This window comes from Mchenga conophoros, linkage group LG3, assembly GCF_057382185.1.
Source record: "Mchenga conophoros isolate Kocher_MC1m ecotype Shallow Benthic linkage group LG3, M_conophoros_male_GT1.1, whole genome shotgun sequence".
Classification (NCBI taxonomy): Eukaryota; Metazoa; Chordata; class Actinopteri; order Cichliformes; family Cichlidae; genus Mchenga; species Mchenga conophoros.
Genome location: NC_140528.1, coordinates 60,506,430 through 60,567,825, shown reverse-complemented (window position 1 = coordinate 60,567,825; position 61,396 = coordinate 60,506,430). Strand labels below are relative to the sequence as shown.

Here is a 61,396-nt window from a genome sequence, read left to right as displayed (position 1 = left end):
TAGTGGGTCCAGTGTGTCTGGTAGTGAAGAAATGATGAAGTCTCTGACCAGTCATTCAAAGCACTTCATCACTACTGAGGTGAGGGCTACAGGGCGATAGTCACTGAGAGAAGCAGGGTGGGGTTTCTTCGGGACAGGAACAATGATGGACTCTTTGAAGCATGTGGGGATCACCAACTGAGATAAAGAGATGTTGAATATCTCAGTGAACACAGGAGCTAGCTGGTATGCGCAGTCTCTGAGGATACGACCTGGGATGCCGTCTGGTCCTGCTGCTTTCCTGGTGTTCACTCTCTTGAAGGCTCTCCTTACTTCATGCTCGCAGATGACGAGCACATTTCCGGTGCTGGCAGTATCTTCCTGTCTGCAGCCGTTAGCGCCGCTAACACTAGCATCGTTGGAGTCCTTAGCTGCAGCCTCGAAGCGAGCATAGAAAGTGTTCAGCTCGTCTGCCAGAGTCACGGCCGCGTTCGTCATACCGGTTGTTGGTGCTTTATAGTCCGTTATTGTCCTTAGTCCCCGCCACAGGCTCCTAGAGTCACTCTGTTGGAGTTGTGACTCTAGTTTCCTCCCGTAGCGCTGCTTCGCCTCTTTCACCGCCCTCCGCACGTTATATGAAGCGGCTTTGTACGGGTCCATGTCCCCTGTCGTGAGTCCCGTGTTGTAGGCAGCGGTGCGGGATTTCTCCTCTGTTTTGAAGGTACGACTTCCTGTACACGCACTCGTTCAGCCAGACCTTACAGCCTATTTTTTTTACTGCAACTGCTGCACCTCAATGTGTCTTTACTTCAGGAGAGGTCTTACCTGTTTTCTTTGCTTCAGGCACGTGCGGGGGGGGGGTTAGAGGGGCTTGAGCACCCGCCCCCTTCCCTGATGAGCGGAGTAACAGAGTTACTGTAATCTGATTACTTTTTTCAAGTAACGAGTAAAGTAAGGGATTACTATTGCAAAAACGGTAATTAGATTACTGTTACTTTTCCGTATGAACGCTGCGTTACTGCGTTACTAAAACTGTGATTTTTTTGCGAGAATGTCTCATGACAGTGACGTAAGCGAGCGCCGTTAGTGACAACAGCTGTGTGCAGATCAACAATGGATCGCATATCGATTGTGGGAGAGAGTATGAGCGTGCAGCGTTTAAAGCGTGGAAGCACTGACCTTACTTTGAGTTTGATTCCATAAAAAGTGACAGAAACATTAGCGTCCATCGTGCGTGGGAAGAAAACTTATTTTTACAGCGAAAAAAAACCCTAAACTTCCAAGCAAGCACCGAGTAGCTACCACGTAATGGGAAACTCACAGAGAAACTCGCGGATTCTTCAACTGACCACAGCACACCTGCACCAGGGTAAACCTCTGCCTACCGCAGTTTTTTTTTTTTTTTTTTGCCTACCGCAGTCCTGCTTTACAGGTGAAAATAGAGCAACAGGACCGCTGAGTCTTTGACTTTATTTATTTTCTGCTGTGTTTTACTTGCATCTATTTGAAAGACTGAGTGTAAACACAAAAAATATTTTATTCTATGTGCTGGAATGTGCAGAAAATAGGTTTAAATGTTAAACTAATTTATTCAATTCAGAGAATGTTGCATATAATTAAATTTTTGCTTGATGCATAAAGTTAAAAGATTAAAACTGATAAAACAAGTTAAAAAAAGAGACTTTTCCATTTGATTACATTTTGTATGATGGATTATGTAGAAAAAGTAGAATTGGGCTGAAAGATCTATCACTTTATCACCTATTCAGGTTGTAAATCGTGTTTTTAAAAAGTAATTAAGTAATTAATTACTTTTTTCAAGTAACTTGACCAACACTGCTGATGAGTGCCCAAAGTGCCCTTTTGTTGAGGCAACTTTAAAAAAAAAAAAAAAGAAAAATTATATATATATATATATATATATATATATATATATATATATATATATATATATATATATATATATTATGTGTGTGGGCGTGCAGAGTCCTCAACAATAATATTTAACTATTAATCACGGTTTTCCTAAATAAAAGGATCTGGCTTGCATCAGTCACATAATCACATTTAACCAATGATCGCTCTTGACGGCAGAACGCGCTGGTTACGAGCCGGGAACGAGCTCACAAAGAGCACGTATATATCCATATGTATATGGATTTTTTTTAATTAGTACTCTTGATATAACATTGTCCAGACATGCCTGGTAAGGACATGAGGAGGAAACAGTAGGAGCTGTGTGAGGCTACTAAAGGCAGGGCTATAACATTTTTCTGTCATCATTTTATTATAGATTAAGTGCAAGAGTTGTTAGGTGTGGATAATTAAATTATAGTTTAGTGCAATAGCAAGTTGTGCCTTGTTCTCAGATAGACAGCAAGTGGAGAGATATATATGAAATGATGGGATGGAAGGAAGAAGAGAAGCAAAGAGTGATTCACAGGCAGAGCCTAAATTATTTCTCACAGTTTTTGTTGCCTTATGGTTCCAAGTGCTGTCACCAATCTTTGCATTTTGTTATTATCTCATGATACTTGTTTAATCAGCCACCATCTCTCCTATGGACTTTTTAATGTCTACAATCTCAGCTCAACACAGCCCTGCCCTCCAGCACTATCAGCAGCAGGAGCAGCAGAAACCCCTCAACAGCAACATTGTACCTATAAGGCAGGGGCGATTTCACAATGAACTCACCCGAAACTCTGGCTGATTGGGACCCACACCCAGTTTCACACCTTGGCTCAGGCGATTAGAGGATCATTAGGGGGTCCTTTTGTCCCTCTGTGGGGGGTTACTCCCACTAGGTTTATATCTGGGACTCTCCACCATTTGACCTTAGAACTGAAGAAGCTTCTCGGATGTGAGGTGAAACGTCTTCAAGCAACTTAAAGAAGTCCAGACGCTTTTCTTTGCAAGCTCCTTTGACTACAACAGCATTCGTTTTCATTTAAAGGCTTTATGGCTTTAATACCTGGTGGGTCGGTCTCTAGTCAAAATACTGGGCCGATTTTTTTTTTTGTCCCAGCCCAGTATTTGTTACATGCGCTCAAAGTTTATTTTGTTTTGGTTTGGTTTATTTGGGTTTTTTTTTTTTTTTTTTTTTTTTTTACGTGTGCTCAGAGCTCACATGGCACAAAAATAACGCCATACCCTGCCTACCTAGTCCACGTAGACCGCTGGATTGGGACACAGCTCCGGTCTGCTGTCATAAGTCTCCATGTTGCTTTTGTTTCATGCTGGAAATGGGAAATAAATAAACTCATCTGTCTCTCTCTGTCTCTGTCTTCTTTATCGTCCAATTAGTCGAGCGCAGGAGGATATGATAATTACAGAGTATAGCCAGTACACTTTTTGTGTTGTTCAGCATGAAACATGAAAGAAAGACTTGCGCGAGTGTCTTTTTCACGCAAAGCCCCACACGTGTGGTAAACACCTTCTCCTTTACACTACAGTATAAAAAAAGATGTTAGTATCCGATTTACTGACAGACCAGCCATGTACAGTCACAGGAGGATCTCAGCTGTGTTTGTGTTTGTTTTCTCTTGTTTTTCTTAAAGAATTAATAAACGCAGTTCCATTTTTTTCGCGTTTGTTTGTTTCTTTTCCATGACGTTTCCAGTATTTCGCAATGATGTGTCGCAACTCTTTACAGTTGAATTTAACCCTTTAGAGCCGATCGGAGTGGGCACGCTCTGTTATGCGTAACTATTTTTAAATCCCAGTAGCACTGCAACCACGGAAGCTAGCGCAAAAAAATTTTTTGCATATGAAACCGGAGGAGTTGTACTTACATCTGATGCCATCAGCTTGTCCTAGGTCACGGTTTCCTTCCACATAAAGCTTTGCAAAAACTGCATAAAAAAGCGCTTGCAGGAACAAAAACATAATATTCCAGAAACACGATCTGATCAGCTGTTCAAAACACTTCCTACGTTGGAATAGACGTCAGCGCGAACTTTTGGATTTCCGCCATTACCTGCCCGAAACCGGAAGTGACGTCATTTTCGCGGAAATGTAGTCTTTTTTGCGATCAGGGCCTCAGGGCCTATACTGCTCTTTTTAAAAGTTATCTTTGACTTTATGACTTTCTGTGTCGTTTCTGGGATGCTTAGGACTCATATTGCACTGCTGGAAATAGTTTATTTTGATGCATATGCTGCTTTTTTGCAAATTTGCAGTATAATATTTATTTTTGTTTTTCCTGCAGTGTATAAAAATTGGTGTATTTCAAAAATAAAACTATGAAGACACTCAAAATAAATTTCCTGTGGTGGGAAACTATTTTGTGCAACTGTTTTGTAATTACAGTTTTGAGGGATAAGACTCTTAAATTTCTCTAACTACAAATATATGTTAAAAAAGCAAAAACGATTTTCAATTTTTTTGTAGTTTATTGCACTTTTTTGCAATTTATGTAATTACTATGCACTTAATGAATACATATTATTAAAATCTGGGCTATAATGGTTGTATTGATGTATAGCAACTTGAAATGCTCCCAAAAATGGCTCCACAGCAGGTAAAAATATAATATAAGCTCTGGCGGACTTGGTTCTATGGTAGGTCTTAAAGGGTTAAACGGATGGTTTCGGGAAAAAACGAAACTGGAACCGCTGAATCTTTACCAGAGAGGAGCAGAGTGTCGAGAAAGCAACAGATCGCACAGCATCGAGATACGGAGGAGAGCAGGTAGGCTGCTGGTGTTACTTTGAACTTTTTGAAACGTTTCATGATAAAAATAGCCTGACAGTCTAACTAATCCACTCACTGTCATGCCTGTATGAGCGAAAGAAAACCAGATCATATTAAAATATCACGCCTTTGTATAATATTGTGTTTTTATATGTTTTTCATTTTGTGTAGATGCTGTGAAGTCATCTTGTGTATGAATTAAAATCTAAAAAGTTCATAGTTAACAGGTAGATTGTAGTGTAGCTAAACAAAATTATAGAGACCAACTTGTGCAACACAACTCCAATTATTTATATGCGGATCGTTTTAAGATAAGGAAGCTGTCATTGTTATCAAAGTGAAGTGCAGGTTGCAGGGTGTGTGCTCAGCTACACACGAAACTTTTTTCTTTTCATTACACTGCTTTTCTTTCCATGACAGGAATAACCAAATCCAACCTGTTAATGACCCGCAAATCCAACCCTTTTGTCAGACGGGCATGAATATTTTCACACTTTTCTCTCTTGTTTAAACACCCTAGAACCTAAGTAGAAAAGATTTATGTAAATGTGACGAGCATTACGCATTCTGTACTGTAAAGGAAACGCTGCACGGAGGAGATTGATTGACAGTGGTATACAGCCAATCAGGACACAGAACACAATTGAAAGGCGTTATAGCGAGGCACAAGGATAAGGGATGAGGAAGCTGTCATGGTTATACCGCAGGTTGCAGGGTGTGTGCTCAGCTACACATGAAACAATATTTTCCCACTAGACTGCTTTTCTTTCCATTGCAGGAATAAACAAATCCAACCTGAAATGCAAACACTACTCCTATAAACTCATTTTAACTCCTTCTAGTCCAAAGTAGATTTCAGGGTGTGAGTGTTTGTGCTGTGCAAAGGATCATGTCACTTTCCAATAATCACGCGTGGTCAAACACTAAAAGGTAGTTTTATATTTATAGTTTAAGTTAAGTTAAGTTTATAAATATGTGGTTATAAATGGTTTATATATAACCATAACACAAATGTTTTATTCTTGTAGCATCAATAAAACTAATGAAATTTATGTAGATCCCTGTGTTATGGACACGACCCAATTTATTTCTACCTTTATCTTTTATTAAACATTATGTACAGTATAACCACACATAAATACATTTTTCTCCTACACCAAGTTGATTAGGATTAGAAACCACAGTGACTGTTACACACACAAATCGATCTATAGTACTGTTGTTGTACTTTATAATGCTCCTAGATTTGAATTCATGCTGGGGATAGTGTGGAGCTTGCATTTTCCCCCCGTGCCTGCTTGGGTATTTCCTCCCACAGTACACAGACATGCTAGATCAATCGTGTTGCACGTTGTTCAGTCTTAACACCTCTAAGCCCAGGTCATTCTTGAAAAAATAACTTTCATTTCACTGAGATGCTGACCTGTCAAAATGTAATCTTACTGAGACAATACTCTCCATTTAACTTCCTGACGTCAATTGGCTTGAAAAATAAATAAATAAATATCTTGTTTGTCTCATGTGGATATGTATATTTGATATAAAGACATCAGTGTTAATAACTATGACAGCATTGCACCAAAAAAGCTATTTTTAACCTGAAACCCTTATTAAACCCATGAAACTACTGTACCAGTATGTTGATGCATGTTCAATCATCCAGGTAGTTACGTCCAGATGAAGAGAATCAACCTTTTGGGGGTACTGTACCAGTAGTATCCCTTTTTGAGTTTGGTTCCTCATGTTAGGAAAAGCTCAATACTTCAAATAATTTGGAACAACACTTACTTTTCTGAAAGTTCTAAACACTGCCACTATGCAGTCTGTGCCACGACTACTATGGTCACAAAAAACAAAATAAAAAATCCAAACGATAAAGCTCTCAATTTAAGTTTTGTTTTGTCACTATTAAAATGAAAAGAAACATAAGCAAACAGATGAAAGAAACCGCTTAACAGAGGAGTGCAGAGGTGTGGTGAAATTTAGGGAGAGGTAGACATAGAGTTAAGGATGTTGTGAAAGTAAATTTAATCATCCACTGCTTTTTTTGATTCACTCACAAATATGTTGGCAATATTGTGTTACAGACATCCAACTTATTCAACATGAATGCACAGTGTTCCCGCTGTGGTGTCACCAAATGTAGATGCTTCAGAGGTCACCAGGGATTCAGGTTCTTTCCACCGAGCCACAATGAACCTGAAATCAATATAGAGAGTTCTGGTGAGTGCAATCGATTGTAATGTGTTTGTGCTGATGTAGGGCCAAGAGAAATATCCTCACTAACACTTCTCTTATCATCCCAGTTTACAATGAGAGGTAATGTATTTCAGCAATTTATGGAATTTAGCAGTATAGCAACCCCCACATCACATTTAAAACAATTACAACTGATAACAGACACAAAACAGTGAGCAGGGCCTGTCTTCTTTCTTTACAGTCTATGAGACTCCTCAATCCTCTCATCAAACTACTTTGGCCCACTTTGATGTTTCCAGAGCTCAGGTACTGCATATTTATTAAGAACCACCATTCTGATGCATGTAAAATGGACTCATACTGAAGTGTACCTTATCAAGCCAAAATAAAGCTCCTCTACAAGAGCACAAAGTGGCCAAATACATCATTTTGCTCATTTGCTAAGAATTTAACAGGCCTTTTGGCTGCATTGTTCAACAGATTCATTGTTGACTTCAAAGTAAAACTATATAAACAATAGTTTAATTCTTCTTCCGACGGTAAAGAGTATGTAATCAGTTCCATTTGTTTATTTGTCTGTCTGTCTGTTTCTTAACTAGTTTTCAAGATATCATTTTCAAATTTCTGTCATGGTAAAAACCAATAACAGCTCAAGCAGATTTCATTTTGGTGAACAGAACTTCACTACAATATATTAGGCCTTGGAGGACATGAGCACCAAGGTTGCCTAAACACCTTTCTATGACTTTCTTTGTTCGAGCTTAAGGTCAAGTTTGACCCTTGTGCTCTGTTGCTCTTGTTGTATCTTATAGGTGGCACAGTTCTTGGAGAGTCCTAGGACCGCAGCTCAGCAAGCAGCAATTGGTCTTATAGGGATAGCCTTGGAGGAAGAGAAGAAAGCCAAAAATCTACAAAAGGTTCTGCAATTTTAATACAGTTACTACAGTAACAGTTACTGTTACTAGTGCCTAGTAACAGAGTAATAATAACTGGAATTTGTCTCACTAAACCCTAAGAAAAGCTGAAAATGCTTCAAAAGGCAAAAACATCAGAAACACTGTAGCTTGTGAAATAAAGCCTTGGAGATACCTACGGCTACAGCTGTGTGTTTGCATATGGCTCAATCAAAACCACCACATCCCTCACTTTAGGCCTTTATTAATATTCACATAGGTTGGTTATATAGCCATATATTGACAGTAAAGCTATTATGAAGGGGGCAGCTATTACAGTTTTGTACCTGGTTGTAAACATGTCTTTTGTTGCTGTTCAGCTGGGCATTTTAACACTACAATCTGTCTGTTTGGACTGAATCACTTTAGGAGCGAGCCTCAAGTGGCGACTAGAGGAACTGCTGTTTCTGAGATTTCATTTTCCATCCAATATTAATCAGTTCTCCAGGTTGATTAATAACTGGGCTCTTTTTCTAGCTCCACCATGACGTTAACATTTGCAGGGTCCAGTGACATACCCTTGTTAACACTTGTTAGATGACATGCCATCGTTTTTGGTACAAGCTCAAAGCAGAAAATCTTGTAAATGCTTGCAAACCTGAAAAACACAAAACTCTCCTGCCTGCAAATCTGAGCATAACTCTAGTTGCAGACGTACAGAGCTGACATTCTTTTTTTAACTTATTATAACTTGTAAGTATTATACGTGTCTTTTGTCCTCTTTCTAGGCTAAACATGAAAAACTGAAAGCTGATTTCGAGCAGCAAATTCATATCAGAGAGCAAAAGATGGCAGAAGTCAGATCATCAGAATTAGCCTGCAAGGTAAAGACTGTAACATATGTTTTTTTGTTGTTGTTGTTGTTGTTGTTTTTTGTTTATTGATCAAAACCCTCCACTCTGTTTGACGACTTTCAGGCTAGTTTGGATGCAGAGTGGCTGGAAGTCAACAATTTCTTCTCCCACATAATAAATATTGTGGATGATGCTCGGCAGAAAGCCATTCAGCCTCTGAACGAAAGGTTGGTCCTGTGATGTTAAGTTACAGTTAGTCACTTAGTTTATCAGTGATGAACAGCTTAACATCACCACGGAGATCCTTTATGTTGCTATGGTGCAGTACATTTTTAATAAAATAGGCTGTCTTGTGCACACTCTAGGAGACGGAAAGTAAAAAGAGACACTCAGGATCTCCTCCAGAAGCTTCAGAGAGAAATTGATGTGCTCGAAAAGGTCATTGATGAGTCAATCAAAAACCCAGACTTGGAGGTGAGCCACAAGGTCCTGAAGTCCGTCTTCTGCTTTTTAAAAATACTGGAGCATAAAAGCACTTAAAAGAGGAAACATTTAATTTATGTGCCGTGTCAGTTCTGCTTCACTAAAATCAATAAATTTCATGGTGTCTGCACACACACAAACAGGTTTCTCCTCTAAGAGTCCTGAAGGAATCTAATGGGATAAATGACCATGTTGACACTTCACTCTCCATCGGCACACTGACAGCTACAACTTCAACCATGATGAAGCAAATTCGCGAGGAACTGGATAAACTCTCACCCATTGGTGAGTCCTTTAATTCGTCATGACTTGTGTTAAAATCTATACTTGATATACTGCATCTTACTCCGATTGCTGCTTCCACAGAATTCAAGAGGATTTCTACATTTGCAGGTATGTATGTCAAAATAAAAACAGTATTTAAATAGAAGAACATGGTGATTGTTCTACAACTTCATTGTGAATGGACAAAAAAAAAAAACACACACTTGTATTCTTTTGACTGCAGTGGATGTGAAGTTGGACCCAACTACTGCACACCAAAGCCTTGAAATTTTTGATAATGGGAAAAGAGTGAGAGATGGTGGAAAGACGTTGAAATATCCTGATTCTCCGCAGAGGTTTGATGTATTTGGAAGTGTCCTGGGGCTCAACAGGCTGTCCTCTGGCAGGGCATACTGGGAGGTGAAGGTCAGGAACAAGACCGGGTGGGATCTGGGTGTGGCAAGACGTTACGCAAACCGCAAGGGGAATCTCTCGATCAATCCTGACAACGGTTACTGGGTTATTGTACATTATGAAGACCAGAACTATTTAGCCCTGGCAACACCACCCGTGAGCCTTTCACTTAAAGGAAAACCTCAGAAAGTCGGGGTGTTTGTAGATTACGAGGAAGGTCTCGTGTCCTTTTACGATGTGACGTCACAGTCTCACATCTACTCATTTACTGAGTGTTTGTTCGGTGGTGAGATCCTCCCATATTTCGGTCCACACCCAAAACAAAATGAGAAAAACAGCGATCCTTTGATTATCTCTGCTGTGAAAAAGCAGTAATAACCAAATGCACTGGATCTGGTGCAGGGAATGCATCACTGGTGAGCAATTTATTTGTTCAGGTGTTCAGTAACAGTTTAATGTTTTTCTTTGTGCAAACAGAGTTTTCTCACCTGTCTATCAAGCAGGTAAGATTGTCCAAATTTCAACAATTTTGATTTTTTAGTTTAATCTGTAGCTCTGCTCTAACAGAACGTACGTACCAGGTCCCGCCTACTATCCTCGGAAACGTAAAATAATTGGCTAGAATCTAAAGTGTATCACAGCTCAGGAAAAAAAACACCGAAATAAAGCACCAAAATGTGCGCTGCTTTTCGGTCTGGTTACTACTGTTTATGTCAGAACCGGTGCCATCATGGCACCGGATACCAGTAACCATCCCTAAGGGTGAGACTTCATGTGTTCTCCGTCTTTGATATTGTATAAATACAAATTTCTGTAATTCTTCTGCTCACGTATCAATGCCAAAACTCTTGGATGGGACAATAACTGTCCCAAACTTCTGACCAAGTGGAACATAGTGAAAACATCTGGGCACAGTACTGAAGAATCTTTTTTCTCCCCTTTTTTTTTTTTACCATGACAACAGGGCCGTGCAGAGACGTTTAAAGGGGCGGGTGCTCAAAGTTAAAAAGGGGCACATTGAACCAGGCTGAATAACAACAACACACATTCATCAAGAATCTAATATGGGTAACAAGGCAAAGCATGATGACACGTCTTCCCCGTGTCTGTCAGTCCCTGCATCCCTAAATGTCTCCAGTTGTCCCAAGTTCCTTCTGACTGTCTCCTTGGTGCATTTAAACCCCTGTTGCTCCCTGTCCCTGATCGTCTGTTGTCTTCATCTCCGTTATCAGTCATCATAATTTTACCCTCTCTGTGCAAGTCTGCAAATTTCTTTATTAAATCATAAGATTCTTAAATTCATCAAGTCCCTCTGTGCCTGGGTCCTCGTCACAAAACATGACATCACTGTTTTGTACATTTTAACACAATTTAATTTAAAAATACACTCCAAAAATAGAATCTGTAACCGGAAGGTCGCCGGTTCGATCCCCGGGCTCTCTGTCCTGGCCGTTGTGTCCTTGGGCAAGACACTTCACCTACCGCCTACTGGTGTTGGCCAGAGGGGCCGATGGCGCGATATGGCAGCCTGGCTTCTGTCAGTCTGCCCCAGGGCAGCTGTGGCTACAACTGTAGCTGCCTCCACCAGTGTGTGAATGTGAGAGTGACTGAATAGTGGCATTGTAAAGCGCTTTGGGTGCCTTGAAAAGCGCTATATAAATGCAATCCATTATTATTATTATTAAATAGATTGTATTCAATTAGATTAAAAAAATACATTAATATGAAAAAACAAATACTATTAAGATCACTAATAAAAAAAAAAGTCCTATCCCAGTGTACTTTCAACCAAAAGATAAATAACCAAACCACATGAACATCTAATAAAAGATATAAATATTGAAACACTGATCCAACATTATTCTTGATTGACGGAACATTTGATTTTACACTTTTAGCTGAATGTGGTTTAATATCGGCACATATGACAAAATAACCAACTTCTCTCATTCCATTTCAAACAGGACAGTGGTAACAACAGCAGGCTGCGGACAATTTAAAGTTTTAGATTTTAGATTTTAAATAGCCGATATACATTTCAATGTTAGCAACAGGACGGTCGCTGATTTTAATACAGAGCAGGACGGATTGTAGAGTAGCAAACATTGTCGGAAAACACGTTTCCAACACTGCAGGTTACCTGGTGTACTGTTTTTCAGCTAAAAAGAAACATGGTCTGACTCCTACCTAACTATATAAAGCGTAACTGAAGGTTAAATGCAGCTAATATGTCCTGTTTTAAGCCAGGCACTTACACCTCCGCTCCGCTGCGTCTCAGCCACCATCGCTCTGGCAGCAACGGCGCTACAGCCAGAGTACGGGAGAGGCGAGCTGAGGGTGCTATGATTCATTTTTGGGGGTGCTGAAGCAAACCGGCGGTGCAAACCGCAAAGGGAAGCTCAAACTCAGCCCAGATAATGGGTACTGGGTTATTGTACATTATGAAGAAGAAAAGTATGCAGCCCTCACAGCACCGCCAGTTCGTATTCACCTAAAAGAGAAACCTGAGAAGGTGGGAGTGTTTGTGGACTACGAGGAAGATCTCGTCTCCTTCTACGATGTGAAGGCTAAGTCCCACATCTACTCGTTCACTGAGTGTTCATTCAAAGCTGAGCTTTACCCATATTTCAGCCCACACGTGAAACAAGAAGAGAAAAACTCTGAGCCTTTGATTATTTGTAGAGAGATACCAATGGAGTCTTAAGAAATGCATTTTAACTACAATATACTAAAGTTTGTTGGTCCACAACCTTCCTGTTTTTCTTTTTTCCGATACAGGAAAATGGGAATTATCAGGCATTTCATTTACCTTAGACTTTTTTTTTTCATATATATCTTTACGTTTAGCAGCTACTAACAGACCAATGATAGTAAAGCAAGTACTGACCGTTTATCTTTTCTCCGTTATTTGCTTTATTACTCAAAAGCCTTTAAAGCAGTCTTTGTAACCTCTGGTTTGGTCCAATCTACTAATTGAGATAATCAGAATCATAACACAAAACAATGCTGCTACAGTGTTCTCACACTGCTATTCAACATGTGAACCAGTCAAGACTTACAACCTGATCTAGAACACAAACTCTTGACCTAACTGTAATTTAGACGAAGCTTAAAATACTGTGGTTAGTAAGAAGAGTGTGTGTGATTTTCTTTTTACACCATGTTGGAGGACCAAATGGATCCTAGAACTTTGTGAATCAGACACTATTAAAAACTACATGTACTCGCACTCAACATTGTGACAGTTTTGCTTAGTAGTTACTTCTGTATTTTTTTTACGAAAGGTTATTCGATAACATATCCAAAGATGAAACAATTAAATTGCTTACACAATTTAATCCAGAAAGTTATTTTTTCTTAGAACAATCCTGAACATTTAATAGATTTAGCTTTAGATTTGTTTATGAACAGATAGCTGATCAGTTGAAAATGAAGATTAACTTATAATGATTTGTTGCAGTCTTGAACACAACCTACCTCTAGCTTGATCAGCTGCAACAGCAACAACAGTCTGTATTTAAGTGAATGTATGGGCAACAAAGATCAGCAATAAAATCTTATGTTATAAGGGGCTTTCAAAACATATACTTTAATTATATTCCCAGTTTTTTAGTTATGTATCCCACTTAATTATTTTGGGGTGTTTTGTGGCTGTTCTTTAGCACAGACTTGTATTGTGTTTAATTTTATTTTGAAGTTTTTCACATTGCAAACTAGTCTGTATTTTTTTATGGCAAAGCAGTGACTGAGGTCAGTCTGGAACTTGAGATAATTAAAGCAGAGCACAGACAGTTCTTGTAACCGAGTCAAGGTCCATAATTAGCTGTGTCACCACTGTCCCAAAAAAAGTACACACAAATATCAAATGTACACTTTTACAGTTTCAAGGTTTCCTAAAAGCCTCAGTGTACAGAGCGATGCATCATCTGAAAACAACATAAAAATGCAAACTGCTTTCCTTTCCTTATTTTGCCTTGCTTCCAGAAAAGTAGTCAAATTTCAGGATAAATGAATGACATTCAGTGTTGTCAGGCAATGTCAAACAGCATGTAATGAATAAAATCCCTGTTTGAAAATATAACTTTGTCTCTCCTTTTTTATTTATCATGGCTGTGACCATGTTTGTGTGTCGTGAAAATATGCAGTTGAATCATGTCTGGGCAAATCTATCAGGGGCGGTTGGCGGGTTTTTTCCTCCTTCTTTTTTTTCTTTTTTCCGGAAACGAAAGTAAAAGCACAAAACAAAGCATACCAAACATCATGTCAGCACAGAGGTAACGGTAGACAAAGGAAGAGAAGAGTGCACAGTAGAGGCACCACATGCATCCATCGCCCTGATTCTATTGTAAGTAACACAGAGAGCAGATTTATCCAGCTGATCTTTGCTATTGTTTGTTACGATAGAAAACAGAGGAGAGCAAAATCAGGAATCCACGGTGCCCTAAATAATGAGGAGCCTGTACGTCATCAAGTCACAGCTTATTTCGGTGTGATGCTACAAATGGATATCTAACGCACTCCAGGAATTGTAATCAATTTAAAAAAAAAGTAGAATTGACTACTTTATTGTTATTATTATTATTATTTAGTTTGTTTAAATTATGATAGAAGTAGGTGATGGAGAAGACACACGTAGAGGTTTCGCTGTAGTCACGTCAAAATTGAAAAGGGAAGTAATGAAACTGATGTTTTACGGTGCTTTCCTGTTGTCTATCATCAGACAGTTACCTGGAAGACGACCCAGTGGCTGCCTTTTGATGCCAGCCTGCTGCTTTTAATGCAGTAGGTCTGCAACCAACACAAGCCAGTTAGGTAAATAATATTAGCAATTAAAAATTTAGTTTTCTAATATTAGGGAAGTGACGACTTACAGTAGAAAAGATGGACCCGCAGCAGCTGTGGATAAAGGGAAGCTTGTCACTTTCGCTACCTGAGCCGCTGCAGCTGTTGTAGCTTGGATGTTTTTAAACGTTTATATGATGATCCAGATGTTAATGCACATTTTGAAAAGAAAAAAAAAAATCATAGTTTTTGTGCGCACAACACAAGAAAATGGTAAAAGATAACTGTTCTCACATTTGAGGTAAAATGAACACTGTAATAACAATCACAGAAAGTTTACGTTCTTGATAGTGTTTCGTGAATCACTCGGTGCAGTCAGCACAGTTATTTTGAGAGCAAAAAAGGAAGTCACACAGAATCCTCTGTGTGTCTTTTGTTGTGTGTGTAATGCAGACACGCAGCAAAAATGGAGCTCCAGGTTTGTCACTCCTGCGGATGGTCCAAAGTGACAACTTACCAGGGCCTGAGAATTCACCAGGGGAAGATGGGATGCACCCCGAAGGGTGTGAGGGTTTCAGACCCTCCACAGCATTACACACAGAGCTATGTGGGACACACAAAAACTCAAATGGACCTCAGGCTAGATGTCTGCACCTCTTTCAAGATTGGTAGGTTTGTTTGTTTTTTAAATATTATGTTGTGTGACTTCAAGATTATAACTTTTCTTTCAAACTGATAAAAACACCCCAATAGGAAAAGACCTGATCCAACATGTTCTCGCTCCCAAAGTGTAACATTTTACGCTAGGTGACAAATCATATTACGCTTCCGGGCACCCAACACATCCCTATATCATGAGAAAAATGAGGAAACATGAGAACTGTTTGGAATGAATCTACACATGTACCTTTATTTTACTATCTAACACTATCTAACATCAGTAAAGTTGTGGTTAGGGTTAGGGCTGGAATACATGGTTTAAACGTCTATTACTGAGGGAGCGTCATTCTCCTGGATTTCCTCCATAACCTGGCACCTACCATAAAAACACGGAAGGTCACCTTTCGTTTTCCTCAGGAATGCCGTGGGACGTATATTATGCCTCAGGTATCAGCAGATTAAAGCAAACCAAACCGGAATTTGTTAAAAAAAATCATTTTCATTGCTATAAATTTCTATTTTTGCTTAAGACTATTTAAAATCTTCATTTGACTCTTGAATTATGTGACAAACAGAAACAACAGAATATTCAAACCTGAGCCTCCAGGTTTGTCACTGCGGATGGAATAAAGTTACGACTTACCAGGGTTTAAGAATTCACCAGGGGAAGATGGGATGCACACCAAAGGGAGTGAGGATCCCCCAAAAGGAGCAGTACAAATGCAAAAATCAGTGGGAGGAGGACACGGAATACTGGAAACCAGCTAAGAAGGCGACTGTAAAGGAGGAGGTATGAGTTTGCTTTTTAGGCCAATAAATGAGTGACAGGAAGCACTTTAAGCTTTGTCCACCACCACCACCTTTTCTTTTTTTCAGAATGAAAAATAACAAAAAAATAATTTATAAAAGTAAAGGATGACTTAATGACTTTAGCTGCTTGATGTTTCGTTAAATCACGTGGTGAACAGACGACCCCAACATTTTGATAATCAAGGTCACCGAAAGTGTAGTAACTTGCAGATCCCCCTAAATGCTCCTAGCTGGCTGTGTTACTTTTGATCACTGTACAAAAACTTCCATGTTAGTGTTTTCATTACATATCAACTTTTTCTCAACTTTATCCGTCAACCTGACAGAATTTTCCAGAGTCACCAAGCGTGTACGGCTATGCCAACTCTGGAGCAACGGCCATATTCAAGGAAGAATACAAACTGAGTATGTACGCAGTTAGAATTTAGTAAAAACATGATTCTCATACAACAAAATGTGGAGGCTAACATGGAGCTGTGTTCTTACTTACAGCAGCTTCTGCATATACACAGCACTACTCCCAAAGAGCCAGAAAGTCGCAGCATCAGCTGCAGGAACACTCCACCCTTCCACAGGTACTACAGTTATCTTTAATAATGATAGTTAGAGTTAATAGTCGGCCAATTTTAAAGTGAGTAAACAGTAACATATAAATGTAATCAATACTTTTTAGGTGAGCAGGCCTGCCAGGGAGCCTTCAGCACCACCATACCCAGGAAATGTAGTCAGGCCTAAGGAGAAAAAAGTAAAGCAGAAAACATTATCACAGGTACCTTTTTGTTTTTACAAGTTAAGATATTTTTCTTTTAAACTTTAAAAGAAAGTTTAAACGAAGAACTGTTTTCTATCTTTTAGATAGAAAACAGCAGCACGATGGTAGAATACCTGAGTGTTGACCTCTGTAGAGACTATGCAACAACAGCAACCAAAATCAAGCAGGAGCCCAAATCACGTAAGTACAAACAAACAAAGAATTAAGTGTTACAGTTTATTCAAGACAAGCTTTGTTCAAATCATTAAGAATAGATTAAAAAAGTGTGATAAAAAATCATCTGCTCTTAATTACAGCACTTCACACAACTCCACAGCCATCTTTCCACAGAGCCAGCCGTCGCCTGCTGCAGGAGTTCCCCCCTGGTTTAGAGGTACTGTGGTTTTTTGCTAAATAATGCTTAAGCATGTGACAAACCACCAAAGTTTACTGCTGACGCTTTTTTTAAAGTGCAATATCACTGGAATTAAAGTGTTTTCTGTATGTCAGGTACTGCCTATGAAAAAAGACAGCAGGGAGCAAACACAGGTACAAAACAGATTGTTTGAAGTGTAGCTTTTGTGTTTTAGTTATCCTTGACTTCTTTAAACAACCACATAATCAGTCCCAGCTACGGTAAAACACCGGGAAAAGCAGGTAATACAGTTTAAGATTTAGCATTGCCTTTTTTTTTTAAATTGTATTTTGCTATTTAGATTCAGGATGGAAATATCTGCTCAAATAACTTTAAAGTGATTAAATATGTCAGTGGAATCAATATTTTTCAGATGAACAGACCTGCCAGGCAGCCTTCAGCACCATCATACCCAGGAAACATAGTCAGGCCTAAGAAGAAAAAAGTGAAGCAGCAAACATTTTCACAGGTGCCTCACTTTTTTAGATTTTAAGGTTATTGTATTTTGTTTTTTCCAGTTTAAGTAACTTTTTGTCTCTCTTAGACAGAAGACAGTAGAGAAGTGGCAGGATATCTGAGCATTGACTGCTGTGCAGACTATCCAACAACAACAACCAAAATCAAGGAGGAGCCCAAGTCACGTATGTATAAACAAAGAAATTAACAAAATGTATACAAAAGAAGATGTTTTTTTTTAACCTGTCTGAAAAAACCCTCCTTTTTATTATAGCACTAGCAACCCCACAACCATCTTTCCAAAGAGCCACCAGCGGTCAGCAGCAGGAGGTAGAGTACTGTGATTTTCTCTAAGTGTTCCAGCTTGTGCGCTAAAACAGCAGAGTTTGGTATCACGTAGCGCTGTGGTTTGAAAAAGAGGAAGAAGCTGTGTTTTCTTTTTCTATGTTTCAGGTTCCCCTGGAAGCAGCAGTGATGCTCAAAAATCAAGAGAGGAAGGATCAAACACAGGTACCAGACGGGCTGCTTGAAGCAGAACCTTTGTTTTAGTATTTAATCTTTAGCATCTCACATTTATAGTACAGTTACTGACTGCAGAACATCCCTCAGAGGAAGAGTTTGGTGAAGGACTGTCCAGCACCAAACCAACTAATCACATCATCCTCATGTACTTTGTCTTTAATGCTAAGCAGCAAATGTTAGCCAAGCTGGCATCATGATCATCATAATTAACATGCATGTAGCCCATCTTAGTCTACTCTTTGACAGCATCAATGAGCAGTTAGCGTGGCTGTTGTTTTTTCATTCATTCTATAGTAAAAAGTCTTCAATAACGGCAGCTAGTTTTCAAATAGTTTCATTTTAACCTGACAGAATTCACCAGGACCAGCAAAGACAAGCAGCAGTAACAGCTCTGCAGCAACGTTCAGAGAGGATGAATACGAATCAGGTGTGTACAGAGCTACGATCTAAGAGTATGACTTTGAATAGAAGCGAAAGCTGGAACTATGATCTTTTTACAGCAGCTTCTGCACAACGCTCCACCCAAAGAGCCAATAACTCAAAGTCAGACCATCAACTTTACGAGTTCCCCACCCTTCCACAGGTACAATGGATCCATTCATAGTACTTTAAAATTAGTAAACAGCAGCATGTAAATGGAATCCATATTTTACAGGTGACTGCACCTGCCAGGGAGCCTTCAGCACCACCATACCCAGGAAATGTAATCCAATCTAAGGAGGAACAAATAAAGCAACAACCATTATCACATGTATGTCACTGTTTTAGACCTTAGGACTTTAGGTTTTACACATGTTTCTTCAGTTTAAGAAACGTTTTGTCTCTCTTAGGCAGTAGACAGTAGTGCAATGACAGGATATATAAACATTGACCCATCTACAGACTATGCAACACCAGCAGCCAAAATCAAGGAGAAGCCAAAATCACGTATGTGTGACCAAAGAAATAAAGTTTATTCAAGACAAATTATTTTTAAAAAATTTTAAAAAATTATTTTTAAAAAATTTGTCTGGGAAAAAAAACATTAAAGCAATCCTTTTTTCCTCACAGCACCCCCAACCTCACAACCATCTTTCCAAAGAGCCACCAGTGACCAGCAGCAGGAATTCTCCACAGGTTTGAAGGTAGAGTCCTGTGACTTTCTCAAAAAAATGTTTCAGCTTGTGTAACAAACCACCAGAGTTTGGTGTCATGAAGCAGTGTTTTGGTAAAACAAGAATAACATGTGTTTCTCTAAAAATGTTTCAGGTTAGAAGATCTGTCGGAGAACCTCCAAGTACTCGAGAACCGGAAACAGCAGAGCTGCTAGAAAAGAAAGAGACGAAGGATCAGAGACAGGTATTGAATAGACTGTACGAGGCCGACCTTTGTTCAGGCATTTAGTCAAATCATAGTCATTAGCAGTCAACATTTGCATTACAGTGCATAACATCTTGCAGATGATGAGTCCAGCAACCACAAACCCAGCACCAGCAGGCCAAGCTGAGGAAAATCACACACAGAATCAAACATTTTCACAGGTACTGCAATTTAACACATTAGACTGATGACCTTTAACCCGTTAAGGCCTGAAATATGAATTGCCAGAAAATTCGACCGTATCTACAATGAACATCCACCACTGTAACAAAAAAAGTAGCTCCCCCTTTAAGTGATGAATGAGCTTTATGCATATTTTTAAGCCAGTGTAGTCCTTTCTTTTATAAAATTGAGCCTCTTGTGACGTATACTAGGAACATTATTTTATTCATTCACTTTATTTCTGGTTGTTTTGAATGTTACAGCAAATGTTTCAATTTTAAACCTCCAGGCAAGCAAATCAGCCAGAGACCACCCGACAGCACCACCTCCGGTCCCGCCGAAGAAGAAGCATTCGGCTTTATTCAAGGAAAGGCTGGAGAGGTTCAAAGCTGAATTACAGCCAAAACTTCAGATGACAGAGGGGAAGAACTGTGAAGTCAGAGCCTGCAGACCAGAGGTAAACAGGAAGCTGTAGCATGTAGTCACCAACGGCACCTGATCAGAATTAATCTAATTAGTTTAGCTACATTTGCACTTTTAATCTAAGACTTTTTAAGCATTGTCGTTGAAAACATCTTACAAATGTTTGAGATGCAGTTTGTACTCTGAAATGTCTCAAATTTTAACAGCGATCCTCTCGTTTTTTGACAGAACGTTTCAGATGTAATGAGTGCAAACACACAAACAAGTCCTGCAGCAGCGGACGTCTCACCGAAGGACAATCCAACACAGTGTATGTGATCGTATGGTTCAGTCGATAAACATTCAGAATCAGAATACTTTATTAATCCCACAGGAAATGATGTGCCCCAAGACAGTAAGAGTAACTAACTCAACTAAATGAAATATTACAACATATAACAAAATAGCTCTACTTAAGAAATATCCTAGCTTATTACAGAAAATTAAACATATATATAGTTGACACTGAGGTGCCCCTCTATGATTTCAGGCTAATGCATTCATGCTCAATGATGTAGCTGTTGTGTTTGTGTTTGCAGTGGATCACGCTGCAGAGGCTGAACTCTCCACTGGTGTGAAGGTACAGAGTCTTGCATATCTCTCACTCACAGTTGTGACACTGCAGAGCGTTCTGATGGGAATGCTTGAGTTTGGTTGTCGCTATGGATGTTTTTTCAGGTGAAGGAACTCGCCCGCATGTTTTCAGCCAAGGAAACGCTGATTTCAACAAAGGAGAAACACGGAGCCAACCAAAAACCATCTCAGGTAGAATGCCCTCTTATATCCTGTAGTACATCCCCAAGTTAGGGATAACCTAGAACAGGGCTGTCAAACATAAGGGCCAGGGTCCTGTATGGGCCTGGCAAAGACTTCAATCTGGCCCACTGGATGTTTTTGGAAAACGTGAAGGAGGTCATATATTTTACACTTTTTATTTTATAACTACAGACAGGTCTGTGAATTATGCTACCAGAACCTTTTCTGCAATTTATTTTTTACAATTTTCACGCAAAGAGCAGTGCTGACAGTCCTTTAACCTCGGTTTCCAACTGGGGGAAAAGGAGCAAAAAAAGGATTTGAGGTGCTCAATATGTACAGCAATTTATTTATTTACAATTCATTATTTCCAAAATGCACTTAGCTGAAAACAGAATTCAGAATGTTCTCTCAGCTTCTCGGCTCTCAAATCAATTCCTCACTGCTGCTCAGTCCTCACATTTCAAGATCCCAGTTAACAGCTGGCTCTCTGCTGGCTGCCAGCTGGAGGTTGAGAGGCTGCTGTCCATCCAGTCATCAAATACGCACTCAAAGCAGCCAATCAGCAGTCTCCACCTGTCTCAACAGTCAACACAAACCCACACATACGTTAATGGGAGGAGCCAAATATGTAAAACATGGGACATGATCATGATCACGGACCAACACCTGTGCTCGAGCCTGAAGGCTAAAATACACAAAATATAGAATCTTTAATCATGTCTACGATGACCCCCCACCCCAAACACCATTTAATGAATCACGGCTTTCTAATATGTTCATTATCTTTCAGGTGAAACTGCTGGCTCAAAGGTTTTCAGTCATTTCTGCCCAGGAAACAGCAGCCAAAGCAAAGGAGGAGCACGGGGAAGAGCAGAAACCCACACAGGTGCAGGGCGAGTGATCTGTTGCCTTTCCTCCATCAGTGGAAAAGTCATTTAGCTCTTTGATCCAGCCTGAAGTACCCAAATAACTCATGAGTGGATCCTGTTTTAGCTTCAAGCTGCTGGTTGAGCAAAATATTACATTTAAAGTTTTTATGTTGGAGTTCATTGTTTTTCTTTCTGTAGTTCAAGACCTTGTGTCCGTGTCGATGCAGCATCATCAGGCACGCACTCTTTATTTACAGAACACACACATTTATAACAGGAAAGAGTCGCTACTCTCGATGCGCCCGGCCTCAGGGTGCTCTCTCTCTCAAAGCAGTGGCTCTTGCTTCTCACTGTCAAGTATGCAGATCAGCTACAGCACAGAAGTGTGGGCATGTGTCCATCTCCAGGTCTGGGCAAACTGCCTAATAAGCACAGGTTAATTAGGGAATGCACAGCCAGTGTCCCAAATACTCCACCTACTCTCTGCACCGCACTGCACCACTCCTCCTCCTGCAGTTGAGCCAGAACCGTGCCCCTCTGCGAGCACGTTTCACAGAAAAGCATGAGCTAGATGAATCCATCATGAAGCAAACATATATCATATATGTTTGCAATATATCACAGGAGACAAATACAGGGAGCTGTGTTGAAATTCTTCATGCGTTATAAACTATTATCCACCTTTTCTGACAGATGGTGACAGATTCAAAAAGCGATCCCATTGAAATCAATTCTGCAGCAGCGAAAGCATCACTAACAGCGGAGAAGGATCCCAAATTATGTAAGTCACAATATGAGAATGTTTATATGTAAAATTGAGAAAAATACAATAAAAAACATGGCTGATGATTACTATCATCTTTTTCTACAGCGTGTGAAAATGCACCACTCTCAGATTTCTCCTCTGGTTTGAAGGTACGACTTCCTGTGCACGAAAAACATCTGACACTCGTTCAGCCAGACCTGACAGCTTGTTTCACTGCAGCTGCTGCACCTGAGTGTTTCTTTACTACAGGAGAGGTTTTATCTGTTTTCTTTGCTTGATTGTTTTCAGTTCTTATTGCTTGCTGCATTTTAGGTGAAGGATCTGGCCCGGATGTTTTCAGCCAATACAACACAGGAGAAAACAATCGGACTAAAAGAGAAACGGAGAGAAGAACAGAAACCTGCAAACGGGGTAAACCACAGTCGATGTCATTTAGAAAGCAGAGAGCATAATGTGGTATGTACTGTAGAGGCTGTAGAGGCGTGAAGGAGGAAATGCTGCTAAAGCAGGAAGTGTTGGTTTTTCTTCTGATGATATTCTTGGTATGAGTGAAAACAGAAACATATATTCCCTTTTTGGGTTATGCAACCACCAAAGAGGGTGAATCTTAGTTTTTAACAAATTCTGTTTCCTCTATCGTTTTGCGCTGACTTCACCACAATCTGACCAAGAAGTTTAAAAAAAGAACTAAAAGTCATGTTGAGATAGCACAACTGTGCCGGGGTTAGCACATGTTTTCTAGTTTTACACTTTCTGTGTGAAGCTTTCATGTTCTCCTTCGGCTGACCTGATGTGGCATAAGTGGGAAAGAAGATGTTGTTTTATCATCTTTACTCCTGACTTTGACCTTTTTTTATCAAAAGACAAAATGACCGTCTGTTAAGCAGCTGCTAGAAAGTAAACTGGACTTTTGTTGTAGCTCTTCCAACTCCCCAATTCTATAAGACCAGAACACGTCTGGGACTACATTTGGACACCGATCAGAAAGTAGTGCTTTGTAATAACACAAATTTTGCTATTGATCCAATACAATACTAGTACTGCCAATACTGATGCTTTCAACCTATAAAGGCAGCTTATGTAGGAGAGAGCAGTGTCTCATGATTTATGAGCTTGATCATCACTAATTGAAACATTGTGAACACATTTTACTGGACACTAAATCATTGTGATTTTTATTTTGTACAATAATGAGTTAACAAAACACACCTTTTGGGTTTTCATGTGTTCTGAAACTGGATTATTTTGGAGACATGGACCCGTAAACGAGTCTGTCTCTAAAGGACTTCTGGTCGCTGTGCTGTAAGCTAACAATAAAACAGATGTGTAGTCAACACAAAAAGGTTCAGACATGTTTCATACTGCATGTTCAAGGGTTTTTTTCATTTCCAAGAAAAAAAAAAATTCAACACTATTAGTAACAAAGTAACAATCCTATCACACAAGTATTGATCCGATACCAATACCACCGTTGGTATCCATACCATCGATATTTAGTTGGATCCACCCACCTCTACCACAAAGTCCATGGTTGGGTGATAATTCGATGGATACTTGAGTGCCTACTATCTTTCAGGTGAAGCTGCTTATCCAGAAGCTTTCAGCCAGGGAAACTAAAGATCATCAAAAAGAGAAAGACCCAGACATGAAGGATCGAAACCACTCAAAGGTACGGCACACATTTCATATTTAAAATATCTGTTTCAGATTTTTCCTCAAGCTTTTAGTCCTGAGTTTTAGAACTGCAGCCAGTGCTCGATTAGCAGCTGATTTGTTGGAAACGTGGAAACTCAAGTCTCAAACATGTCTTATTGTTTCAAAATAAAATCCTTTTTAACATTTTCTGATGCTTTTAATATGAAAGAGCAGTTGTGGTTTGTGTTAGCAGCTAGGTAACTGTGTTTTGGTTTGGTTGTTTTTAGCTGTGAAAGCTAACAAGTAGGTAGCTGAAGACCATGAAATATTATTATAGCATTTAACAAGCGGTGCTGTGACTGCAACTCCAAACTTAAAGCTTTTTTAAACAGTGCCCCGTCACTACTGTTGTTGCTTTGTTCTCCTCATCCTCTTTTTCCTTCTTTCTTATTATTCTCAGAAGGATGAATCCTTTCGTTTACATTTATTTGTTTGCATCATTGTTGTCATGGAGTTTGTTTAAACAGAATTATGTGTGTCACTTGCAACAAGCATGAGTGGAGGCAGGTTGGTCCCCCTAAGGGAGGTCAGGTCTTGCCTGGAGAGGGGGACCAAAAAAAAAAAAGTAAAAACAGTTTGATCATGTCTCATTTGTATTCATAGCAGGTATGATTCCTGTTTCCTGGCATTGTTATATTTACAGATGTGTTGTTTTTGTTGTAACTGTAGTGGATATAAGGCTGGATCCGGGCACAGAGAAGCAAGTGAGAGCCAGAGAAGAGAAGCAGAAAGCTCCAGAGGTTTAGACGTAATTCAGCAATCTGCTTGGGCTCAGCAGGCTGATCCATGGGAAATCTTACTGGGAGGTGGAGGTTAGCAACACGAGCATCTGGGTGTAATAAAAGCCAGCACAAGCCGTAAGGAGAACCTCTCACAAAACCCCAAAAATGATTCCTGGGTGATCGCAAAAAGATGACAAAGTCTGCACAGTCCTCACAGAACCACCTGCTTCATTTGCCCAAAGGAAAACCTCACAAACGTTGGAGTTTTTGTGGATTACAATGAAGGTTTTGTTTCATTCTACGAACCACAAAGTGTTTATTTACTGGGGAACTTCACCCCTATTTCAGTTTGCATGTTAAAGAAGATGCTTACCATCAGTAACTATGCATGGGTGTTTGTGTATATGTGCAGTTCTTATTATTATATTTTTTCTTTAAGTGCCATGTTTGGTAGCATATGCGGGGGTTCTGCCCGGGTGTTAATGGTAAATCATTCAGTCCCAGTCTGCTGTCATGTATAAGCCTAGATGTTGCTTTTGTTTCATGAAAAATAAATAAACTCATCTATCTCTCTGTCTCTCTCTTCCTTATCATCCAGTGAGGAGGATATGACAATTACAGAGTGCAGCTACTACACTTTTATTAGTGTTCAGCATGAAAAGCATGAAAAAAAGCCCTGCGTGCTAAATGAGGAGTGTCTTTTACGCCCCACCTTCTCCTTTACACTTTACTGTCTAAAAGTATTAAATATATTAAATACCCACCTAATCGTTCTAACTTACTGTCATGTAAAAGATCGCATCAGGCTTCCCGTCAGTTTTAAACTTTAATTTTTTGGGGGATTATAATATTGGTAAAAAAAAAACAATCCACTTCTAACCACGAAAAAAAGTGTCGGCATAAAAAACTAATTAACTGATTAAACTCATTATAATTTCACCTTGACTGCCTGTCTTCCACATTAAACGGCTTTTATCGGAAGCTTGTTTTAATATGTATTGTGCTACTGTTGTAAGCTACGTTAAATACTGTTATAAAAAATATCAGTTAAAAATATTCAAAATATCAGGATCAGGAAGATGTCAGCTGTGTTTGTATTTATTTTCTCTCGTTATTCTTTCTTTTTTTCCCCTTTTTTTCCTCATGACGTTTGTGTGTTTGTTTCTCTTCCATGACGTTTCCAGTAACCGAGTATTTCGTAGTGACGTGTCGCAACTCCTTACAGTTGAATTTAAAGGGCTGGTTTCGGGATTAATATGGAAAAAAACGAAACTGAAACTGAACCAGAGAGGAGCAAAGTTTGGAGACAGCAGCAGATCGCACAGCCGAGGATCGAGACATTGCGAGATACGAAGGAGCAGGTAGGCTGCTCAGCACTTTGGTGTTTACTTTTTGAAAAGTCTCATGACAAAATAACCTGATAGTCTCACTAACACTCCCTCTCGTGCCTGCATGAGTGAAGGAGAAGCAGATCATTTTAAAATATTACGACTTTGTATAATATTATATATTATATGAATTTTATTTTGTGTAGATGTTGTGAAGTCATCTTGTGTGTGAATTAAAATCTAACAAGTTGATCGTTAACTGGTAGTTTGCAGAGTGCAGCACACAACGTTATATAGACACAAACTCCAGTTAATTACACGTCGATCGTTTGAAGATAAGGAAGCTGTTACAACCTGCGGGGTGTGTGCTCAAACTACTTTTTTCCACTAGGCTGCTTTTCTTTCCATGGCAGGAATAAACAAATCCAACCTGAAATACAAATACTACTCTTGGAGAGTCATTTTAACTCCTTCTAGTCCAGAGCAGACATGGTGTGAGTGTTTGTGCTGTGCAAAGGAAAATGTCACTTCCCCCTTCTTCACGCATAGTCAAACACTGAAAGGTAGATTTATGTATGGGTTTATATAAAGAGACATGATATAACCATAAATTCATGTTTTATGGTGACCTGCATCAATAAAACTAATTTCGTTTTATTGTTACTAATTGCATTTATGTAGATCCCCGTGTTATGTACACGACCCATGTCTTTGTACATTTATATTTGACTAAACATCATGTACACTATAACCACACATAAACATTCATTTTTTCTCCTACACCAAGTTGATTGGGATTAGACACAAACTTATGCAACACAACTCCAAACGGTTCATGTGTAACAGTCACTGTTACACATGAACCACTGAATAGTACTTTTGTCGCACTGTATAAGGGTCTTAGATTTGAATTCAGGCTGGGGACAGTGTGGCGTTTGCATGTTCTCCCTGTGCCTGGGTGGGTATTTCCTCCCACAGTAAGGCAAGGCAAGGCAAGTTTATTTGTATAGCACAATTCAACAACAAGGTCTGCTTTACAGAGCCATAAGAAACAAAAACAAATAAAAAGCATGATTTAAAATTGATTAAAACAAGCAAACAAACTAACTAACTAATTAACAAACAAACAAACAAAACAGTATATAAAATCAAAACAGATAAAATCACAAATAGATAAAATCAGTAGTTAAAATGTAAGTTTTGAAATTTAAGCTTAAAAGTGTGGATTTGGTGCTTTATTCAAATGCAGCTGAGAACAGGTGAGTCTTCAACCTGGATTTAAATAAACTGAGTGTTTCAGCTGATCTGAGGCTTTCTAGGAGTTTGTTCCAGATATAAGGAGCATAAAAGCTGAATGCAGCTTCTCCGTGTCTGGTTCTGACTCTGGGAACTGATAAAAGACCAGATCCAGATGACCTGAGGGATCTGGAAGGTTCATACTGGGTCAGGAGGTCACAGACATGTTAGGTCAATCATGTTGCATGTTGTTTAATCTTAAGCCCTGGTCACTCTTGATGTAATCACAATGTAATCTTACTGTGACAGAACTCTTTAACTTCCTGTTTTCATTTGGCTAGAGAAATAAATAAATATCTCATTAATCTCATATGGATATGTATTTCTGATATAAGGACATCTGTGTTAGTAACTATGACAGCATTGAACCGAAAAAGCTATTTTTAACCTGAAACCCGCATTAAACCCATTAAACTACTGTACAAGTAGTTTGGTTCCTAATGTTAAGAAAAGCACAATACTTGAAATAATCTGGAAGAATACTTACATTTCCGAAAGTTGTAAACACAGCCAGTATGCAGTCTGCACCACAACTATATGGTCACACGCAAAATAAAAATAAAAATGATAAAGCTCTCAATTTAAGTTTTATTAATCACCTGGCTATTAGAATGAAGAGAAACAGTAATGAGAAAACAGATGAAAGAAAAACTTCTTGCCAGAGGATGTAGAGGTGTGGTGAAATTTAGGGAAAGATAGACATAGAGTTAAGGATGTTAAAGTAAATTAGACATGATTAAATCATACACCGCTCATTTTTGCTTTACTCACAAATATGTTGACAAAATTTTTTTACAGACACCCAACTTATCAACATGAACAAACAGGTTTGCCACTGCGGTTGGACCAAACATACAACTTACCACGGCTTGAGAGTTCACCAGGGATTGAAGGGATGCACGCCAAAGGGAATGAGGATCCCTCAAAGTGAACAATCCAGGTTCTCCCATAAACCGAGCTACAATGAAGCTCAAATCAAAATAGAAGAGCCTTTTGTGGATTACTTCAAGAGTTCTGGTGAGTGTTTGTGCTGATGTAGGACCAGGAGAAATATTCTCACTAAAACTTCTGTTATCATCCCAGTTTACAGTGCCTGTCTTCTTTCTCTACAGTCTTTGAGACTCCACAGCGCTCTCGTCAAACTACTGAACTTGAAGATTTGAGAGCTCGTAATTTTCTGCAATCTTCTATCGGTGGACAGCAGGTACTGCATATTTCTTAAGGACGACAATTCAGATGCATGTAAAATGGACTTACACAGAAGTATACAGTATCAAGCCAAAATAAAGCTCCTCATAAAGAGCACAAGGTGGCCGAAAACATCACTTTGCCAGTTTGCTAAGAATTTACAGGCCTTTTGCCTGCATTACAGATTAATTCCTGATTTCAAAGTAAAACTATATAAACATTAGTTTTATTCTTCCTCCAAAGGTAAAGAGTATGTAACCTGAAACCCTTATTAAACCCATTCAACTACTGTACCATTAGTATCACATTCTGAGTTTGGTTCAAAATGTTAACAAAAGCAAGATACTTCAAATAATTTGGAACAACACTTACTTTTCTGACGGTTTTAAATACAGCCAGTATGCAGTCTATACCACGACTACTATGGTCACAAAAAATAAATGGAAATGATAAAGCTCTTAATTTAAGTTTTATTGATCGCCTGCCTACAAAAATGAAAAGAAACAGATGAAATAGAAACTGCTTACCAGAGGAGTGTAGAGGTGTGGTGAAATTTAGGGAAAGATAGACATAGAGGTAAGGATGTTGTTAAACTAAATTAGACACGAACTACATCCTTAAATCATACGCTGCTCATTTTTGCTTCACTGACAAATATGTTGATAATATTCTGTTGCAGACACCCAACTTATCCAACATGAACAAACAGGTTTGCCACTGCGGTTGGACCAAATATACAACTTACCACGGCTTGAGAGTTCACCAGGGAATGATGGGATGCACGCCAAAGGGAATGAGGATCCCTCAAAGCGAACAATCCAGGTTCTCCCATAAACCGAGCTACAATGAACCTCAAATCAAAATAGAAGAGCCTTTTGTGGATGACTTAAAGAATTCTGGTGAGTGCACCGATGGTACAGCATTTGTGCTGATGCAGGACCAGGAAAAATGTCCTCACTAAAACTGCTGTTATCATCCCAGTTTACAGTAACCGTTGATGTATTTCAGCATTTTATGTATTTTAGCAGTATAGTGACCCCAACATCACGCTTAAACCATTCATAACTGATAACAGGCATAGAACAGTTTACAGTGACAGTCTTCTTTCTCTACAGTCTTTGAGACTCCACATCGCTCTCGTCTAACTACTGAACTTGAAGATTCCAGAGCTCGCCGAGTTCTGGACTTTTCTATTGGTGGACAGCAGGTACTGCATATTTCTTAAGGACGACCATTCAGATGCATGTAAAATGGACCCATACTGAAGTATACATTATGAAGCCAAAATAAATCTCCTCATAAAGAGCACAAGGTGGCCAAAGGCATCATTTTGCTCATTTGCTAAGAATTTAACAGGCCTTTGGCTGCATCGTTCAACAGATTCATTGCTGACTTCAAAGTAAAACTACATAAACATTAGTTTCATTCTTCCTCCAAAGGTAAAGAGAATGTAACGAGTTCCATTTGTTTGTTTGTCTGCCTGTCTTTCTGTTTCTTAGGAAGATGTTAGTTTTCAATATCATTTTCAAATTTTGTGTGATGTTTGATACCAATAACAACTCCAGCCGATTTCATTTTGGTGAACAGAACTTCACTACAATAGGCCTTGGAGGACATGAGCACCTAGGATGACTAAGCATTTTACCTTGACCTTCTTTGTTTGAGCGTAAGGTCAAAGTTGACGCTTGCGCTCTGTTGCTCTTGTTGTAGCTTATGGTTGGCACAGCTCACAGCTCAGTAAGCAGCAATCAGTCTTAAACAGAAAGCTCTGTGTTTGCATACAGCTCAGTCAAAGCCACCACACCCCTAACTTTAGGCCTTTATTAATATCCACATAGATAGATCATATAGCCAATTTTTTGACAGTAAAACTTTTTGTACCTGGTTTTAAACATGTATTTTAATCCTATTTAGCCTGACATTTTGACACTAGAGTCTGTCTGTTGGGACTGAATCCCTTTCGGAGCCATCCTCCAGTGGCCACTAGAGGAACTGCTGTTTATGAGAATTCATTTTCCAGCCCAATATTAATCAGTTCTCCAGGTTGATTAATAATTGGATTGTTTATCCACCATTACATTAACATTTGCAGTGTCCAGTGACATGCTTCATGTGTGCTATCATCTCTGGTACAAGCTCAAAGCAGGAACTCTTTTAAAAGCGCTATACAAATACAGGCAAAAAAAAAAAAATGCTCGCAAACCTGAAAAACACAAAACTCTCGTGCCAGCAAATCTCAGCATAACAGTCGACTCTTTTTTTTAAATCTCATTATAACTTGTAAATATTATACGTGTCCTTTGTCCTCTTTCAAGGCTAAACAAGAAAAACTGAAAGCTCATTTACAGCAACAAATTCATATCAGAGAGCACAAAATGGCAGAAGTCAGATCATCAGTAACAGACTGCAAGGTAAAGACTGTAACATATGTTTTATTTTTTTGTTTTGTTGTTTTGTTTGCTTTAATATCTTTGCTCTAAACCCTCCACTCTGTTTGACGGCTTTCAGGCTAGTTTGGATGCAGAGTGGCTGGAAGTCAACGATTTCTTCTCAGACATAATAAAAGTTGTGGAGGATGCTCGGCAGCAAGCCCTTCAGCCTCTGGAGGAAAGGTTGGTCCTGTGAGATTATGATGTTGCAGTTAGTCTCTCAGTTCATCAGTGAGGAACAGCTTAACATCACCACGGAGATCCTTTGTGTTGCTATGGTGCAGTACATTTGAATAAAATAGGCTCTCTTGTGCACACTCTAGGAGACGGAAAGTAAAAAGAGACACTCAGGATCTCCTCCAGAAGCTTCAGAGAGAAATTGATGTGCTCAAAAAGGCCATTGATGAGTCAATCAAAAACCCAGACTTGGAGGTGAGCCACAAGGTCCTGAAGTCCATCTTCTGGTCTTTTGAATACTGGAGCATAAAAGCACTTAAAAGAGGAAACATTTAATTTCTATTCTGTGTCAGTTCTGCTTCATTTAAAATCATTACATTTAATGATGTCTGTACACATATACAGGTTTCTCCTCTAACAGGCCTGAATGACTCTAACTGGAAAAACGTACATGTTGACACTTCACTGTCCTTCGGCACACTGAGAGCTACGACTTCAACCATGATGAAGCAAATTCACAAGGAACTGGATAAACTCTCACCCATCGGTGAGTCTTTTGATTCATCATGACTAGTATTAAAATCTATACTTGATATACTGCATCTTACTCAGATTTCTACTTCCACAGAATTCAAGAGGATTCCTACATTTGCAGGTGTGTATGTCAAATTAAGAACAGTATTAAAATAGAAAGAAATGGCAATTGTTCCACATTTTCATTGTAAATACATACAAGACACACTGATGGACAACAGACAAGTCCCAGATGTTGACATTGACTAACAGAAGGAAACAGGTGCGGCTCAAATGTTGAAAGGATGGATCCTCAGTTTCTTATTGGAAAAAATCCTTTGGGAAATTATCATGTTTGACCTAAGTTATAACTGATTTCAAAATAAAATCCCCATGATACTTACAGTATAGGTATTTAGATTCTTTAAACTCCGGCATTTAAATGTAGTTTACTAAACTAAAATCTAATTTTCTTATGTAATATTCAAAGGTCATTTAGAAAACAATGGCAAAGATCATTTTAAGATAACCAATTTTAATATTTTCTCACTTGTTATCTTTTTATCCAGTTAATACAAGTAGCTGGTGAGATGTTGAAACTGTATGACATGAGTTATATTTTTTCTGTTGATGATCTCTTTCTGGTCGTACTGTAACAATTAAATCATCTTTTTAATCACGTGTGTTCTTTTGACCGCAGTGGACGTGAAGCTGGACCCCACCACCGCACACCAAAGACTTGAAATTTCTGATAATGGGAAAAAAGTGAAAGATAGTGGAAATATGTCGACAGATCCTGACTCTCTGCAGAGGTTTGATGTATTTGGAAGTGTCCTGGGGCTCAACAGGCTGTCCTCTGGCAGGGCATACTGGGAGGTGGAGGTCAGGAATAAGCCCGGGTGGGATCTGGGTGTGGCGAGACGTGACGCAAACCGCAAGGGGAAACTCTCAATCAGTCCTGACAATGGTTACTGGGTTGTTGTACATTATGAAGATCAGAAATATGCAGCCCTAACAACACCACCAGGGAGCCTGTCACCTAAAAGGAAACCTCGGAAAGTCGGGGTGTTTGTAGATTATGAGGAAGGTCTTGTGTCCTTTTACGATGTGACATCTCAGTCTCACATCTACTCATTTACTGAGTGTTCGTTCGGTGGTGAGATCCTCCCGTACTTCAGTCCACATCTGAAACAAAATGAGAAAAACAGCGATCCTTTGATTATCTCTACTGTGCAAAAGCAGTAGTAATCACATGTACTGGATCTGGTGCAGTGAATGCATCACTGATAAGCAATATATGTGTCCAGGTGTGCAGTAACAGTTTAATGTTTTTTCTGTGTTTAAACAGAGTTTTCTTACCTCTCTACCAGGCATTTGCTTGCCCAATTTTCAACATTATTCATTATAACATGCATGGATGAAGATCTCCTGACTCAGGTTTTTATGTACTATATTTTCTCACTTTTATTTTCATTTGAAAAGTAAAAACTAAGTCTTACATACAGCAGTGCAAATGTATGAATTTACAGAAACAATTGTTAGCATGCGTGTTGAAACACCTTTTGCAAAAGACAGAAATGACAAAATCTCTTCTAAAGATAAAGCTGTTAAAACACTTTAGACACTATTCCTGTTTCTTTAAGAAAAAACATTAGGACATATTATGATCAAATGATGTTACGTACTGATCACCAGTAACTGGAGCTGGTAGATTTTTCAAAATCAGCTATTAGCCAATTCCTATCACAGTAGCATGAAAACACTATTTTTTAAAGTTTTGTTTTATTTATCTTCTAATCCCTTATAAAACAAATTGCAGACAACCAGCAGACTGAGGAACTTCCTCTGAAAGCTCTTGGATTATCCCACTGTTGGTCTCCTTCACTCACTCACGTGTCTCGGATAAATGTCTTCACAGACATTTTAAACACTTTGACCAATTTTTTCACTGCCCCTTATTTGGACATTTGTAGCCTAAACCTCTGAGTGCTATGTCACGTTTGCAGCATTAAAATCATGCACCTAGATAAAGGTAACAATAAGAAGTAATTTTGATATGAATCCCTTGAATGCAACAGGACACTTGACTTTGTTGTACGTGGACTGGTGTATGTATGAATCTGAATCCTTTAGTAAATAATATAAGTGTGTGTATGTGCTTTTCTACTCACTTTGAGCAGATTGCTTTCTCACTACAAGCCTTGGGGTACTGGGGGTAACTCAGGACTCAGGATCTGTGACACACAGGGGAGCCAGGGATCAAACCACAAACTATGCCAATAGCAGATGGCCTGGCTTACCAACTAAGCCACAGGGGCCTCTAAAATGTTAAGTTAACTTTGTGCATTTAGGGTTATATCAAATGTCTGCTTTCTTAAGAGTTGCAAGACTTGAGTACTTGAAATCTCTGTGTGCCTGTGACATTTGGACTCTGCTGTGTACAGCTGTGATCCCTTCCACCACCATACATGCACACATACTCATTTTCATATAAAAAAACCAAAAATTATTTATAACCACGAAAAATTAATACCAAATCCTAGGTGCTTTGGGCATTTTGACCCCTTGAGTGATCTGTTGGTCCCCACAAGTACAGCATCATGCCAATTTCATGTGCTAAAAAGGTGTCTAAACATGCACACACAGACACCTCAGCACTCTCTTCCCACGGCTCTGACTATAAATGCTGTTTGTTTTAATTGTATAACAAAGGATGGATCACGAGTTCTTCGTGTTGTGTTTGGCTGATTGTCCATCACTTACTGTGTCAACAAAATGTTTACTTACTTACTCTTTGTAGCTCTGTTTTACAGATCCTTTTTGTAACTATTTCAATCTGCTCAATCATTTGTTTCATTTTGTAGTTTTGCTTGTCAGACTTCTTACATTGTGGTCTTCAGGAGTCACTATATGCCATTTAATAGATGTGTGTAATATATTTTATGACATCAGATGTACAGAAATGAATAAAATTGTCATTTAGGAACATTTGTTTTGCATTTTTTTGTCATGATGTTACCACAAATAAATTTGTGGCATATACATATAATGTATTATTATTATTATTATTATTATTAATACTACTACTACTAATAATAATTGATATTATTATTTATTTGTCATTTAGGTGAATGTGGCAGTAACAACAGGGTGATGCTGCTTTTATCTCCTTTGAGTTGAAATGTGTCCCAATAACCACAGTTTATCTTTACAAGATTCACTTCTGACTTTACTGCACTTTTATTTGTTTCTGTCACAAACACTCACCTAATTTTCTCATAGTTATTTTTTTTAGATATCTTGCTTGATCAGATGTGACTAGAATAAGGCTTCTTGAACCATTATAAGCTTCATTCTGACCTGTGATTCTCATCAAACAGTTCCCATTCACCTGGTCCTCTATTATCGTGTAGCAGGTTCTCCTCAGAACCATCCACAAAGGCAGGGAGCTATTGAAAGATTCCATCAAACCCTGAGGTTCTTGTTGCATGCTTATTATACAGAACTGGATCCTGACTGGGAGGAGAGACTGCCGTGGCTCATGCTAGCAGCAAGAGAAGTCACCCAAGGTAGTACTGGGTTCAGCCCATATGAATTGGTTTTTGTTCACACTGTTCAGGGTCCAGGAGCAGTTTTACAGGATGACTGGAAGACCCTCCCACCTCCTGTAAATCTGGCAGACTATGTTAATGGCTTTAGAAGGAGGTTGTATGAAGCTGTAAAACAGGCAAAAGTTCAACTGAACACAGATGAAAAATCAGTTTTACTGTAGAGCTGAAACACTTGAGTTTAGTTCAGGGGACAAAGTGTTGGTACTGCTTCCTGATATTAACTTGTCCATATTCTGTACTGCAGCAGGTGTCAGATCAAAATTATCTGGTTGCTACTCTTGAACGCAGAAGGAAATCACAACTTTTTAATGTAAACCTGTTAAATCTCTACCATGTTCCTGTATGTGGTGCAGAGGATGTGACATCAATTGTTGTGGCAGCTCTTTCAGAGGGGTTGGTTAGTGGGAGGGTTGAAACTGGGGAGGAATGTTTGGCAGCGTTTCTATCACACTTCACTGGAAAAACAGGATCAACTGAAGTCTGAAGTGAAGTACATGTTGATAATATTGCTTCATGTTCAAATTGATCATCCCCATGCTTACTTGTACAAAAACCAGATCTGACCTTTCAACCCTGCACCGATTGTCGTAAAGTTAACCAGGTCACAAAGATGGATTCTTTCCATTGTCACGTGTCAATGACTGTGTGGACGGGATAGTCTCAGCAAAATTTGTCAGTAAATTTGACTTGTTAAAAGGTTACTGGCTGTGCTCAGATGCAGGCAGTAGCGGTTTTTGATACGGGCGACACGGGCGGTTGCCTGAGGCGGCATCGTTGTGGGGGGTGTCACGGGCATCGGCAAAACAAAATGTAAAAAAAATTGCTCGTACTCATGTTTTCTATCACCCATTTGCTGGGAGTTAGGCCGCCGATAAGTTTCTCAAAGCATTTATGCAACTGGGCGATAGTCATTCAGGCAGCTCACCATGTTCTTCTTGGGCACTGGAGTGGCTGACTTAAAGCGGGATGGTATAATAGACTGTAGCAGTGAGAGGTTGAAGATGGTGATGAGAACACTTTAACAGTCTTTGTTGTTGTTACACTCTCAGTATGTATGAGAGTATGAGAGTACAATTCTGTTCCTTCTGCAAATATACCCCAAACCGTGTTGTCAAAACAGTCCTGTAGGCCTGTGGTGGCTTCTGTGGTCCACACTACTCGATAGTGGAGAAGGAAGCATTGGCTTATGGGCTCTATAAAATTTTTGAAGTGTATGCAGGGGCAAGTGATAATCCTATTGTAGCTAACACAGATCAAATTTTTCATTGCTCTGAGTCTGGGGACCCAGTGTTTATGTGTTTCTGGTTTTGAATATTTTTTTGATTTAGCATTGTTCTTGGCATTGTTATTTGTATTTCTATTTTCCTTAATTCTCCCCTGCTTGATTTGTTAGTTTCTAGTCTTTAGGCTTTGTAACTGTGCCTCCTCTGTGTTCCATGTGTTCAAGTTAGTTGTGTTCTCATGTCTGTTCTTACCCAGTCACAGTGTCAAGTCCACGTTTCAGTCCATGTCTCATGTGTCCTGTTTTATTTTGATAGTCCCTGTCCTGTGTGCAGTGTATTTAGTTTTCTTCCTCCTTTGTCTCACTATGTCATATTTGTCCCATTTGTGTTCCACTTACGTTTGGATCACCTAAATCCATGACAGTCATTCAGGCAGTAATGCCTGGACTGGAAACAAGCACCTGTGGCTACACAATAATTACATTTTATTTTGAAAATATAAGTAATGTAACTAGAAAAACAAAGTTGCAGAAAGCATAAACTTAGGTTTACAGAAATTAAATCTGAGACTTTGTTTCATTGTAAGATTATAACAATAGTGGCAATGTTGTTTGTTTTTCAGCAGAACAACGTCTAGCATGTTGGCTGATGTACGTTTTGGATTTGAAAATAAAAGTTGGGCTGATTTTAACACCATTACAAGAAGTGGTGTTAATTATTTTTTATTTGCATACAGTGTTATATTAATTTAAGTATTGTACTAGAAATTTCAAGGATAATAAAGAAATGTGATTAAAAAATGACCACAAATTGTTCTTTAATTTAGTGGAACTTAAAATGTTTGTCAGTCAGTAAACAATTAGTGTTGTACAGTCAGAAACTTAAAATCAAGTTGTTCTTAGTACTGTATACGTGCAATGAACAAGTTGTCCAAACATAGTCATCTTAAATAAGCTTTACTTAATTCTTTTTATTTCTGGGAACTATTTAGTTTGTAAGAGTATTGAGTTTCAGTTAAGTTTATTTTCACTTTAGCATATTTATTATTATTATGTCCATTTCGTACTACATACAGATGTTTAGTTAATATCTGCAGACAGACACATTTTCCCTGTAACAATGTTCTCACTCCAACATCAGTTTAAAAATTTGATTCATGTAATGCTGAGCCAGTCATATTTTTGTGATTAAATCATAACTATATCTTAATTAAAGTATAATTTAAGTGCAATGCTGGTGTGCAGGGGTGCTTTGTGGGAATGCTGTTAACTTATTATAAAATGCTATGTCTATTTTAAGCTGTTAGCCAAATAATAAGCAGAGATATTTGTGTCTTTCTTAAAAAGTCAGATCCTTAGAGATTATTTGAAAAATGGATCAATGGCTATCACAAAATGAAACACTCTAAACCTGCACTGGGAAAACAATCCCTTATTTCACCTGTGATCACATACTTTGTTTTTCCTGCACAGCAATGACCAACACAAGGAAAGAGTTCAGCTGGTGTCAGGAGATGAAGAAAAAGCCTGATCACTTTCTCTGTACAAAAACAAGAGGCAAGGGGAAATCTTACTGGAAAATCCTTGGGAAACCTTACTGGGAGGTGGAGGTTAGCAACACAAGCATCTGGGTGTAATAAAAGCAAGCACAAGCCATAAGGAGAACCTCTCACAAAACCCCCAAAATGATTCGCACAAAGATGACAAAGTCTGCACAGTCCTCACAGAACCATCTGCTTCCTTTGCCCAAAGAAAAACCTCACAAACGTTGGAGTTTTTTTGAGTTACGAGGAAGGTTTTGTGTCATTCTACAAACCAAAGAGTGTTTGTTTACTGGGGAACTTCACCCCTATCTCAGTTTGCATGTTGAAGAAGATGGTGCCACTGCTAGCCATCAGTATACATGGGTGTGGTATTTTTTGTGAACTGGTTTGTGTATATGTGCATTTGTTTTTATTATATTTTTTCTTTAAGTGCCATGTTTGAAGCAGGTGCAGGGGTTCTACCCGGGTGTCAATGGTAAATCATTCAGTCCCAGTCTGCTGTCACATATTGCTTTTGCTTCATGCTGGAAATGGAAAATAAATAAACTCATCTATCTCTCTGCCTCTCTCTTCTTTATTGTCCAGTGAGGAGGATATGACACTTTTATGTGTTTAGCTTAAAAAAACATTTTTTTAAATGACCTGCGTGCTAAATGAGGAGTGTCCTTTGCACACAAAGCCCCACCTGTGTGACAAACACCTCCACTTTTACACTTTAGGTATCAAAAATAGATTTTAGCATCTATATGTCAACTGTTTGTATTTGGGTTTTTTTTCTCTCTCTCGTTTTTCTTAAAGAATGAATGAACGTTGTTCCCTTTTTTTCCTCATGACGTTTATTTGTTTATTTCTTTTCCATGACGTTTTCAGTAACCAAGTATTTCGCAGTGATATGTCGCAACTCCTCACAGTTTCGGGATTGATTTTGCCGAAAGGAAACTGAAACTGCTGAATCTTTATTAGAGAGGAGCAGAGTGTGGAGAAAGCAGATCTCACAGAGGAGCATCGAGATACGCAGGAGCGCAGGTAGGCTGCTCTGCACTTTGGTGTTACTTTGAACTTTTTGAAATGCTTCATGATAAAATAACACGACAGTCTCACTGACCCACTCACTCTCGTGCCTGCATGAATGAAAGCCTTGTTTGTAGAAGAATCAGATTATATTAAATCATTACTCCTTTGTATAATACTATAAGTATTATATATATGTTTTATATGTATTTTATTTTGTGTAGATGCTGTGACGTCATCTTGCATGTGAAATAAAATCTAAAAAGTTGTTAGTTAACTCGTAGTTTGTAGAGTGCAGCACACAACGTTATACAGTTGGGGGTTTTGATATAGGCGACATGGTGGGGGCGGGATTATGGGCATCGGCAAAAATAGTTGCTGGCACCAATGCTGCCAACGCATTTTTGTGCTTGCATGGGTACCAGTCAGTTTTCTATTGCCCATTTGTGGTGAGTAAGGGCGCCCTCCGTTTGCGAGGTGCGCCTGTTGCTTGCTGCACAGGGAGGAGAGGGGCGGGGCGGCGAGGTATTCTCTGGCTCGGTGTAGCGGTATAATAACCAGCTCACGAAACAAAAACAAACCAACGGACACAAAAACACCAGACTTATAATTTGCACCGATGTGTTTTCTAAATTCTATCACACAGATATACTCGAAAATTGAGCGCGAGGGCCCTCGGTGCGCCTACTTGCTGCTGCTGCTGTGCTGAAGTCTCACACACAACCTGTCGAGGGGGGGGGGGGTGCTTCCAAATAAAGCTCATTTCATTCATAATGTTGTCACTCCAAGCCCATTATGTATTGATTATTTTTTCCTGGGTTGCGCGAAATCCCAGAAAAAAACCCTATATAAGCCGAATCCGTGCACATGCACACAAACTTATACAACAAAACTTCTGTTAATTACACAGATCTTTTCAGGATAAGGAAGCTGTCATGGCTATAAAATTAAACCGCAGGTTGCACGGTGTGTGCTAAGCTTTTTTTCCACTAGGCTGCTTTTCTTTCCATGACAGGAATAAACAAATCCAACCTGAAATGCAAATACTACTCTTGGAGAGTCATTTTAACTCCTTCTAGTAGCTACAGATTAAATGTCAGGGCGTGAGTGTTTGCCTATAATTATGTGTTATATGTGTGGTCAAAGTTTGAAAGGGAGATGAGTTTTAAAATGAATGTTTAATGCTTATTAAAAATAATAAAACACTAATTACATTTATGTGGCTGTAGCTCAGGTGGCAGAGCAGGTCAGCCACTAATCAGAAGGTCGGTAGTTCAATCCCAGGCTGCCTTCTGGCTGCATGCCAAATATCCTTGGGCAAGATACTAACCCCATGTTTGCCTACTGGTGGTGGTCAGAGGGCCCGGTGGCGCCAGTGTCCGGCAGCCTCGCCTCTGTCAGTGCGCCCCAGGGCAGCTGTGGCTACAATGTAGCTTGCCATCACCAGTGTGTGAATGGGTGAATAACTGAATGTAGTGTGAAGGGTTTTGGGGTCCTTAGGGACTAGAAAAGCGCTATACCATTTACGCTTTACCATTTATGTGTTATGTATAGGATCGATATTTCACCACATTTATGCTTTATTTAGGCAGATGGCCACCCTTCCCCAGCCTGGCTCTGTGGGAGGTTTCTTCCTGTTAAAAGGGAGTTTTTCCTTCCACTGTCGCCAAAGTGCTTGCTCGTAGGGGTCATATGATTGATTTCTGTATGTATTATTGTACCTCATAATGTAGACCTTACAATATAAAGTGTCTGGAGGCTACTGTTGTTGTGATATATAAATAAAAATTGAATTAAATTATTCAATATTATGTATAAGTACATACATGTTGTAGCTTGATAATGTTTTTTAAAATCTCAGTGGAATGGTGACAGTTTTAATGTATATCTTTACTGACATGAACTCTCCACACTAAGACACAAAACTGTAATATCAGTGGGGTTTTTTTGTTGCACATTCAGTGCCACTAGAGGGCGCCTAATCACTGTGCAACACAAGCGAGTCCGAGGTGTAATTTTTGACAGTTTCACTTTTTTAAAAAAAAGTATTTTTATATATAAGGGGTAATATATTTGTCTTAGTATTTTATATGTCTGTCTTGTAAAGTGGAACAGAGAAATGATGGGTAACTGAGGGGCAAAAACAATATGGTCATCATTTCTTTCTGATATAAGGACATCAGGACATCATGCAGTAATGCCTTGAAAGGTTACTTTTAACCTGAAAAGCACAACTTTTAATAGTAAAAAAAACTCTTCTAAAAGTAGAGTATACACCATAGCAGAAACTATGAACACACAACAAGCCTTTAACAAGACAAGCTGGAACCACACAGGAAACACACCTTGAGGGAGAAAATGACAAAGAACAAAGGAGGACTCAGACATTGTTTACATACTAGGAAATCAGGGAGATGCAAAACACCAGGGAACACAGCTGAATGGAATCAGACTAACGGGCTGGGAAGTGGGAAGCAAAACTGAATAAAAAACACTCTTGATACGTGGACTATCAAAACTAATCATGAGGCAACAAACACTGAGAACAGGACTAAGATGTGAACCATAAAAAAGCCAGAATGTCAACAATACAGAACTGTAATACAGATAAATAAATTAAAAACCTGCAAAACACCCCAAAACTCAAAACTCTAGGATCATGAGAAAAGAAAAAACTGTGACTTTTAATTTCATTAGCAGAAGACAAACAATAATAACCAAATTGTTTGGAAAGAATAGCATTAAAATCAATTATTGAAGCAAACTAGTGATAAACTACCCTCACTGATAATTCACACATTACTCATATTATTCCTAAAATCTAAAACCACATTTTCTAAACAGTGCATGTATTTTTAATAATTGAACTCTTACTGGTTTCCCTGTTGTTTACACCCTTTTCTGTCTACTTCAGATACTCAACTCATCCAAAATGAGTCTTCAGGTTTGCCACTGTGGCTGGTCCAAAACGACAAGTTACCAGGGCCTCAGAGTTCACCAGGGAAAGATGGGATGTACACCAAAGGGAATGAGGATCCCTGAACATGAACAATTCAGTTACCTTCCTACAGTGACTATCCTGAGTCCTCAGATCAAATTAACAGACCCATTTATGGATATTTTCAAGAATTCTGTGAAGTCTGGTGAGTGCGCTGATTGTACTGCTACCCTATAGTTACACTTTGTGCAGCTGCAGAGGATAAATTTGTCACTTTGACAGTTCGTTACAGTGTATTCTCACATTGTTAAGGAATGATTTACTAAAAAATAAACAAAGAATATGCAGGAAGAGTTAAAATAATCGTTCCTTAATGTGTCACACAAACACAACAGATTCAAACTCAAGCTACTACAGCTGGCCCAGAATCACAGTTGATCAGGACCTCGGAGATCTCCAGGGAGGGATGAGATCTACACAAAATCAACTGGAAGAGAACAAAGTTCAACTCTGGAGAAATCATCAAGAAGAATCTCATCAAAAGTGCAGCAGACCAACTTTCAGTCCTTCAGTCAAGGAGGAGGTATGGCTTTTTCACCAAAATATGAGAAATTACACTAGATTAGCATCGAACTGTATAATCACATCTGTTCTCTCCAGCAGAATATGTTTCTGCCATCAAGCTTCATCCCCCAAATCGATTCTCCAGCCAGACCAGCCTCTGCAGTAGAGATAATTAAATCATGTATGCATTTTAATTTAGTTAGTTCATAATGACAACACTCCAAAAAAGCAAGGTGGCTTAATTTAACCATTAATCCTCTTTTGTTACAGTGGTTGAAACTCAGCAACAGTCTGTGCCAACAGGTTCAAACATGGGCGAAGATCAGGGGCTTGATTTAGGCTCTGGTGCACAGGTACACAGATTTTCTTTTCAAACATATCAAAGAAGTGTTAGGACAACTTGTCAAGTGACACCCACTGAATCTCCACTTCTACTTTCCTTTTACAGTCTGTGTTCATGTCTGTGTCACAGACCTTCAGCAACCACAGTGATCACACAGACAACACAACCACAAAGATGGAGACAGACACATCATGTACGCATTACAATCTTCACAGCTGATGATAGTTCAAGCCAGCTTTGCTTGGTAATAACTCTCTTGTTCCTCTGCAGTCTTTGAGACTCCTCAGCGCTCTCATCAAAGCACCGTGAGCTCAGACAAAGCCCGTCGAGCTCTGGACTTCTCTACTGGTGGACAGCAGGTACTGCAGATTTCTTAAGTACAGTTATTCAGATGCATGTAAAATATGGTTTTAGTATAAATGTGAAACAATTTTGCTAAGAGTTAAACTGTATAAAGATTAATTTCATTACTTACTGCTTTCATATTTTAGGTGGTACAACTCTTGGAGCTTCCTGGGAAAGCAGCCCAGCACGCAGCAATCTGCCCCGAAGAAAAAGAAAAGGACATAGACAGGCTGAAAGAGAAGAAGACTAAAAAACTACAAAAGGTAATGCAGTTTTAATAGTTGTTAAAATAGTGGTTCTGAGTAACAATGTAATAATTAGTAGAATTTTCAGTCACTAAAACTGAAAAAATTCTAAAAATGCTCCAAAAAGTGCCAACAGCACAAACACTGCTTGGAGGTCCAGTTCAGACACTCATAGTAGTGGAAGTAAAGCCTCACAGAGTGTTACAGGCTACTGCTGCATGTGTTTGCACACCTTTCAGTCAAAGCCACCACACCTCTAGCTTTAAACCTCCCTAGTATCCACATTTAGTTAAACTGCAGAAATATCGCAAAGACACAAAAAACCTGGATGGCCTCTAAATTTCTGCTTCTAAATTCACATAAAACTGAGGTTATTTTACTCGGCCCTGAAAATCTTAGAAATATGATATCTAACCAGATTCTTACTCTGGATGGCATTACCTTGGCCTCCAGTAGCACTGTGAGAAACATTGGAGTCATTTTTGACCAGGATGTGTCCTTCTATCATGAGACCTTTGACTCTGAGCCATTTTCCTCTTTCAAGGCAAAACAGGAAAAGATGAAATCTGATTTGCAGCAGAAAATTCACATCAGAGAGCTCAAGATGGCTGAAGTCAGATCATCGGAAATAGACTGCAAGGTAAGGATGTTTATTTATTTTTCATTCGTTTGGTTTCTTGCTTTGATGTTACTTTAACACATCCACTCTCTTTTCAGGGTACTCTGGATGCCGAATGGTTGGAAGTCAATAATTTCTTCTCAGAGGCTATCAGAGTTGTGGAAGATGCTCGAAAGAAAGCCCTCAAGCCTCTGGAGGAGAGGTTGGTACTGTTAGTTTATCAGTGGAGAGCAACTGAACATTGCCAGTGTGCTGTTATAGAGCTGTACATTTTACTCTCTTAAATACTGTTTAGGAGACAGAAAGTGAAAGGAGATGCTCAGGATATCATCCAGAAGCTGCAAAGAGAAATTGATGTGCTCAAAAAGGCCATTGCTGAAGCACCCAAAAACCCAAACTTGGAGGTGAGCTTTGAGGACCTGAAGTCCATCTTCTGGTCTTTTTAACATCTCAGCATAAAAGTGCATTTCTGCACTTTGGAAATTCTGTTTCGTTAAACTCATTAAATCTAATCTTGTCATACGCTGATATTTACTGTGTGCACACACAGGTTTCGCCACTAACAGGCCTGAATGAATCTACTGACTGGAAAAATGTACAAGTTGACACTTCACTCTCCTTTGGCACACTGAGAACTACGACTTCAGCCATGATGAAGCAAATTCACGACAAACTGGAAAAACTCTCATCCATCGGTGCGCCCTTCATTTTGTTATACTTATATTAAAATCTGTATTTTCTGATTTATTGCCACTTACTAAAATGTTTGTTTCCACAGAACTCAGGAGGATTACAAAATTTGCAGGTGTGTATTTCAAAATGAAAACCTTATTTAAATGAAAAAATGTGATTGTTTTGCATTTTGATGTTTAATACAGATACATACTGATGAACAGCAGTAGGTCTTGTAATGGAAAATTAATAAGCTTTAAAAGTTGTGAAATTTTTAAAATAAAAACCAAAGCTTTATAGAAATTTAGCAGGATTCTCTCAAATTCCAAAATAAAAAAAGCCTTCAGCTCTTATTGTTTGCCAGAATTGAACTCGTCTTGTTAAGGTTTAGTTGGATGCAGTCAAAATTAATATGTAGATTTCCAAAATAAAACATAATTTTCTAATGTACTCTTTCAAAGTTATTTAAGAAACAAATGGCAGAGATAAGTTTTAACATTGCCTGTAGCGATTACTTTCACTCATTATCTAGCTGATGGTGATGATTGGTCATCGGGCAGTGAGACAGTTTGTATGGCACAAGTCACATTTTTGTTATTTCAGTTTTTTCCTATTTAAACACAAAGGCATAAAGTTTCTCCTCCTCAACTGTAACTGTGTCACTGTGGAAACAAATTGCCCCACAGTAATTTGTCTGCTTATATATTTCTAAAACTGCTCACTTAACTGCAATCACTTCCCCCCCTGAAAAAAGGGTCTATGGAAAAACATGAATAATTATTTTTAAGGATATGAACACGTTTAGCTCGGGCACATTTTATTACTCTCAAATTTTGTCACGTGAACGATATTTGACACCTCTTGGCGAGCAGCAAACTCAACAAAATTAATGCACTGTGATTCAGTACTGTAAGATTTCAGGAGTTATGTGAATAAAATATTGGAAAATTAGCACAGTTATTAGCTAAAAAATATTAATATATTGTTTATTTACCAATGAAAAAATTAAATAGTGAGTTAGCTAACATAAGTAAGTAGTGTTTACTTGTTATGATGACAAGACCTCAAGGGGTCAGCATGGCGAACACAATGCCCTGATGCTCTTTTGTTAGCCTAGCTGCTTGTCGATAGTGTGAAACCTCTCTTTATTGCTTTATCCGGAGGAAGATGTGAAAAAAAGTTCAGGGAACGGTTAGGGTATCATGCATGCTCATATCTCATCTCCTTAAGATTTCATATACAAATATTATTTCTTACTGAGGACAAACCTGTTGTTACTAATGTTTCCATAGCAATACTTACCACCATGTTTGGGTCAGCTTTGGCTGAAATGTTTAATAGAAAAAGTAAATAAAGTAAGGGGAGTCTTCTATTGTAGTTTATCCATAACTCTTGTGATGCTTCCACACTTCTACCCACCACACGGTCCTGTTTTTTTAATCACTTGTGTTCTTTTGACTGCAGTGGACGTGAAGCTGGACCCGGCGACCGCACACCAAAGCCTTGAAATTTCTGATAATGGGAAAAAAGTGAGAGATAGTGGAAAGATGTCGAAAGATCCTGATTCTCCACAGAGGTTTAATATGTTTGGAAGTATCCTGGGGCTAAACAGGCTGTCCTCTGGCAGGGCATACTGGGAGGTGGAGGTCAGCAAAAAGACCGGGTGGGATCTGGGTGTGGTGAGACGTGATGCAAACCGCAAGGGGAAACTCTCAATCAGTCCTGACAATGGTTACTGGGCTACTGTACATTATGAAGACCAGAAATATGCAGCCCTGGCAACACCACCAGTGAGCCTTTCGGTTAAAGAGAAACCTCGGAAAGTCGGGGTGTTTGTAGATTATGAGGAAGGTCTCGTGTCCTTTTACGATGTGACGTCTCAGTCTCACATCTACTCATTTACTGAGTGTTCGTTCGGTGGTGAGATCCTCCCGTACTTCAGTCCACATCTGAAACAAAATGAGAAAAACAGCAATCCTTTGATTATCACTGCCGTGCAAAAACAGTAGTAATCACATGTACTGGATCTGGTGCAGTGAATGCATCACTGGTAAGCAATATATGTGTCCAGGTGTGCAGTAACAGTTTAATGTTTTTTCTGATGAGTTTTCTTAGATTTTCCAAGATTGTCCAAATTTCAACATTTTTAATTTTTCAACATTTTTCATTATAACATGCACGAAGATCACCTGACTCAGGTTTTTATGTACCATATTTTCTATTCAGTGTGCAGTAACAGTTTGCTCACCTGCCCATCGGGCATTTGATCGGTCAAATTTCAACATTTTTCTTATAACATGCATTAATGAAGATCCTCTGACTGAGGCATCAATTTTAGAGTTTTATTTTTTATGTACTATATTTTCTCACTTTTAACATTTGAAAAGTAAAAAATAAGTCATACATACAGCATTGGAAATGTATAAATTTTACAGAAACAATATGAACAATGAAATAACAGAAAATTATTAACCCGGGAAAAACAGAACACTGGAAACTAGGAGGTCTGGGCGTGTTGAAACACTTTAGACACTATTCCTGTTTCTTTAAGAAAAACGTTAGGACATATTACAATCAAATTATGTTACGTACTGATCACCAGCTAGAGGTGGTGCATTTTTCAAAATCAGCTATTAGCCAATTATTTGGAGCATTAAAATCATGCACCTAGATGAACTTCAGGAAGTCATTTCAAATTAATCCCTTGGATGCAACAGGGCACTTGACTTTCTTGTACATGGACTGGTGTATGTATGAATCGGAATCAGAATACTTTATTAATCCTTAAGAAAATAATATAAGTGTATATATGTGCTTTTCTACTCACTTTTACTACAAGCCTTGGGGGATTGGGGGTTATTCAGGACTCAGGATCTATGACACACGGGGAGCCAGGGATCAAACCACCAACCTTACCATTAGCAAATGGCTTGCTCTGGCAACTAAGCCACAGGGGCCCTGTTGTTGAAAGTTGACTTTAAAATGTTATGTTAACTTTGTGCGAATAAGCTTACATCATATGTCTTGACTGTTGTCCTAAGAGTTGCAAGACTGGAATACTTGAAATCTCTGTGCCTGTGACATTTGGACTCTGCTGATTCTTTTCTGCTGTGTACAGCTGTGGTCCACTCCACTCCTGTATAAACACATACAGCACCCCCTTCCCACAGCTCTAACTATAAATGCTGTTTGTTATAATAGTTGACCAAAGAATGGATTACGAGTTCTGCTTGTTTGTTGTGTTTTTGCTGATTGTCCATCACTTATTGTATCAACAAACTGTTTACTTACTTACTCTTTGTAGCTCTGTTTTACAGATCCTTTTTGTAACTATTTCCTTCTGTTCAACCATTTGTTTCACTTTGTATTTTTTCTACTCAGACTTCTTATATTGTGGTCTTCAGGAGTCGCTGTATGCCATTTAAAAGATGTATGTAATATAATTTATGACATTAAATGGACAGAAATTAAAGAGACTATCATTTAGGAACTTTTTTTTTTTTTTTGCATTTTTTGTCATGGTGTTACCACAAATATAATTGATAAGTAGATATCTTTAAAATCAATAACTAGATTTAAAAAATATAAAATATAAATAGAACGTAAAATATCAACTATTATCATTAATAATAATAATAATAATAATAATAATAATAATAATAATGAAATGACATCAAGACTGTCATTTCTTATTTGTCCACTAGATGCCACTAGTGAATTTGATGCACACATTCTTCATTGTTGTTTTGTGCTATGTAGAAGAGAGTTCTGGATAATGGATGGAAATATTTCATGTCCTCTTTGAAATACTCTCATGATGGTCAGTTTCAGTCAATCAATCAGTTTATTTATAAGCACATTTAACAACAACACAGGTCTCCCAAAGTGCTGTAAAAGTAAAACTAACACACAGAGAAAAAACAAAACAAGGCTCATTAACAATTAAAAGCTACGGAATAAAGATGTGTTTCTGGACGAGGTTTACAAATGCTGAGTTTTGGAGAGGTAATAATTTGAAGAAGCAGACTATTCCAGTTTAGGAAACTTTTCAGCTGACCTAAGAATTCTATTTGGAGTATTTTTAGTTTAAAAATCAAAGTGGTAGGAGGGTCCATTTAGAGACTTAAAAACAAGCAATGAACTCTTAAAATCAATTCTATAACATACTGGAAGCCAATGTGAATGAGAAACATTGGGGAAATATGGTTGTGTTTAAGAGTGCCTGTAAACTGTCGGGCTGCAGCATTCTGAACAAGATGGGAGAGCAGAGTCTGGCTGATACCAAAATAAAGACTATTACAGTAGTCAACTTGGATAAAATAAATGCATAAATCACTTTCTTGAAGTCAACAGATGACCAAATGTTCTTAATTTTTGCAAGGAGCCTGAGCCAAATAAATAACAGGATTTATTTGTTTCTCTCAAATAAAAAAATTGCCATCAAAGAACACTCCCAGATTTTTTGCAACTGGACTTCTGGACAGAGGGTCCCACTCCAGCCAAAGTGCACAGAGAAACAGGCTCAAAGTGTTAAAAAACAGCTGAGAAATCTGCTGGAACAGAAAGATCATAAGCTTCGGCCCCTGGTCAGCTCATCACTGGATCCACTTCAGTTTGCCTACCAACCTGGCATTGAAGAGGATTATGCTTCCTGCAGAAGTTCTCTGATGACTCTGCAATAGTCTGCCTCATCACTGACATCGACGACAGGGAGTACAGAGAACTGACCCAAGGCCAAGCTGGTGGTAGAAAAGTAGTAGTAACAGAAAAATCATGACACAATATGGTGGAGCAATAGAGAAAGCAAGCATACACAGCAACGGAGTTCAACTCAGCAAAAACAGTCCACAATTCACCTCTTTCCTTTTGATGAACAATGATAATGGGCTAACAGTTAACAGTAACACATACTGCCACGTTTATAGCATTCTGTGGATGGCAGTTACCTTAAACAGGGGAAGCAGTGAGGAGAAATGAATGAATAATACTGACACACAGCTCTCGCTCTCATTCGTCTGTATTGAGTGAAGGAAGAGACGCGCGAAGCATTACCTTGAGGCACTACCAATGGATCGACGCCCAGGCAAAACTCTCACCACTCATCACTCTTTACATTTCCATTGCATAGTCCATACAGCAACACAGTCAAAACAACAAACAAAACAATAATAAAAGCATGCCACAAAATATAAGGTCATTATTTCACTGAGAATAGTATTTGCTTACAATTTGCACATAACCAAAAGCAGAAGTAAAATTAGATACTCAGTCTAGTGTGCCTCCATTCACAATTTTATTAAAATTAAATGTTGGAAGCTGAAATTTTATCCAGGTAATCCAAGAATCCTGTATCATTTCACCAAGTACAAGATGATTATCTCAATCAAAGCAAACCTGAAAACTTGAAGCAGAGCAGAAATTCCATTCAGTTTTCTTTATTCGGGTCTATGAGTCAATCTGCTGGCTCAACTAATTTTGTGATTTGTTTGACAGAGTGGCAATCACTCAGCAGTGATCGTTACATACACCTGCTTTAGATCTTATCGGACTCATTTCTATGGGGCTAATAACCTAAATTGAATAAACTGATAACACCAGTAACTGTATATAAAAAAATAATGTACCCAGAAAGACAGTTTTAGGTGTGGTTTGGATTAAAAATTAGTAGACTGGATTGGATAAATGCCTTCATTTGTTGGTTGCAGTCTCCTGCTGTGATGTCTGAGTAGCTGCAGCTGAAGCAGTGATATCCTGTACTTTCTAGAGCAGATCAAGTTCTAACTGTGCCTCACACCCAGTTTAACATAATGGATGAAGTTATTAAGCAACACAGATAAGGACGATATGTTTATACGTTCTTGCTTGGTGGACAGTTAGTAGTGCAGTGCGTTCTTCCCCTTTTTTCCTGTTTACTCATAAAGTAAATGACACCTTTTATAACTGGAATATACAAATCCCTCTCATCAGTGGATCATTCATTCAGGGGAAATAGTCCCAGTCTTGTATTTGGATATTCAAATCCTAACCTTGACAAAAAAGAGCTCTCTTTACTGTATATCAATATCTACTTGAGAGCTGTCTTCGTGAACACACCGTATAGAGAAGAAATTATAACATGTAAGTTTAAAACCTGTAATATATTTTATGTATGTGGTGCAGAGGTGATGTGTAGAGAATATCTGAAATATCTTGTCAGGTGTGATACTAAAAAAAAACAAAACTAAAAAATATGTTACCTCAACTCTTACTGAAAAGATGAACTAGCATTAAATAAAAAAGAGCTTTCAAGATTAGTAATATCATTAATTTGATCAGTTTGTTCATGAGCTGCTGAATTATTTAAAAAACAGTTTCTGTTCTGGTTCATAATAGTTCACACTATTTTTCTTTAAGTATGTTGGTCTTTTTCACATGTACTTCATATGTCCTACTATCTTGTATTGATCCATCTTTTCTTTCATCTGACATAAAGTGAAAAAAAAGAAGTTTTGTTCAAGTCTTTGTTTCCTTGAGTAATAAAACATCACTTTAATCTGTCAGATCAAAGATGCAGTGGAGTCTGTATCTGCTTATTCTGATGGGTAAGTGGATTGTTTACCAAATATACTCTTTTTAATTTAAATAAAATGAATATAGAATATTTATGAATATAAATGAACTACTTGACATGTTTTTTTTCCCCATTTTATTCTGTTAAGAAAACAATATCAATAATCCTATATAATACCTCTGTAGGCACTTTGTTATATACCATATCTGTAAGTGTGTCTTTGTATTTGTATTTATTTGACTGTTATTCTCAGCTCTGTACAAGATTGCCCATGTACCTGGACCTATTGTATGAATGCAACTGGCAAATAAAAGACTTTAGCTTAGATTCACTCAGTCTTCTCACATCTGCCCATTCACTACAGTCAGAGTCTCATTTAAGTAACGATGTTAACCTGTAATATTTAATTTCTTCAGTCAGACTATGTTTATCATATTTCTGTATTTCAGGTCAGTGTTGCCTCTTTACATGCCGCCTGTATGAGTACCACTTTATTAAAGAAAACAAGAGCTGGTCTGAAGCACAGAGATACTGCAGAGAGAAATATACAGACCTGGCCAAAGTGTTTGACATGACAGACATGAGCAGACTCCGTAACTCCGCACAGAATCAAGGAGAAGCCTGGATTGGACTGAACAACAACACAGGTGGAAACAGGACGTGGCGTTGGTCTCTGCCAGGAGTGGAATACATTCATAATGACAGCAGCTGGAATCTGAATGGAAGACAAGAAACTGAACCTGGGCCTGGAAACTGTGGGAGGAAAAGAGACAAGCTGGTAGATGTTTCATGTCACCATCCTATGTGGTTCATCTGCTACAATGGTGAGGAGATATGAATAATATTAAATAATATTATAATATCATGATATAAAAATATAATGCAATCACATAATTGTGAAGTGAGAAGATAGAGACAGACAGAATTTCAGGTGAGAAATTATTGAGGGATGTCTTTGTGTGTTTTTCTGTTTGTTTTACAGAAAAGAAGAAAGACAATAAAACATTGTATTTGATTGAGGAGAAGAAGAACTGGACACAGGCTCAGAACTACTGCAGATATAATCACACTGACTTGGCCAGTGGACTCGATCAGGTAGATGGAGAAGAAATGAAGGCTCTGTTCATTGGCCGTAACATGAGTGTGTGGATGGGTCTGTTCAGAGACAGCTGGAGGTGGTCAGATGGGAGTAATTCCTCTTTCAGATACTGGGATATGCAGTTATTCAATGATGAACAAAGCAACAAGACATGTGCTATGACTCTGTTAAACAGATCAGGAAAATGGAGCTCTGATGAATGTGACAAAGAAAAACCCTTCTTCTGTTATGATGGTGAGTTTTTATCAACATGTGTCTGACTGGTTTCTCTAAAAGGAGGATCACTGGAATCACTGACAAGATCCAACTGAACATGTTGTGTATTTTTCCTCCACCTACATCTGCATGTTTGCTGAATTAATCTCATAAACATGAACACACTTAGTTGACAGTCAGATGACTTTAAATATCTGTGGGATAACTTTCAGCTACTTTTATGTTCAACCAACGTTTTAAAGTCTCTGTTGTCTGTAAATATGGAGAGAAGTTGTTTTGGATTCCTAAAAGTTTAAAAACACAAATATTTCAGGATGTTGTCGACCTGTCTGCACAAAGTTCATTATTGTTATTATACTGGTTTCTACTGAGGGCAGAGTAACACACACGCTTTTTCTAGGTTTTTTTATTTTTTATTTTTTTATTATTGGAACAAAATAAACAGCGCAGAGAGTTTCTCATGTTTACAGCTCACTAGATTCAACGGAATGTGTTGTTTTTTTTCTTTATGGCAGATAAACTGATCCTGATCAAAGAAAACAAAACCTGGAAGGAGGCCTTGGATTACTGCAGAGAGTCTCACAGGGGACTGGTCTCCATCACTAACCCTTACCAACAGAGATGGGCAGAGGTGAGAGCCAAGAATGCCTCGAGTCCTTTTGTCTGGCTCGGCCTGCGCTACTCCTGCACTCTGGATCTGTGGTTCTGGGTCAATGACAAGCTGGTCTGCTATGAGAAGTGGAGCAGAGAGGGAAAGACTGAGGATTGTGGCAGGGCTGTGGGCATGATGAGAGGAGGACAGTATGAGTGGGTCAGTCAGAGAGACAATAAGAAATACAATTTTTTATGTTTTAAATAAGACTTCAGAACTATTTTAGAATTTAGACACGAGGCAAAGTAAGATTTATCTCATCTCCATTTATTACAGATTTCATTCTGGAGTGAATTGGGATTTTGTAGTTCTCTGCTGTGAGTCACTGGGGTGTTTTGGTGATGGTAAAATTTCAACTAAGAGTGAAAAACAAATCTATAGCTGTCAACGACACAATATTGGTAAAATTTGATATTCGCTAAGGTAATTATGGTTTCCTCATGTTCTGCTTGACATTCCGTTTCAGTGATATCATAATTGCTTTCTTCATTATTGCTGCATTACTTCATTATTACACTTTTGTTGATAGATAAAAAAGTCTGTTTTAGTTTTTATGTTTGTTGTTTATTTTTTTTTTCATCTTTGTAATCTTTTTGTCTTTACGAACTTATAAACTGGCCTTTGTGATAATATTTCCAGTCTTTAATGGTTAATAAATATTAAAAGTTAATATGACAAACCAGAGTATTTATATTGTAAACTTTCACAAAACCACTTAACTACTTTTTTTCATAATGATGTATTATTTAAAGTGACATGCTGTAAACCGATGACCTGTGTCTGTCACAGTCGACACTCCTTACAGTAGTTCTTGGTGCATACAGGAAATCCTTTAAAATTCTCACCCATTCGACCCTAATGAGACAAAATGTCACTTTCTCAAAAACTGCTTCATGCACCTGAGAACTCTTGGCATCAAGGGCGTAGATTTGGTTTTGGCATTGGTGGGGACGGATGATTCAACCACCGAACCCTGCCCTGTTTCCTTTTTTTTCTTGATAAAAAGAGGAGAAATATACTTGCCTACATATGCTATTCTACATGCTTTTAAACCATTTAAAATTACAATTCATAGTTTTATATGTGAATTATATAATGTTAAGTTACTATTAAACAAATGACTGACTAAGTATTTTATACTTTAGTTTACTTCAACCATATTCCATATAAATCAGATATCATACAAACATAAAAATGGCTTCAAATACAGTCATGACAATAAAAGAATATGACTTTAAGGACTTAACAACATTACTTCAGTTATATTACACCAACATCTCTTATACGTTAGCACTAAGGGAACACTGAATGACCTGGTGGTTTTTGTCCATAAAACTACTCATCTAAGATTACCACAAAGTAACAGATCTCTTAGCAAAATTATGCAACATTTTAGGCACTATTGCCCCGATCAAATCAGTTGGCTGGGATGTTTTACTCTAAACATGAACTACTGTTACAGCAACAGACATTGGCTACTGGTGTCCCACACAACAACTCAATGTCCAGTATGTGAAGGAGCCACACACATGCCTTCTCCTCTCATTAACTGAGGTAAACTGCTGGCATATTTGTTTTACATCTATACTGTCCAGTCTCTCCTGGTGGTCATGGTAACACGTTATTCATGGTTACATACAATTTTAGACTGATGTGGGCCAAAGCCTAAAACGATGTGCCGGGGGTTTGCTGTTCTAGATATTTGAAGTTTGCACAGCTACATTCTCGCCTGAAAAATTTGTAAAAGTTTATTTTGCAACCCAGAAAGGGTAATAAGAGGGGCACTGAAATTCAGGATTGTCCCAGAAAAAACGGGAGGGTTGGCATGTATTGCCTTGCATAGCCTGTAACGTTATTATGATGGACAGGTTTTATGAGTGAACTTGACTTTAAGGGACTTACAGGTTTCTTTGAAAAATACTTTCTTATATCCAGGTTCTTTTTGCTGCCATCCTCCTCTCCTCCTTGCAGGTCCTGGCAGCGCAGGCTTGCCGCTGCTAAAACTAAACAGAGCTCCCTGAAAGGCACAGCCAATCACATTGGCCATATTTGTCACATGACGTAGGACTCCAGTAGAGAAGTAATTTAACTCTTTCTGCACCGCTGGGTGAATGAGACGCTGACAGATCGCTTTTTTTATTTATTTCTATGGGTTTTGTTTTTCTTTACTCGAAGGGATCAAATTATTGGTGGGGACATTCAATAATCGATGGATATTTGTGGGGACATGTCCCTTCCGTCCATACCAAATCTACGCCCTTGCTTGGCATTACCCCTGTGTTTACTTCATCCAAGCGGTCATTCTCCAACTTGGATTTAAAAATGTGTTTACACTCCAGGATTAAGCAGAAGAGACCCACTCACCTGTCCCTGATAAAATTTGAAGAATGTCCTTTGTAAATGCCATGAGTAAATTTGAAGCCAAAACCTCTGAGTGCCATGTCACATGTCAACCATTATCATCATGCATAGATGAAGGTGACATTTTAGCAGTAAATTAATTTCACATTAACACCTTTGACACAAAAGGGCACTTGACCATTTTGTACTTATAACGTGCTGTTCTACTTGCTTTGAGCGCTCAAAACACTTTCTTACTACAAGCCTCATTCATTCATTGACACAAGTGCTTTTTTTTCCAGTGTCTAAGCTCTTTAACCCTGACATTCACCCTCCAGGGGGAGCACATGAGTCAACTCAGGTGTCAGCATCTTGCCCAAAGATACGTTGACACACAGGTTTGAGGAGCCAGGGATCAATCTACTGACCTTCTAATTAACTGACCTGCTCTACCTCCTAATAATTGTGAGAATTACAAAAATGTTTTAGAAACACAGTTTTGTGTAAATAAGGTTATACTGTACTGTCTGCCCTTTCTTAGGAGAGCTCATAGCTGCAAGACTGACATGCTTTTGAAGTCACAATAGACACACACATACTTGAGCAACTGTTCCTTAAAGGCCCTTCTCTAAGCTCTGACTATAAATACTATTCATTATATTTATATGTAAAAAGATGAATGAGTTCTTCTCTTGTTCTTAAATGTTTTCATTTAAAGTCCACAACAGTTGTGATCATTATATATTATGTATTTAAATCAATAAAAGTGTCATTTACAGAACCTTTTTTTTCAACTTTATATTTTTTGTCAAGATGTTGGTTCAAATAATGCAATAAAACATGTTTGACCTTGTAGTTTTTCCAGACTGTTATTCCTCAATCGTCCACTAGATGTAACCAGTGAGTTTGACTTTCTGCTTTCTGCTTGTTTCTAAAGCCTAAAAATGTCAGATTTTTTTCCAGGTTTATATAAAAATAAGACAGATTGTTACATTGTGTCAGTGTTATGAAGAGGCAAAGCTTTGTAAAGTATGAGAAGAATCTGCTCCGGGTACTAGATTTAAAAAAGAGCTCTAAAAATTGTACAAAATGATCAAAACATCAAAAGATAAGCAAAGGATACTTTACTGTGTGATTTCAATAACATGTTAGACATTTTTACTCAATTCATTTTATAGCTACCACAATGACTCTGTCACACGTTACTCGTGAAAAGAATTTAGTTGCTGTAAAAAAAGTTATTTCTATATATAAAACATGAGTTTAGAAAGGAGTGCAATGAGTGAATTTGCTATTTGATGTGACTTGTATACATTTGAGTGAGCGTGTGTTATTTCATGATCATGTTAAAAACAATTCAATACTTCACATTAAATTTGTTGTAACTCACTGTGAATGCCGTACAAAGCAAAACACTTCAACCATATTTTGCTTATTGATTGCCAATCATGTGGAATATGATGGATTCATAATAAAGGTGTTCAATGACAGTCTAGTGAAATATTTTAGCTCGTGGCCGGTGCTCTTTGTGTTCTTTTTCTGTTTTTCTATACTTCAGTTTATTTGTTGTCCACCCACTGTGGGTGTAAAATGGAAAATTTCACACTAACACCAGACACAAGTGTGAACTTCTTCATTTACAGAAACAGAAGGGTGTGCTCTCAGTTTGTGTCAAAAAACATTTACACATTACTTATTTGCCTTGAAATGATCATTAACCTATACTTTATAGAAAGTGGAAATTTGAGATGATTGGTTGTTATAGTTCACACCAGAGAAGATGCTGGTTTAAAAGAGGGAAACGTTTCATAGACTCAAACCTCAGTTGTTTTTCTCCTCCATACTAAAACAGCTACACTGACAACATAGGAAGTTCATGTGATCAGGTAAGACCTCTTCACACACACACGCCACGCACAGTTTCTGCCTTTAACAATACATATAAAGACAATCTTTTATAATTTATCAAGTAGCAGTAACAGTCTTTTGAAAACCTTTAATTTTCCGACATTTTAGTAAAACCACTACAATGATAATGATGACCCTGATGTGAAAAAGTAGATATTAGACTTACAGTGCACTTACAGTGGATTTGTTTTAATTTATTTCCACCAGTTTTGTTACATAAATCTCACAATAAGCAATAAAGAACTACTTTATACCTGAGATGGTTAAGTTTACAGTTTAAGTGTTTTAACTGGCAGGATGATCTGCTGAAGAATGATGGGAAGCACTGGAGCTTTTACAGTAGCACCAGTAGGATTTCCAATAATTTGTGAGTGACTGTGTCACACATGTGCACTGAAAGACTGGCGGAAGACATAAAGCCCAACACTCATGCACACTTAGATAAAGACAGTCTGACCCAGGGCAGCTGTGGCCACAACTGTAGCTTGCCTCCACCAGTGTATGAATATGAGAGTGAATGAATAGTGGTATTGTAAAGTGCTTTGAGGGCCCCGAAAAGCGCTATATAAATGCAATCCATTATTATTATTATTATTATTATTATTATTATTATTATTATTATTATTATTATATAGAATGAAAAGAGGAAGGGAAGCAGCAAGCTTTATGCCAAATATAACCACCTTTAAATATATGTATGGAAATGGTTATTGCTGAACCTTTAGTGCTCTATAATTAGTAGTTACATGACACGTTAGCATCTTTGTCTATAATTTGATTAATAGTCAAATAATGGCTTGATTAAAAAAACAACAAGAAAACGTTGATTAATACAGACCTTTGTAGTGTTAGACATGTATTACATTGTTTCTGAATGTGTGAATAAATGTACTCACAATGTTTTTTTCATACACACTAGATAAAATGAACGCTGTCCTTCTGACTATCTTGTGCACTCTCGCACTTCTGCATGGATGGAATGCAATGGTTTACAATCCAAGCCGAAACTCCAACCCACGGAACAAGTACAACAATCGCCCATGTCAGAGGACCTGGAACAATAATGGATTCAACAGATTTGTTCAGAAGCACATCCTTCAGCAAAACTTCAACAGAAAATCAAAGGAGGCATGGCAAATGTGAGTTAAAGGCTTATAGATAGGTAGATCGATAGAATGCTGTCTTTTCCTTAACAGTGCAACTGGCAAAACACAATGGGATCCAGTACACAAGTACGCTTTCAACAAACCATATGCTTACATTCTTCTTGGCATAGATTCAACAAGGTGCTGGAAACATTCCTCTGAGATTTTGATCCATGTAGACATGACAGCATCACAGTGGATGCAGATTTATAATGCAAATCTCCCGTTTCACCAAAATCCCAAAGGTAATATTGGATTGAGATGTGGTGATTATGGAGGACATTTAAGCCCACTGAACTCAGTGTTAGTTCAAAAATCTAGTTTGAGCAGTCTGACTAGTCTCCTCTGAGCTCTGACATAAATAAGGCATTTCTGCGCAATGACCCGACACTCACTGGTTATTTTCTCTTTTTCAGACCATTCTCTGTAAACCATAGAGATGGTTGTATGAGAAAACACCTGTAGCACTGTTTTTTTTTTTTAAACTTGAACCAGTTATTCTGGCAACCACAACATTACCACATTTTGAGTCACTTAAATCACCTTTCTTCACCATTTTGATGCTTGTTTTGCACTTCAGGGCATCATCTTGACCATATTACATATTTAAATTCACTTAGTTGCTGCTATGTGACTGACTGATTATATTTGTTTTGAACAGGTGTACTCAACAAAATAGCCAGTAAGAGCTGTTTAGCATTTACTAAAAATAACTATAACATTATTGATATTATTTATATTAATGTAAGTGTTATGGGGGTTTTTTTGTTTGTTTTTTTTAAAGAAAAAAGGTTAATGTCCTGACATTAACATAGGACACTGATATGACTCTTCAGGTACTTGGAGAATGAAAGACTCTGCAAAAGACCTCTGCAGTCCTTCATCAAGAAGAAGGATGAGAAACGTGTGGTGAAGATCTGTAATGGCTCCGGCAGGCGTGTTCGTGATAACTTATGCATCAGTACCTCAACTTTTAAGATACATGATGTTGAAGTGAACACCAGCAGCTGTAGCGTTACAAGAATTACGAAAAGCACAACAAAAGTGATAGTGGCTTGTGACAAAGTTGGAAACCAGTGTCGTCCTGTTCACTTTGAAAAATATGTGTTCCAGAAGCCAACAGATGAACGCTGTCATGGTTAGCTAATTTTTATTTTTTTTGCTTGGATAAACAATCTCCTTATATCTTTTGGCTCTTTGCTACATTAAATATTATTATTTGTTATATGTCCTTTGCTTATCTCATTAAATCCTGGTCCTATAGCATTCAGTGAGAAAATCAAAAATGTGACTATATTCCACATATAAAAGGAACAGTTAAATTTCTTATGAATGCACTTTCAGCTACAGTTTATTTGCAGCTATACAAAGAGAGAAACGCATGAAAATTCATCATGATACCATCATAAATAAGACAATGTCTTTTATAAGCATGGTTTTCATTTTAAGCTTTGTTGTGATCCTCTCTGTGTTTATTTGTCAGTCTTTTCCATACGGTCCCGCAAATATTTTAAACCTCTTTACTTTTTATATTTTATATGCTAACATTAAAACTAAATCTCTTTGGAAGTTAACATAGTTTTTGGTTTCTATTTTATGGCACCTAAACAACTCGCTCTGTTATGTCATTTTGTTATGAACAAAATAAACAGTCTGAGTGAGTTGTGGGTTTTTGTTGACATATTTTGAGTTTTGTGGTTACTATTGAGAAATTGAGAAGAAGTAAAATTCAGGGTGGTATCGCCGATACTCGTCCGATACCGATACTTTGTACGAAAACTTACTGTGTTATTGTATTTTAGCTTCATCAAATTATCGCTTCATACTGATTACAGGATGTCAGGCTACTTATTCTTATTGTTTAATTATGAAGAATTAAATAGAAATAAAAAACCTGAAGCTGTGCGTTAATTGACGCTATTTGAACACATATATCTTGTCATTTAACATGTTTATACTTTCCTGGACATTTCAACAAAAACATTCAACATTCACACTTTCCCTCATTCACAGTAGTGCTGTGCCACACTTGGAATTTGGGTATGAATCCAATACCAAGTAAATACAGGTATAGTGAAAGATGAATTCTCAATTTGCAAATTCTGAACACATTTCAATCACCACTATATCACTGTGATTGTAACTTTCCACAATAATTACTTAACACAACAAAACACACCTTTGAGCTTTTCATGTGTTTTGAAATTGGGCTTTTGGAGACCATAGTGCATGTTTGAGGTTTATTTTTTCCAAAGAAATAGTTAACACAGTTCAGCAGGCTACATACTGAACTTGAATGATAAAAGCAAGTATCGACCCAGTTGTGCTAGTATTGATCCAATACCAATACTAGTGTTGGTATCAATACTATTGATTTTTGGATCGATCTGCTCACCTCAGTTACCAGCCTGTTTTTGAATTCATTGGATTGTAGTTGCTTTCTCTCAGGATTTCTGCACTTTTGCAACGTTGG

General features: G+C 38.2%; 5 protein-coding genes and 1 long non-coding RNA gene across 9 annotated transcripts; all 6 read left to right on the top strand.

The window, feature by feature from the left end:
• Window positions 1–4,629: 4,629 nt before the first annotated feature.
• LOC146579843 (zinc finger protein RFP-like) lies at window positions 4,630–13,853 on the top strand. The gene is made up of 10 exons (XM_085265424.1): window positions 4,630–4,668; window positions 6,759–6,894; window positions 7,112–7,176; window positions 7,683–7,787; window positions 8,552–8,647; window positions 8,741–8,844; window positions 8,983–9,091; window positions 9,244–9,385; window positions 9,467–9,493; window positions 9,609–13,853. The coding sequence occupies exons 2-10, from the start codon at window positions 6,777–6,779 to the stop codon at window positions 10,151–10,153; spliced, it is 1,311 nt and encodes a 436-aa protein (XP_085121550.1). The 5' UTR covers window positions 4,630–4,668; window positions 6,759–6,776; the 3' UTR covers window positions 10,154–13,853.
• A 164-nt stretch (window positions 13,854–14,017) lies between these two features.
• Window positions 14,018–25,554, top strand: LOC146579842 (uncharacterized). Of its 2 annotated transcripts, XM_085265364.1 has the most exons (32): window positions 14,036–14,123; window positions 15,014–15,228; window positions 15,796–16,010; window positions 16,357–16,435; window positions 16,523–16,605; window positions 16,704–16,799; window positions 16,886–16,982; window positions 17,099–17,175; window positions 17,292–17,330; window positions 17,570–17,665; window positions 17,741–17,837; window positions 17,927–17,982; window positions 18,106–18,162; window positions 18,526–18,601; window positions 18,675–18,757; window positions 18,830–18,925; window positions 19,005–19,101; window positions 19,225–19,298; window positions 19,423–19,512; window positions 19,614–19,694; window positions 19,985–20,152; window positions 20,347–20,428; window positions 20,697–20,737; window positions 20,836–20,922; window positions 21,707–21,802; window positions 22,479–22,566; window positions 22,657–22,700; window positions 22,864–22,962; window positions 24,128–24,220; window positions 24,647–24,663; window positions 24,737–24,811; window positions 24,916–25,554. In XM_085265364.1, exons 2-31 carry the CDS (start codon window positions 15,027–15,029, stop codon window positions 24,741–24,743), a joined length of 2,613 nt encoding a protein of 870 aa, XP_085121490.1. In that variant the 5' UTR covers window positions 14,036–14,123; window positions 15,014–15,026; the 3' UTR covers window positions 24,744–24,811; window positions 24,916–25,554. The 2 variants fall into 2 exon arrangements, with proteins under 2 accessions (XP_085121497.1, XP_085121490.1); XM_085265371.1 differs by lacking the exons at window positions 24,647–24,663; window positions 24,737–24,811 and adding an exon at window positions 14,499–14,590 and having other exon boundaries at window positions 14,018–14,123.
• Window positions 25,555–26,219: 665 nt separating this feature from the next.
• Window positions 26,220–34,877, top strand: LOC146579841 (uncharacterized). Of its 2 annotated transcripts, XR_014890791.1 has the most exons (12): window positions 26,220–26,329; window positions 28,391–28,609; window positions 28,705–28,796; window positions 29,460–29,679; window positions 29,896–29,987; window positions 31,096–31,191; window positions 31,289–31,392; window positions 31,533–31,641; window positions 31,792–31,933; window positions 32,015–32,041; window positions 32,600–33,336; window positions 33,719–34,877. XR_014890791.1 is itself a non-coding variant. In XM_085265383.1 (11 exons), exons 2-11 carry the CDS (start codon window positions 28,408–28,410, stop codon window positions 33,142–33,144), a joined length of 1,629 nt encoding a protein of 542 aa, XP_085121509.1. In that variant the 5' UTR covers window positions 26,220–26,329; window positions 28,391–28,407; the 3' UTR covers window positions 33,145–34,877. The 2 variants fall into 2 exon arrangements, 1 of the variants encoding a protein (XP_085121509.1); XM_085265383.1 differs by having other exon boundaries at window positions 32,600–34,877.
• Window positions 34,878–39,275: 4,398 nt separating this feature from the next.
• Window positions 39,276–48,499, top strand: LOC146579840 (uncharacterized). Of its 2 annotated transcripts, none has more exons than XM_085265355.1 (14): window positions 39,276–39,302; window positions 42,202–42,430; window positions 42,621–42,808; window positions 42,889–42,970; window positions 43,060–43,142; window positions 43,238–43,325; window positions 43,403–43,491; window positions 43,624–43,740; window positions 44,267–44,362; window positions 44,440–44,543; window positions 44,637–44,745; window positions 44,892–45,036; window positions 45,120–45,146; window positions 46,478–48,499. In XM_085265355.1, exons 2-14 carry the CDS (start codon window positions 42,220–42,222, stop codon window positions 47,020–47,022), a joined length of 1,884 nt encoding a protein of 627 aa, XP_085121481.1. In that variant the 5' UTR covers window positions 39,276–39,302; window positions 42,202–42,219; the 3' UTR covers window positions 47,023–48,499. The 2 variants fall into 2 exon arrangements, with proteins under 2 accessions (XP_085121481.1, XP_085121474.1); XM_085265348.1 differs by having other exon boundaries at window positions 42,886–42,970.
• Window positions 48,500–51,090: 2,591 nt separating this feature from the next.
• On the top strand, window positions 51,091–54,620 carry LOC146579839 (C-type mannose receptor 2-like). Its single transcript, XM_085269546.1, has 5 exons — window positions 51,091–51,130; window positions 51,554–51,594; window positions 52,013–52,387; window positions 52,546–52,896; window positions 53,394–54,620. The coding sequence occupies exons 2-5, from the start codon at window positions 51,561–51,563 to the stop codon at window positions 53,735–53,737; spliced, it is 1,104 nt and encodes a 367-aa protein (XP_085125672.1). The 5' UTR covers window positions 51,091–51,130; window positions 51,554–51,560; the 3' UTR covers window positions 53,738–54,620.
• Window positions 54,621–57,634: 3,014 nt separating this feature from the next.
• On the top strand, window positions 57,635–60,762 carry LOC146579838 (uncharacterized). The gene is made up of 3 exons (XR_014891676.1): window positions 57,635–57,756; window positions 58,698–58,917; window positions 59,760–60,762. It is a non-coding gene; the product is annotated as an uncharacterized LOC146579838 (long non-coding RNA).
• The last annotated feature ends 634 nt before the right edge of the window (window positions 60,763–61,396 follow it).

Bases quoted from the DNA above. Each gene is read 5' to 3' on its own strand.
- LOC146579843 (XM_085265424.1), top strand. From the start codon at position 6,777: ATGAATGCACAGTGTTCCCGCTGTGGTGTCACCAAATGTAGATGCTTC. The intron at 6,895-7,111 runs GTGAGTGCAATC...CTTTCTTTACAG, and splicing joins AATCAATATAGAGAGTTCTG to TCTATGAGACTCCTCAATCC. The intron at 7,177-7,682 runs GTACTGCATATT...TGTATCTTATAG, and splicing joins TTGATGTTTCCAGAGCTCAG to GTGGCACAGTTCTTGGAGAG.
- LOC146579842 (XM_085265364.1), top strand. From the start codon at position 15,027: ATGGAGCTCCAGGTTTGTCACTCCTGCGGATGGTCCAAAGTGACAACT. The intron at 19,513-19,613 runs GTATTGAATAGA...AACATCTTGCAG, and splicing joins AGACGAAGGATCAGAGACAG to ATGATGAGTCCAGCAACCAC. The intron at 19,695-19,984 runs GTACTGCAATTT...TTAAACCTCCAG, and splicing joins AGAATCAAACATTTTCACAG to GCAAGCAAATCAGCCAGAGA.
- LOC146579841 (XM_085265383.1), top strand. From the start codon at position 28,408: ATGAACAAACAGGTTTGCCACTGCGGTTGGACCAAACATACAACTTAC. The intron at 31,642-31,791 runs GTGAGCCACAAG...ACACATATACAG, and splicing joins TCAAAAACCCAGACTTGGAG to GTTTCTCCTCTAACAGGCCT. The intron at 31,934-32,014 runs GTGAGTCTTTTG...CTACTTCCACAG, and splicing joins GGATAAACTCTCACCCATCG to AATTCAAGAGGATTCCTACA.
- LOC146579840 (XM_085265348.1), top strand. From the start codon at position 42,220: ATGAGTCTTCAGGTTTGCCACTGTGGCTGGTCCAAAACGACAAGTTAC. The intron at 43,143-43,237 runs GTACACAGATTT...TTCCTTTTACAG, and splicing joins ATTTAGGCTCTGGTGCACAG to TCTGTGTTCATGTCTGTGTC. The intron at 44,746-44,891 runs GTGAGCTTTGAG...GTGCACACACAG, and splicing joins CCAAAAACCCAAACTTGGAG to GTTTCGCCACTAACAGGCCT.
- LOC146579839 (XM_085269546.1), top strand. From the start codon at position 51,561: ATGCAGTGGAGTCTGTATCTGCTTATTCTGATGG. The intron at 52,388-52,545 runs GTGAGGAGATAT...TTTGTTTTACAG, and splicing joins GTGGTTCATCTGCTACAATG to AAAAGAAGAAAGACAATAAA. The intron at 52,897-53,393 runs GTGAGTTTTTAT...TCTTTATGGCAG, and splicing joins ACCCTTCTTCTGTTATGATG to ATAAACTGATCCTGATCAAA.